This window comes from Triticum urartu, chromosome 7 (assembly GCF_003073215.2).
Source record: "Triticum urartu cultivar G1812 chromosome 7, Tu2.1, whole genome shotgun sequence".
Classification (NCBI taxonomy): Eukaryota; Viridiplantae; Streptophyta; class Magnoliopsida; order Poales; family Poaceae; genus Triticum; species Triticum urartu.
In genome coordinates this window covers 610,142,426-610,214,514 of record NC_053028.1, presented here as the reverse complement: position 1 = coordinate 610,214,514, position 72,089 = coordinate 610,142,426, and the positions used below count along the sequence as shown (strand labels likewise).

Here is a 72,089-nt window from a genome sequence, read left to right as displayed (position 1 = left end):
TGCAATGGATCATTCATCTTCAATTTTGTAATTGGATAATGGAATATACAACGCTCATTCATCATCTACAGAACATGATTTTAGAAGTTCATTAATTTATACTTCAAGAGCACATGCCATGGAAAGAAAGAAAATATTAATGAGGGTCATGCAATGCATGCAGGTAGATTTAAAAGTCAATTAAATCTGGACTTAATTGTTCCACCGTTGCTTGTTTTCTTAAATAGAATCCACTGTAGCGTCTCATGCTTAGGTCTTGGTTGATGCCGAAAATCCTTGTCACATGGCTCTCAACATAATGCCCTGAACACTGGACCAATGATACCAAGGCATAGCGAATGCTCCAGAACTTTACTGTGTAGCAGCATACCAAACATATAATCTACATCAAACAAAAAGAGTAGAGGTCACTGTATGTTAAGTTCTTGTTATAAATAACCCCGTTCAAATCCTCATAATGAAACTACATGAGTCAAAAGCTTGAGAAAAAATTGATCACATGCTGGCCATTAAATATCAAGCCAAACAAAGCTACAACTAAAAAGACACATTGGGAAGAGAAATAAAAAGATGGGTCACTACTGTAGTTTAGTTATTGATTCTACTTTTCACTAACTTTATCATACGAAAGAAATGGAACACACACAGATTGCATCTATAATATTATCTAATTTGAGAAATGTAAACACTTAATGCCACCCCATTGATAAGGAATAGGAGGAATCTTAATGTAAGTAAAATAAGAATCTTGCTGACTTATCACCAGGATGTTTGTCCAGGATAGGTTATAGATTTCTTACATCGAAAGAATATGCCAAGAAAATAGACTGCATGATTCAACTAACAATTTGTACTGAACAATCGATACAGCTCAATTAAGAGAATAAGAAAACTATTTTACCTCATTCTATTTCGTTTCTTGAACTTTTTTTCATAAATAGATTATATTTGAATGAGAATAGAGAGCAATGCGTCTATTGATATTCATCGCCGCATTTTGCTAATCCCTGGAACATGAGACAATTAAGAACACAACAAACAATACTCTCCCTCGAGTGTTTTTGCTAAATCATCACATCATTAATTATATCTGGGGAAAACTGTAAAAGTAATTGGGAGAGAATAATGATATGTTAATGCGAACTAAAAAAATCAGCAGGCCCGTCTGGTTGCAATTTGCAAGAAGGAATGGCACATCAGTGGCTGCTGCATAAAGAATGAGGATTGTACGCAAGATATGATAATATAACATGAGATAAATAGGTACAGCACAAACTGAGTCTTTACGATATACATTGACTTGTTATGAATGGTGATTGCGCACTCGCCAGAACCTACTAATCCGTGAACAACAACAAAAATCATGATGTCTACACATCTACAGGATCCAATGAAGAACAAATTAATCAATCAATCCTGATGCATAAGAAACAAACAAACCAAGCAAGCAAGAAACTTCCCGTGCATACTATAGCCAAGAATTGTCAGGTCAAAGCAAATAGCCAAGGAAAATAACTTACCAGCCATGTGATATGTCATCTTGTATCCGATGCCACTTGACATTGGAAGCGAGGCTACCGAAGGGATCAATTAAATGTATATAAGATTCGAAGGAAGATGCATGTACATGTCAGAGGTCTGTCACGTTTCTGACAATGAACCCTCTGTCTTGGGCCGTTCAAGAGGATGGATAAAGTCCTTTTTCTGTGTCTTCCGTCCGCTAATGGCGTTGAAGAACATCTTATAGGCTGTGGCCATGGAGCTAATAGCGAAACAGGAACTCAGCAAGGTGGGACTCGAATGCAATGCATGTATGTAATGAGGGTGATGAATGCTGCTGTTTCTAGAGTATTTGTGGTTGCAATCTAGCTCAGGAGACGGGAAGAGCATCGGTCATGGCAGCCGAAGAGACCGGCGGCGATCAGAATCCCAGGAGGGAGATGAACCGTGAGAACCGTGAGCAGCTAATAACCATAAGAGTCCCATGGGCTATCTTCTCTTTTTACCAACCGGAAAAATTGACTGGGTCAGTCGTCCAACGGGCCACATACAAATATTGGCTGGATCAGCCCACGTACAAATATTGGCTGGGTCAGCCCAGGAGTAAAACTGTACGCTTTGCATAGCCCAGGAGTAAGAAATCTATATAGTCGCTGAGGTAGTGAATCCACCGATGCCAGTCCACGAAAATGACCTGTAACTGTACTGCTGCCGTGGCACATGTGATGACGTGGATAGGCTGCATGTTGAGATAAATCCTATAATGAGGATGAATCTCTTACGTATATAGGATGGATGAATAAACACACTAAATGAGTCCATATACACCCATTCAGAAAAAGGGTAAAACATCTTATATTTCTAAATGGAGGGAGTAATCAATAACACATGGTTGTGTTCATCAACCAATGCAGAGGCCGAGGAAGATCCTGCTTTTTGAAAAATAATGATTTAAGTATTTAACCATTCATATTTTCGCATCAATAAAAAAGTTCATGCTCAAAATAAGAATTTTGGTATCCTGAGCTTTCTTTTAGTTTACTTTCTTTTCACTTTGTTTTTCTTTTTTGCCTCTTGTTCTTACTCCATTTCTTTTTGTTCACATTTATATTTTTTCTATTATTTTTATTTTACTTTTAATACTAATAATAATTTCCCATTATTTGGTAAAGATACTATTTTGAAAGTAAAAATTATTTATTTAGAAAATGAAAATTTTCACACCATGAATTATATATTTTCATCTATAAAACGATATTTTTCCATAGTATGAACGGTATTTCTTTTGACAATAGGAATATATTTCGATATATAGGTAAATTTAGAAAAACAATTGATGTACATGAAGATTTATTAAACTAATTTATAAAAGTAGTAGAAAGTACATATAAGAGATTTATTGGTTTTTTCATAATATATGTGTTAATTATCTGTTGGGGGGTTCAGTGCTATAAACATTCAACGGATTTCCTTTTTCTTGTAAGTTATATTCATGGTTTATAGTAAAAAAATCGCATTACGAAGGGATGAAATATAAAAGAGTGCGAAAATTCATGAACACTAAACCTGCAGAACAGATAGTTAGCTCATATAGTTACCGTTGAAGGCGACAAACAGGAGCAGGGGGGGGGGGGTACGGCTTAGGTTGTAGGAGTGAACACTCAGCCGCGTCTCTTCTGAGGGTGTGTCACTAGTCACGGTGCACCAATGGTCTAGATTGGTAAAGTGAGAGACGGAGTGGATTTCGACTCTTGCCGGTGGGAGGGCTCCGCTTTTAGATCTTTTTTCGAGCTTTGTTAGGATTTCTGTCCTGCTCAGGAAGGCGAGACGACGGCGGCCCCTTGAAGGTGGAATAAAGGTCTCCCTCCCTAGCCCCCATTCTGGTGATGCGTCTAGCATCATCGGTGGGCGTGTGGAGGTGTGTCTCCGGCGAATCTATCTTTGGTGGATTTGCTCAGATCTGTTCGTTGTTCATCTTCGTTCGTGTATCTTCAGGTTGGATCCTTTTGATCTACACTCTTCATCTGCGGTGGTTGCTGTTCTGGTGCGTTGGTTCTATGGGGCCTTAACACGAAGACTTCCCGACTGTCTACTACAACAACGCTTGCCCGGCTCCGACGAGGAAGGGATTATGATAGCGGCGCGCATTCGGCTCATTTCAGTGCTTGTAGTCATCGCTAGGTGGTCCACGGATCTTGATGTAATTTTTATTATTGATAAGTGTTCGTTGTACTACTATGATTGAAGATGAATAGATTGAAAGTTTTTCCCGCGAAGAACATCGAGATGTGATTGATAAAGTGAGAGATGGTAACTATGGAGTGTTGTGAACTTGTCATACAACTCATGAGTTTTAAAATGTATTTCTCGTCGATTTTGTTTTGGTTTCTTCGATCTGATGTGATGCATCCTCATAATTAATAAAGTTGGGTCGTTGCTCTCACAAAAATAAACCATTGGACCGGTCAGTTAGCTTTCCATGTCCATTCCGTTTTTGTAGTTTCTCTTTCTTTTTGGTTTTTCATTTTGTCTTTTCCCTTTCATGACTTATGTTGTTTTGAAGAGAAAAATAACACAAAAGAGTTTACATGTTTGTTCTGGAGCATAAACATTTTTGAATTACTTATACAAACTAGTTTCTCATAAATTGATGAACTTTCAAGTGCTGGACAATATTGCAAACAATTTTTTTTCTATGTGGAACACAACTTTTAGCTGTTGCATGGCCATTTTTTATTGACATTCATAAATCGGTTATTTGACATACATGAATTATTCCATGGATGGTGCAAAATTAAAAAAATTAATCTCAAACATGTTTACCCGGTGAAATATTTATTTAAAAGTTGTACGATTATTTTATATGACATAACGTGAACCTTTTTTCATAGACGGTATGCTACATTTCTATCCAGCAGCATAATAATTAGAAGTTGCACGAACAATTTATTTCACATGTATGAAAGTTTCATCTGTTGAAACAAGTTTTAGCTGTCGCATGGACATTTAATTTTAAATGAGAGAATATATTCTTAAACTTTTTTTAAATATTACTCTCTTCATCCCAAAATTCTTGTCTTACATTTTTCTAAATACGTGTATCAAGTCACGTCTTAGTATTAGATACATTCGTATCTAGACAAATTTAAGACAAGAATTTTGGGACGGAGGGAGTATTTCTTAAATGTGTTACATAAATTTGAGATACTCTCTATAGAACACTATTTATAAATATATTTAAAAACAGCAAATAAACTTGTATTTTTTTAGGGAAACTAAACATGGATCATTTTTGGGGGACAAACTAAACTTGGATCTATTTTTACATCGCGTGCATGTGCCGTATGTGCAGCCCGAGGCACGATAACCACAGCAAAGGCCCAGAACTATATGTATGTTTTTTTTATGGTTATATATATGTCGATATAATTATTTGCGAGGGGACTATATCTCGCTTAGGGCGGTGCACTGGCCGACCACTGAAGGTTCTACCCATGCACTGAAACATTTTTTATATACATTGTTAAAAAAATTATATACATTGTTAACATTATATATATATATATAATACCTTTTTGGTATATATATCTAATATTTTTTCATATATGTTTATCATTATTCAAATACGATATTAAAATTTTAAGAATACATGGTCAACATTTTTTGTACCACCTTTAACATTTTTTTTGAAATGCCTGATTAACATTTTTGAAATAGAAGATGAAAATTTTCAAATGATTGAGTAACATCTTCCAAATACTTGTTTAATATTTTATCAAATGCTTGAATATTTTTTTATATACATGATGAACTTTTTTCAGACACATGTATATTTATTCCATACATTTTTTGTATGTATGGGAAATAATTTCTTATACACATTTAAATTTTTTCATTTGCTTTGCGAATATAATTTTTCAATATTTTATGCAAAGTGTTTTAAATATTTTTATTTAAAATAATTGGACATATAAAAAATAAAGCAAGTAAGGAAATCAACAAGTGTGAAAAAACAAAGAAAAAACGAGATTGTGGTCTTCCATGCTCCTGTGTGTTTTTGTGTCGCGGCCCGTTAGAGCATTTTCAACAGCCGCGTCAAAAGGCACGTGCGCGGGGTAAACTTAGTTTTTAGCGCTCGCTGGACGGCTTCGCGCGCACCAGCGGTGGCGGGAAACAATTGCGCGCGCGGCAAAGGCGTGCCCCTTCCGGCGCGCCTATAAATTACGGCACTCGACACGCGCCTATCCACACTGCCACGCGCGCCTCGTAGCTTCTTCGCCGCTACAGCGCGTCCACCGCTTCCTCTCCTCGCCGCTCCAGCGCCCCGCCACCGACGCGCCACCATGCCGTCGCGCCGCCGAGGAACGTCGGGCTACCGCGGCGTCCGCCAGCGCTCCAACGGCTGGTACTCCGCCGAGATTCGGTCCGGCGACGTCCGGCTCGGCCTCGGTACGTTCCGGACCTCGTACGAGGCCGCACGCGCCTACGACACGGTGGTGTGGCGCCTGGACAGGTCGCGCCATCAGATGAACTTCTAGGATGTCGAAATGCGCCAGCAGGCGCAGGACGTCGCCCCTCCACCTCGTCTTATTACGGACCAGGACTGTGCGGAGCACGCTCGGCGGCAGCGCTGCCTCCTCGTCGCCGAGGAGGACGAGCGGGCCATGGCGGAGTGGCGCTGGCGCCATCCGGAGGACGTCACCAACGAGGAAGCCTTCTGGGCAAGGCGCCACGAGGAGACGGCAAAGCGCCGCGCAGACCGGTTGGACAGGCGTCGGCGGAAGGTGTAACGCCCTCGATGCGGCTATATCTCTCACGTGTCGAAGCACGACTTAGAGGCATAACCGCATTGAAAGCAATGTCGCAAGTGAGGTAATCTTCACACAACCCATGTAATACATAAGAGAAAGAGATACATAGTTGGCTTACAATCGCCACTTCACACAATACATGAATAAAGCATTACATCATCCAGATACAATCAAGGTCCGACTACGGAACCAAAATAAAAGAAGACTACCCCAATGCTACACAGATCCCCGATCGACCCAACTGGGCTCCACTACTGATCAACTAGAACGAAACAACACAAAGGAACACGATCTTCATCGAGCACCTCCTTGAACTTGGTTGCGTCACCTGCACGGTATCATCGGCACCTGCAAGCTGGTTTTGGAAGTATCTGTGAGTCACGGGGACTCAGCAATCTCACACCCTCGCGATCAAGACTATTTAAGCTTATAGAAAGGGTAAAAGGTATGAGGTGGAGCTGCAGCAAGCGACTAGTATATATGGTGGCTAACATACGCAAATGAGAGCGAGAAGAGAAGGCAAACCACGGTCGAGAAACTATGATCAAGAAGTGATCCTAGAACAACCTACGTCAAGCATAACTCCAACAGCGTGTTCACTTTCCGAACTCTGCCGGAAAGAGACCATCATGGTAACACATGCGGTTGATGTATTTTAATTAAGATTAACTTCAGGTTTACTACAACCGGACATTAACAAATTCACATCTGCCCATAATCGCGGGCACGACTTTCGAAAGTTCAATCCCTACAGGAGTGTCCCAACTTAGCCCATCACAAGCTCTCACGGTCAACGAAGGATATTCCTTCTCCCAAGACAATTCGATCAGACTCGGCATCCCGGTTACAATACATCCTCGACAATGGTAAAACAAGTCCAGCAACACCGTCCGAATGTGCTGACAAATCCCGATAGGAGCTGCACATATCTCGTTCTCAGGGCACACTCAGATGAGCCAGACGTCGGGTAGGCCAGCCCAGAGTTGCCCCTGGTAGCTCCGGACATCGCTCAGTTGGACCAACACTTAGAGAAGCACTGGCCCGGGGGAGGGGGGATTAAAATAAAGATGACCCTTGAGTCTGCAGAACCCAAGGGAAAGAAAATGCTAGGTGGCGAATGGTAAAACCAATGTTGGGCATTGCTGGAGGAGTTTTATTCAAGGAACTGTCAAGGGGTTCCCATTATGACCCAACCGTGTAAGGAACGCAAAATCCGGGAACATAACACCGATATGACGGAAATTAGGGCGGCAAGAGTGGAAGAAAACACCAGGCATAAGGCCGAGCCTTCCACCTTTTACCAAGTATATAGATGCATTAATTAAATAAGAGATATTGTGATATCCCAACAAAATATCCATGTTCCAACAAGGAACAAACTCCAATCTTCACCTGCAACTAGCAACGCTATAAGAGGGGCTGAGCAAAGCGGTAACATAGCCAAACAACGATTTACTAGGACAAGGTGGGTTAGAGGCTTGGCTTAACAATAGGGGAGGCATGATATAGCAAGTGGTAGGTATCGCAACATAGGCATAGCAAAAGAGCGAGCAAACTAGCAAGCAAAGATACAAGTGATTTCGAGGGTATGATCATCTTGCCTGAAATCCCGCAAGGAAGAAGAACGAGTCCATGAAGAAGACAAACAAACATAGTCGAACGGGTCCTCACAAACACGACGTAATCGAAACCAACCCGAAGAAGCAACACCGGAAAGAAGCACACAACATAGTAAACAACCAACACATGAACATGGCATGATATGCGGGATACGGTATGTGATGCATATGCATGATTTGAAAAGGAATGATTGAACCTGGCCTCAACTTGGAAATCCAAGAGTGCCACTGTAAAGAGGAGTTGATTTTGGTTGAAATTGATATAAAGATCACCGGAATCGGGTGCACGGTTTGGAAATGGCAAGCAAAACAAATATGGCACCGGTCTGCGATAAACAGCAAATAGCCATCTAAATGCATCAAGATAAATATGCTACAGCACTCAAACATGACAACAAAATACATGGCAGGGATCCACTCATGATGCTTGACAAAAGATGAAAACCGAGCTACGGAAAATTCACTCAATAACAGGTTCAAACAAGCATGGCAAAAGTGCAAATGATTACAGGTTTCAGACTAGTGAAATTAACAGCAAAACAGGAATTTATCATCAGGAAGCAATGTTTAGAGCACGATAACTACCTGTCACAAGAACATATCATGGCAAAGCAAGGCATGACATGAAGCTACTCAAAACATATAACAAAAGTCCCTTATTGACCATGAGCCAAAAGGGATCAGAAAATACAATTGCAAGCATGTGAACATAGCAAAAACATAAATAGATTCAGACTTAGTGAAAAACTGGAGCATGCAAAACAGATTAACAAGTAGGCATGTTTACGAGCTCGATGCACTCACTACAAAGCATGGCATGATAATCTAAGCATACACCCAGCAAAAAGACATGGCATATAAGCTAGACATAGCAAGAACAACAACATAACATGCACGGATCAATAGCAACAACCTCGGCAAAATTGCTAAACATGTTAACAATCTGCCAGGAACAATTTATAGCAAAAGTAGAGCTCGATTGACTCAAGCTAGGGTGCTCCATAATTGCAAACAAAGACATGGATGGATAGAGCACCACAATATTAACAAAACATCCTTACTAATCATCCTCAAAAGAGGCACGGATCACTAGGAAACAACATGAACATATGGCATAAAAATAAAGACAGGTCAAGGACTTACTGAAATTGTAAGTCCCTGAAATCAGCATCATCGAGTAAGCTACTTTGCATGCTGATGCTAGTCACCACAAAGATCACAAAAATACATGGCATACACCCCTGTAAAGATGGCATGGCATATAACGAAACACATGTAGATCTCAGGATCATAGCATGCACACATTAATCATGGCAAAAAAATGACAAAAGGCCATTTGCTGAAATAGATCTGACATATTCATCACATAGCCCTCTTCCAACATCGTTTCGGGCATCAAGATGATCTCAAATGAAAATTATTCAATGAGATGAAATGATGTACTCGTCGAGACGAATATTTTGATATGCTACACGCACGAATCGGAGTCACGATGATGAAGTAATGACATGATGAAAATGCCCAAAAATACTGAGGACTTAGCAGATATTTCACCTCGCGGGAAAAGTCAACCTGGGACGGGGGAATCCGGGACAAGGTGGATCCGGATCGGGACGATGGCGTTTGGTTCAGGAAATTGGTGGATCTCATCCACCCGGGCGGATCTCGCCGGAGAATGGCCGAAGTTGGCGGGGGTGGCCGGATCTGGGGCGAGGACGAGCTCCGATGGCCGGAGCTGGTGCAACTGCGGCGCGGGGAGGTCATGGCAGCGGGCGGCGCGGGGAACGGCGGCTGGAGGCGCGGCGGGCTTCGGCGGCGGAGGAGCACGCCGGGCGGCGCGGCCGGGGCAGGCGCCGACGATGCGCGGCGGAGGAGGCGCCGTCCGGGCAGCGTGCGGGCGCCGGCGAAGGAGGAGAAGCTCGGGCGGCGGCGTGCGCGAACGGGCGCGGGCGGCGGAGATGCGCGGGCCGGGCGGGCCGGCCTCGGGCCCCGCGGGCCGGCGGCGGGCGCGGTGGAGAGAGAGGGAGGCGGCCGGCTGAGGTGTCGCGCCCTGATTGGCGCGGGGCGACGGCGCTGCTGAGGTGGCGGGCGCTGATTGGTTGGAGTGATGTGGCGGCGGGGTGGACGCGTCCGACGGTGGAGTGGACATGTCCGGTGGCGCGAGGAGGAGGGATACTAGGGTTTGATCTGTGCGGAATTTTCGGAGGAGAGCACATACATATAGATAGAGGGAGCTAGGAGACTCGAAATTGAGCACGGTTTTTGGCCACGCGATCGTGATTGAACGACCGAGATGATGGAGGGGGTTTAGGTGGGTTTTGGGCCACTTTAGAAGGGTGTTGGGCTGCAACACTCACGAGGCCTTTGCGGTCCCTCGGTTAACCGTTGGAGTATCAAATGAAGTCCAAATGGCACGAAACTTGACAGGCGGTCTACCAGTAGTAAACCAAGGCCACATGAAAAGTATGCTCAAATCCGAAAACGTTTAACACCTGCACACGAAAAGAGGTAGAAAGGGACATCGGGTGACATAGGAGCGCCGGATTGCAAAACGGACAACGGGGAAAATGCTCGGATGCATGAGACGAACATGTATGCAAATTCAATGCACATGATGACATGATATGAGATGCATGACACACAAGAAATTACAAGGCAACAACATCGAATAACTGGAAGACACCTGGCACATCGGTCTCGGGGCGTTACAGAAGGCCTTGGTGTTATCGCAGTGCAAAATCGTTGAAAATGGTGGGCAATCGATCTTTTTGTCTGATGATGACCGTGTTGGAAATATGCCCTAGAGGCAATAATAAATTAAGTTATTATTATTATATTTCATTGTTCATGATAATTGTTTATTATCCATGCTAGAATTGTATTGATAGGAAACTCAGATACATGTGTGGATACATAGACAACACCATGTCCCTAGTAAGCCTCTAGTTGACTAGCTCGTTGATCAATAGATGGTTACGATTTCCTGACCATGGACATTGGATGTCGTTGATAACAGGATCACATCATTAGGAGAATGATGTGATGGACAAGACCCAATCCTAAGCCTAGCACAAAGATCGTGTAGTTCGTATGCTAAAGCTTTTCTAATGTCAAGTATCATTTCCTTAGACCATGAGATTGTGCAACTCCCGGATACCGTAGGAATGCTTTGGGTATGCCAAACGTCACAACGTAACTCGGTGGCTATAAAGGTTCACTACAGGTATCTCCGAAAGTGTCTGTTGGGTTGGCACGAATCGAGACTGGGATTTGTCACTCCGTGTAAACGGAGAGGTGTCTCTGGGCCCACTCGGTAGGACATCATCATAATGTGCACAATGTGATCAAGGAGTTGATCACGGGATGATGTGTTACGGAACGAGTAAAGAGACTTGCCGGTAACGAGATTGAACAAGGTATCGGGATACCGACGATCGAATCTCGGGCAAGTATCGTACCGATAGACAAAGGGAATTGTATACGGGATTGATTGAATCCTTGACATCGTGGTTCATCCGATGAGATCATCGTGGAACATGTGGGAGCCAACATGGGTATCCAGATCCCGCTGTTGGTTATTGGCCGGAGAGTTGTCTCGGTCATGTCTGCATGGTTCCCGAACCCGTAGGGTCTACACACTTAAGGTTCGATGACGCTAGGGTTATTAGGAAGACTTGTATGTGATTACCGAATGTTGTTTGGAGTCCCGGATGAGATCCCAGACGTCACGAGGAGTTCCGGAATGGTCCGGAGGTAAAGATTTATATATGGAAAGTTGTTGTTCGGGTTCCGGGAAAAGTTCGGTTTTTTCCGGTATTGTACCGGGAAGCTTCCGGAAGGTTCCCGAGGATTCCGGAGGGGTCCGGAGGTCCGGAAAATGTTCCACCACGTCCAATACAGCAGCATGGGCTGTAGGGGGGCGCCCTAACCTTAATGGGCCAAGGGCACCAGCCCCCCCCCAAGGCCCATGCGCATGGGAGAGGAGAAACCCTAAGGGGGAGGGCCTCCACTTGACTTGGGAGGCACTCCTCCCCCCCTTGGCCGCCGCCCCCAACCCTAGATGGGATGTAAGGGGGCCAGACCCCTCTCTCCCCACCTATAAATAGTGGAGGGGTGGGAGGGCGGCCACACCCTTGAGCCTGGCGCAGCCCCTCCCCTCCAATACCTCTCCTCCTCCGCGTGAGCTCGGCGAAGCCCTGCCGGAGAACTGCCACTCCATCACCACCACGCTATCGTGCTGCTGTTGGACTCTCTTCCTCAACCTCTCCCTCCTCCTTGCTGGATCAAGGCGTGGGAGACGTCTCCGTTCCGTACGTGTGTTGAACGCGGAGGTGCCGTCCGTTCGGCGCTAGGATCATCGGTGATTTGGATCACGACGAGTACGACTCCATCAACCCCGTTCACTTGAACGCTTCCGCTTAGCGATCTATAAGGGTATGTAGATGCACTCTCCTCCCCCTCGTTGCTAGATTACTTCATAGATTGATCTTGGTGATGCGTAGAAAATTTTAAATTTCTACTACGATCCCCAACAGTGGCATCATGAGCTAGGTCTATGCGTAGTTTCTATGCATGAGTAGAACACAAAGTAGTTGTGGGCATCGATTTAGTCAATTTACTTGCCGTTACTAGTCTTATCTTGATTCGGCGGCATCATGGGATGAAGCGGCCCGGACCGACCTTACACGTACTCTTACGTGAGACTGGTTCCACCGACCGACATGCACTAGTTGCATAAGGTGGCTAGCGGGTGTCTGTCTCTCCCACTTTAGTCGGATCGGATTCGATGAAAAGGGTCCTTATGAAGGGTAAATAGAAATTGGCATATCACGTTGTGGTTTTGGCATAGGTAAGAAACGTTCTTGCTAGAAACCTATAGCAGCCACGTAAAAACTTGCAACAACAATTAGAGGACGTCTAACTTGTTTTTGCAGCATATGCCTTGTGATGTGATATGGCCAAAAGGATGTGATGAATGATATCTGTGATGTATGAGATTGATCATGTTCTTGTAATAGGAATCACGACTTGCATGTCGATGAGTATGACAACCGGCAGGAGCCATAGGAGTTGTCTTAATTTATTTATGACCTGCGTGTCAACATAAACGTCATGTAATTACTTTACTTTATTGCTAAAGCGTTAGCCATAGTAGTAGAAGTAATGGATGACGAGACAACTTCAAGAAGACACGATGATGGAGATCATGATGATGGAGATCATGGTGTCATGCCGGTGACAACGATAATCATGGAGCCCCGAAGATGGAGATCAAAAGGAGCAAAATGATATTGGCCATATCATGTCACTATTTGATTGCATGTGATGTTTATCATGTTTTACATCTTATTTGCTTAGAACGACGGTAGCTTAAATAAGATGATCCCTCACTAAAATTTCAAGAGAAGTGTTCCCCCTAACTGTGCACCGTTGCGAAGGTTTGTCGTTTCGAAGCACCACGTGATGATCGGGTGTGATAGATTCTAACGTTCGAATACAACGGGTGTTGACGAGCCTAGCATGTACAGACATGGCCTCGGGACACATGCGAAACACTTAGGTTGACTTGACGAGCCTAGCATGTACAGACATGGCCTCGGAACACGGAAGACCGAAAGGTCGAACATGAGTCGTATAGAAGATACGATCAACATGAGATGTTCACCATTGATGACTAGTCCGTCTCACGTGATGATCGGACACGGCCTAGTCGATTCGGATCATGTTTCACTTAGATGACTAGAGGGATGTCTATCTGAGTGGGAGTTCATTGAATAATTTGATTAGATGAACTCAATTATCATGAACATAGTCTAAATTGTCTTCGCAAATATGTTGTAGATAAATAGCTCACGTTGTAGCTCCCTGTTTCAATACATTCCTAGAGAAAGATTAAGTTGAAAGATATTGTAAGCAATGATGCGGACTAGGTCCGTAGTCCGAGGAGTGTCCTCACTGCTACACAGAAGGCTTACGTCTTTGATGCACCGCTCGATGTGCAAACCCCTACAACGTCGTCTGTGGATGTTGTGAACACCTGACAGACACATCCTGATGACTACATGATAGTTTAGTGCACCATACTTTACGGCTTAGAATCGGGATTCCAATGACGTTTTGAACGCCATAGAACATATGAGATGTTCCAAGAGCTGAAATTGGGATTTCAGGCTCATGCCCGTGTTGAGAGGTGTGAGACCTCTGACAAGTTCTTTTGCCAACAAGATGGAGGAGAATAACTCAGCTAATGAGCATGTGCTCAGAATGTCTGGGTGCTACAATCACTTAAATCAAGTGGGAGTTAAACTTCCAGATAAGATAGTGATTGATAGAGTTCTCTAGCCACTATCACTAAGCTACTAGATCTTCGTGATGAACTATGACATGCAAGGGATGGAGTTGATCCCTGAGCTGTTCACAGTGCTTAAGACCGCAAAAGGTAGAAATCAAAGAAGGAGCATCAAGTGTTGATGGTTTAACAAGACCACTAGTTTCAAGAAGGGCAAGGGCTAGAAGGGAAACTTCATGGATGGCAAACCAGTTGCCGCTCCAGTGAAGGAACCCAAGGTTGAACCCAAACCCGAGACTGAGTGCTTCTATTGTAAGGGGAACGGTCACTAGTAGCGGAATTACCCCAAATGCATGGTAGATAAGAAGGCTGGCAACTTCAACAAAGTATATACGTGTTATTAATGTGTACCTCACTAGTACTCCTGGTAGCACCTGGGTATTGGATACCGGTTCAGTTGCTATTATTGGTGACTTGAAGCAAAAGCTACGGACTAAATGGGGACTGGCTAAGGGCGAGGTGACGATGTGTGTTGGAAGTGTTTCCAAAGTTGATGGGATCACCATCGCACGCTCCATCTTCCTTCGGGATTAGTGTTGAACCTAGATAAATGTTATCAGGTGTCTACGTTGAGCATGAATATGATTAGATCATGTTCATTGCAATACGGTTATTCATTTAAATTAGAGAATAATGGTTATTCTGTTTACATGAATGATACCTTTCATGGTCATGCACCCTATGTGAATGGTTCATTGAATCTCGGTCGTGGTAATACACATGTCCACGCCAAAAGATGTAGAGTTAATAATGATAGTACCACTTTCTCGTGGCACTGCCGCTTAGGTCATATTGGCGTAAGATGCATGAAGAAACTCCATGTCGATGGATGTTTGGAGTCACTTGATTTTGAATCACTTGACACATGCGAGCCATGCCTCATGGGCAGGATGACTAAGACCCCGTTTTCAGGTACAATGAAACGGGCAAGTGACTTGTTGGAAATCATGCATGCTGATGCGTGTGATCCAATGAGAATTGAAGCGTGCGGTGGATATCGCTATTTTCTCATCTTCACTGATGATTTGGGTAGATATAGGTATATCTACTTAATGAAGCACAAGTCTGAAACGTTTGAAAAAGTTTAAGCGATTTCAGAGTGAAGTTAAGAATCATCATAACAATAAGATCATGTTCCTACGATCTAATCAAAAGGGGATTTTCTGAGTTATGGGTTTGGCAATCACTTAAGACATTGTGGAATTGTTTCACAGTTGAAGCCACCTGGAACACCACAAGGTAATGGTGTGTCCGGACATCGTAATCGAACACTATGAGATATGGTGCGACCTATGATGTCTCTTATCAATCTACCGTTTTCATTTTGAGATTATGCGTTAGAGACAGCTGCATTCACTTTAGATAGGACACCATCTAAGTCCGTTGAGACGACGGCGTATGAACATTGGTTTGGCAAGAAACCAAAGTTGTCGTTTCTTAATGTTTGGGGCTGTGATGCTTAAGGCTTCAACCGGAGAAGCTCGAACCCAAAGCGGACAAACACATCTTCATAGGATACCCAAAGGTGACAGTAGGGTATACCTTCTATCTTAGATCCGAGGGCAAATTGTTTGTCGCTAAGAACGGGTCCTTTCTCGAGAACGAGTTTCTCTCGAAAGAATTGAGTGGGAGGAAGATAGAACTTGATGAGGTTGTCGAACCTTTACTTCAACCAGAGAGTGATGCAACACAGAAAGATGTTTTCTGTGGCGCCTACATCTGTTGAAGAGGAAGTTAATGATAGTGATCATGAAGCTTCGGATCAAGTTGCTATAGAACATCGTAGGTCGACAAGGATATGTACTACTCCTGAGTGGTACGGTAATCCTGTCTTAGATATCATGTTGTTAGACGATAATGAACCTACGAGCTATGGAGAAGCGATGGTGGGCCCGTATTCCGACAAATGGTTAGAACCCATGAAATCCGAGATAGGATCCATATATCAGAACAAAGTATGGACTTTGGTGGACTTGCTCAATGATCGGCAAGCCATTGAGATAAATGGATCTTTAAGAAGAAGACGGACGTGGGCGGTAATGTTACCGTCTATGAAGCTCGACTTGTGGGAAAGAGTCTTTTCACAAGTTCAAGGAGTTGACTACGATGAGAATTTCTCACCCGTAGCGATGCTTAAGTCCGTCGGAATCATGTTAGCATTAGCTGTATTTTTTGATTATGAAATCTTACAGATGGATGTCAAAACAAGTTTTCTTACCAGTTTTCATAAGAAAAGTTGTATGTGATACAATAAAAGGTTTTGTCGATCCTAAGGATGCTAAAAGGTATGCTGGCTCCAGCAATCCTTCTATGGACTAGAGCAAGCATCTGGGAATCAGAATATATGCTTTGATGGAGTGATCAAAGCTTTTAGGTTTATACAATGTTTGCTAGAAACTTGTATTTACAAGAAAGTGAGTGGGAGCACTACAACATTTCTGATAAGTATATGTGGATGACATATTGTTGATTCGAAATGATGTAGAATTTCTGGAAAGCATAAACGGTTGTTTGAACAGTGATTTTCAAAGGAAGACCTGGATAAAGCTGCTTACATATTGGGCATCAAGATCTATAGAAATAGATCAAGACGCCTGATGATACTTTCAAAGAACGCACACCTTGACATGTTTTTGAAGGAGTTCAAAATAGATCAGTCAAAGAAGGGGTTCTTACCTGAGTTGTAAGGTGTGAAGTTGAGTAAGACTCAAAGCTTGACCACGGCAGAAGAAAGAGGAAGGACGAAGGTCGTCCCCTATGCTCTTGTCATAGGCTCTATACGGTATGCCATGCTGAGTACCGCACCTGATGTGTGCCTTGCCACATGTCTGGCAAGAGGGTACAAAGGTGATCTAGGACTGGATCACCAGATAGCAGTCAAAATTATCCTTAGAGGAATAAGGAAATGTTTCTCGGTTATGGAGATGATAAAGAGTTCGACGTAACGAGTTACGTCGATGCAAGTTTAACACCTATCCAGATAGCTCTGAGTAGAGATACCGGATACGTATAATGGAGCAACAATTTGGAATAGCTCCAAGTGGAACGTGGTAGCAGCATCTACGATATGACATAAAGTTTTGCGAAATACATAGGGATATGAATATGGCAAGACCCGTTGACTACAACCTCTCTCACAAGCATAACATGATCAAACCCAGAACTCTTTGTGTGTTTATCACATAGTGATGTGAACTAGATCACTGAGTCTAGTAGACTCTTGGATGTTGGTCACATGGCGATGTGACATGTGAGTGTTAATCACATGGCGATGTGAACTAGATTATTGACTCTAGTGCAAGTGGGAGACTGTTGGAAATATGCCCTAGAGGCAATAATAAATTAAGTTATTATTATTATATTTCATTGTTCATGATAATCCTTTATTATCCATGCTAGAATTGTATTGATAGGAAACTCAGATACATGTGTGGATACATAGACAACACCATGTCCCTAGTAAGCCTCTAGTTGACTAGCTCGTTGATCAATAGATGGTTACGGTTTCCTGACCATGGACATTGGATGTTGTTGATAACAGGATCACATCATTAGGAGAATGATGTGATGGACAAGACCCAATCCTAAGCCTAGCACAAAGATCGTGTAGTTCGTATGCTAAAGCTTTTCTAATGTCAAGTATCATTTCCTTAGACCATGAGATTGTGCAACTCCCAGATACCGTAGGAATGCTTTGGGTGTGCCAAACGTCACAACGTAACTCGGTGGCTATAAAGGTTCACTACAGGTATCTACGAAAGTGTCTGTTGGGTTGGCACGAATCGAGACTGGGATTTGTCACTCCGTGTAAACGGAGAGGTGTCTCTGGGCCCACTCAGTAGGACATCATCATAATGTGCACAATGTGATCAAGGAGTTGATCACGGGATGATGTGTTACGGAACGAGTAAAGAGACTTGCCGGTAACGAGATTGAACAAGGTATCGGGATACCGACGATCGAATCTCGGGCAAGTATCGTACCGATAGACAAAGGGAATTGTATACGGGATTGATTGAATCCTTGACATCGTGGTTCATCCGATGAGATCATCGGGGAACATGTGGGAGCCAACATGGGTATCCAGATCCCGCTTTTGGTTATTGGCCGGAGAGTTGTCTCGGTCATGTCTGCATGGTTCCTGAACCCGTAGGGTCTACACACTTAAGGTTTGATGACGCTAGGGTTATTAGGAAGACTTGTATGTGATTACCGAATGTTGTTCGGAGTCCCGGATGAGATCCCGGACGTCACGAGGAGTTCCGGAATGGTCCGGAGGTAAAGATTTATATATGGAAAGTTGTTGTCGGGTTCCGGGAAAAGTTCGGTTTTTTCCGGTATTGTACCGGGAAGCTTCTGGGGGATTCCGGAAAATGTTCCACCACGTCCAATACAGCAGCATGGGCTGTAGGAGGGCGCCCTAACCTTAATGGGCCAAGGGTACCAGTCCCCCCCAAGGCCCATGCGCATGGGAGAGGGGAAACCCTAAGGGGGAGGGCCTCCACTTGACTTGGGAGGCACTCCTCCCCCCTTGGCCGCCGCCCCCAACCCTAGATGGGATCTAAGGGGGCCGGCCCCCTCTCTCCCCACCTATAAATAGTGGAGGGGTGGGAGGGCGGCCACACCCTTGAGCCTGGCGCAGCCCCTCCCCTCCAATACCTCTCCTCCTCCGCGTGAGCTCGGCGAAGCCCTGCCGGAGAACTGCCACTCCATCACCACCACGCCATCGTGCTGCTATTGGACTCTCTTCCTCAACCTCTCCCTCCTCCTTGCTGGATCAAGGCGTGGGAGACGTCTCCGTTCCGTACGTGTGTTGAACGCGGAGGTGCCGTCCGTTCGGCGCTAGGATCATCGGTGATTTGGATCACGACGAGTACGACTCCATCAACCCCGTTCACTTGAACGCTTCCGCTTAGCGATCTATAAGGGTATGTAGATGCACTCTCCCCCCCCTCGTTGCTAGATTACTTCATAGATTGATCTTGGTGATGCGTAGAAAATTTTAAATTTCTGCTACGATCCCCAACAGACCGTTGGGAAGACATGTGGTTCGATACCTCGGACCAGACCAGCGAAGATGGCGATGATGATGATGATGATGATGATGACGACTGGGAGTAGGTTGTAGTTGCACTATCTAGTAGTTTTTTTAAAATCGCTGCACCGTAGTTTTTTATCTATCTATGCTATGGAACTATGTAAAATATCTATGTATCGTTTTTGATCTATGAATTTTATTTATCATTTTATTATTAAAAAATGTACGCAATGTTTAGCGCGCGCTGCATTTTAACACGATCGCTGGAGCTACGCGTGCGCGCTCAGTTTTAACGCGGTTGCTGGAGCCAGCGCTGCCGGCCGCGCCAAACCAGGCGAAGGACGCGCGACAAATGAGTTTTTAGCGCGCGGAGCGTTGCGCGGCTTTTGGAGATGCTCTTAGCTTCAACGTGGGCACTATTTGAAGATTGGGACGCCTTAAGCGCTGACTAGGAGGTCTCTTTTCTTCCAGCTAGGTTGTGCGTCTATTTCTCAAGAGCAGCCAAGTGAAGGTTACCCTTTGCGGCAAACCCCATGATCACTTTTGATGGCCTGATAGCACGTCAAATGGTGCTTCCAGCAGCAGTTACATGTCACTTGCTACGACCTTCCTTTAGATTTTGTTTTTAAATTTTTTTTACAAATTTTAGATAGTTTTTCTTTGGTATTTTTTGGCTTTTCATCTAGTTTTCCCAGGGTTTTGGAGAGAAAAATTGCACCGATATTTTGGCGGAAAAGAGAATTGTGCTTTCACGAGAAGCACATATTTATTTCTTGTGGAGGCAAAATTTGCTTTCAATTGTGTTTCTCGAAAAGGAAAAAAAATTGAGCATTCATCATAGCGCAGATTTGGTTCTAGTAGAGTGCTTCTCAAAAAAAAAAACTATGCTTCCACAAGAAGCACAAATTTGCTTAGAATTGCTTTTCGTGGAGTCACAGATTTGCTTTCGCAAGCTGGGCTTCTCCGGAAAAAAAACTATGCTTCCACAAGAAGCTCATATTTGCTTGTCGTGGAAGAGCATATATGCTTGTGCTTCTAAAAAAAAGGAAAACAAAGTGAAAAAAGTGCAGTTGTGCTTCCGACTACGGGTTTTTTCGTTCTTTTTTCGGCAGTTGTTTTTTCGGTTGCCCTTTTTCGGTTCTTTTTTACTTTTTTTTGTTTTTCCTTGGTTTTTTCTGGTTTCACTTTTTTGTTAAAAAAGGTTTGTCGAAACCTATTAATATGGAATCTGGTTTCAAAGATCTAGTTAACATGAAACCTATTAATGGTGAAAATAGTTCAGGATTTGAACACGCAGTTCAAGAGATAAAATGTTTTGAATAAAATATTACGTAAAATGTAAAACTCCCAGTTTGCGACAAGTGGCGCACATGCAATGCGTCACTCGGCATTTCCTTAGAAGATGGGAGTGACTTTTGCAAGGGGTAACCCTTAACTAGGGATTTCGCTATTTCTCACTTCGTGTGTAGCCAAACGAAGTGCAAGCCTACAACGCCCGCACACATGGGCCAGATCAAACCGATGGAATTTTTTTATTCTTTGCTTCATTTTTCTTCTATTCTTCTACATAAAACTCCAGAATATATTTTAGAGATACATGAAATATATTTTTTAGTGTTCATGTACTTTTCAAAAAAGGTGTCTGCATGTTTTAAAAAATACATGTATCATCTAAAAATGTTCAAGCATTTTTTTAGAAGTGATCCATAATTGCAAAAAAGTTAATGTAAATAACAGGATGTTCACATATTTTTCAAAACACATGGTGAACTTTATAAAAAGAACAAGATGAATTTTTTCTAAAAAACACAAGCAGTTTTTCAAAAACAAATCTGAATGACTTTGAAAATCATGTGGTGATTTTCTAAAAATACATGGATAAAATTTTCTAAAACACGATGACCCATATTTCCTCGAAGTTGGCTAGCTAACTAGTGCGCTTGGTTGTTGCTCGTGGGGTTTTGACGGATTGGCAACGGTGACGATGGGTTTGGTGAGCTCCAGGTGAAAGCCTAGCTCGATCTCGGTTGGTGCTGACATCGGCGATGTCTTAGGACATTGTTCCCTCCTTGGAGGCGTCGTCATGGATCCCCTTCAGCACCCTTGTCATCTCGGCCTCATGCTCTTCGGGTCAAAACCCATGCTTCGGCCTTGGTCAAAGCGTGTGTCGACGACGATCCTCGTCGGTTCCCCTTAGGGGCAACACCTTGGAGGTCCGGTCTCTCGTTAGTCGGCGGTGCCTCTTGGAACTTTGTTAGCTTTGTGGACGGCTAGGCGGGTGCTTAGCCTCGGGGCCGATGTGGAAGTTGGACACCGTTAGTCTCCCACGCGTGGTGTTGGCTTTAGTTGGTTAGGTGGCAGTGTCATCGACTAGGCTGGTATACGACCTTGGTGCCGGTGTGGAAGTCGGAGCGGTGGCTTCGGAGATCTCATGTACGAGGGTGTTAGCTTTGGTCGCTAGGGCGACAGAGCCATCGACTAGGCTAGTGCGCGACCTTGGGCCGGTGTGGACGTCGGAGCGGGGCTTCAGAAATCGGTCTCGGGTGGGAGGGTGTCGTCTCTTGTCACTTAGGCACTTAGGTGGTGGTCTCGGCTCGATTAGGGCGCAACCAGCTTAGTATCAATTTTCAGCTAGTTTTCCTTATAAATGGGTCAAGCTTTTTTTCCCTTAATGAAAAGAGAGGGCTTCTCCTAGTGCTTGAAAAAAATTTCAATAAACTTGAGTTTTTTTCACAATCATCTCCTCTATTTATTCATAAGGATCGTATCTTTTACAATAAGAGGAATAACCGGATCCAGAGCGATGTCCGTCCAGAGATTTGGAGGAAAAAATCTAGCTATCCTAAGCCAGTTCATAAGCTACTTAATTTTTTTCTTTTACAATGATCATAGTTCATACTCCCTCCGTTCCTAAATACTTGTCTTTCTAGGCATTTCAACAAGTGACTACATACGGAGCAAAATGAGTGAATCTACACTTTAAAATATGTCTACATACATCCGTATGTAGTAGTCATTTGAAATGTCTAGAAAGACAAATATTTAGGAGCGGAGGGAGTAGATCACAAGATTAAAGTCAAATGACATAAAACAACAGTCATAAAAAATAGTAGAAGTTGCTGAAGAAGAGTAACCATGGGTTAAGGCAGCAACAACCTCCGCACGATCAGAGTTGACCTCGATCTTAGACCTTGATAGAACACATGCACATGTCCTGTGCATAGTCTTTACAACACCAGCCATACCAACATTTTGGCCGAAAGATCACATCACCATTCTCCGGAAGCTGTTCGCCGTTCGTGGGCGATGACATGATGCGGACCGCATTGTATATTTGCAGTGCCAGTGCACGTCAAACATCGCATCAACGGCGCCATGTCTGTCTGCTTAGTACCAGTCAAAACCGTACGACGTCAGGTCGTCGAGCCCGTAAGAGTGACGAAGTTTCCGTGCGGAAGAAGAAAGCACGGCAGCCACTTGAATGTTGCTGTCAAAGTGTCAAGTATAGGGGCACTACAAGACGTCCATCGGGACCCCGACCCCCGCCTACGGAACAACCCAATAACTACTAGCAGTACGCCACCAATTCGACAATCTCTACAGGGTTCTTCCACAATGGGCTCTCCTGTAGCCGGTAGCAAGACTGTAGCCCCGTAAGGCCACGACGCCATTGACCTACGCATGTCTTGTTCGTCCTTGGACGCGAGAGAGACCCATGAAATCGGGGTACAAGACAATGGCCCAGGCGACTGAAATGCTCATCTAGTCTCTCGCGTGTCAGCTCTCGCGATCCAGGGTTGTTTCGGACGTCCGTTCGGGCCACGTCCACGACGGAATTGCTCCAGCAAAAGGCCATGCACACACAGATCGATCATGTTCACCCCAAGTTTAAAAGCTTATGTTCAACCTCCATGAAGTTTGATGCCGGGCCACGTCACGTACGGCAGCTATGAAGCGTCCAAGCACGGGCGGGCGCAGACCAGACCTGCGGTGGTGTTCCCCGGCCGTACAGGCCATAAGCAGCGTGGTAGTAGGTCCATTCTGATGTTACTCGCCGCATCAAATGAATATGGGCCTGCCGCGCTGCGGCCATGCCCGGCCGGTGCCATTTATGGCAACTCCGTGTACCGCCGGGCAGACAGCGTCCGGATGATACGACGTCTGAAGGCCACGCGGTGCTGCCTGCCTGCCCCTTCGGCCGGCCGTGCGCCGCTCGCTTGGATGTGGAAGGACCAACAAGACCCGGCGAATTCGCAAGTATGTGCGTTGCCGTTTAGTACCGTGTAACAGTGCTGGTATCATTGTTTCCCATTATTTCCAGTGTGCCACGTGCGTGGGTGCGTCCATGTACGCACGGGTCCGGTGCAGGTGCAACTATTCCTCCTCCTAAGGAAAAATGATTTGGATGTCCTGCTGTTTGGAGGGCTGTATCGGTGAGAATTTCCAGCTCCAAACAAGCCTAATAATAAGTTTCACTGAAAAATGAGTGGCAATGGCACCCATGCCCCATGCTCCCATGTCCCATGTCTAATTGATATACGCCGTATGTTTCTGTCAACAGAAAAAGATATACGCCGTATGTATGGATCGTGGGGTAGCAAATGCCTGAGTTTTCCTAATGATCATGGAACTTAGCAGAGCAGAGGTAGCATTTGTTTCTGATGCTTGTCTCATCCGCCACCCCGCCACCTTTGAGAAAAAGAGGGAAGTAGCTGGAAAAGGCGGAGATGGGGTAAATAAGCGTCGCTTTGAGGCAGCCGCCCCAGGCTTTGCGGCGTGCTCGCTCACAAAGTCACAATGCAGGCCGGCCGGCCGGCCCAACCCTCGCGATGTAGCAGTAATGGTGAACAGCCAAGCGCTAGGAACGCGTAGCAACAAACAGTGGAGACGGGCCAAGCTAGAGGCGGCTTTTTACAACATCATACGCTACGGATCGATCGTGCACAAGCAGTTATCATCGCCATCCATCGCCGGGGCTGTGAATTAATCGAGCAAGCAAGCATGGGTTTTTTGAAGAAATAAGCATGAAACTTATAAACCCATGTAGACAAGGACAACGTAGACGCTACTGTTCGTTTGTTGTGTACTATATGCATACTGCTACTGTTCGTCTGTTGTATCCAAATCATCCCACTGGGTTCCCGATGTGCCTGTCCATTTGCAGAGCAAATCAATGCTCCATGCCAAAATTGGTGAAATCCATGGAGAACTCATGCGGTGCTTTTTTAATAACAAAGACAGGGTCAGGAAGGATCCACAGCATTTTATGTAGAAACCGGAGATAAGGACGGTGTGGATCTTTGGAACATGGGGTCTTGCACCTGAATTTGAAAAACATTTTTTTAAAACCATAAAGAGTCGAAACTTTCTGAAACTTTTTTGTTACAAACATGGCCTAGTGCAATACTCGTGAAAAAAATTTCGCAGAGGAATGACTCTCATGGTATCCTCTGGCAAAAAATAAATAAAAATCACAAGTCCAAAAAATGTGAATATTAACTTTTATATAGTATTGACTTTGTTTTTACCCGTCCAGAATACACCGGAGTCATTCCTTTTCGAAACTTTTCACGCGAGTATTACATTGAATCAAATTTGTTACAAAAATAAAAAATTGACTCTCTTTTACATTTTTTTTTAAAACAAATCAATTTGGGTGCAATGAGACCCGAGACCAATTGGCTATTTCCGCTATCAAGGACCCCTATTAAAATGAAAAATAATACAGACGAGTGTCTTGTAGAGAATTGTGGTAATGCACGATATATTGATCGGTGCAATATGCACGTATATATGATGTACAATGTGGGCCTCTACCTCAACCTATACAAGGAAATAGGAGGTGGGCTTGATATACAGGAAACAATCTATACATGCCACAATATGTGCTCAACACCCCCCACGGTCGAAGCGTCGCCAGTGACACAGAGACTGGGCCTGAACTCCTCGAAGACAGAAGTAGGCAGTCCCTTAGTCATCACTGTAAGTTGAAGAAGGAATAGACCACACCTGGGCCTTTCCATTACGTGTTAATTATATAGACAAGTATGTGCAATCCTACCTAATCTTACCATAAATGGGAGATCACACATATTCGATTCTCCTCAATTTAGGCGATTCGGATTATATCACGATCCAGCGATATATTAGTCTAACACTCCCTCGCAATCACAACGGGAGGAGAGCGAACGTTAAGACTGGACCGAAAATCCAGAAACAACGGTGACGGGAGACCCTTCGTGAGGATGTCGGCAAACTGGCCAGACGAGGGAACATGCAGTACACGCATTTGCCCTAGGGCAACACGATCACAAACGAAGAGGAGGTCGATCTCGATGTGCTTGGTGCGCTGATGTTGGACATGGTTCGTCGACATGTAGACGGCACTGACGTTGTCACAAAAGACAATCATGGCGGTCGGTGAAGGGCGATGGAGCTCATGGAGAAGTTGTCGAATCCAGCTGGTCTCAGCAACGACATTAGCCACAGTGCGATATTCAGCTTTGGCACTAGGACGGGACACTGTATGTTGGCGTTTCGATGACCAAGAGACAAGGTTGTCACCAAGAAAGACGCAGAAGCCTGACATGAAACGACGAGTGTCAGGGCATCCAACCCAGTCGGCGTCGGTGTAGGTGATCATGGAATCCGACGATGTAGAGTAGAGTTGGAGGCCATGAGAGAGTATGCCCTTGATGTAACACAAGATACACTTGATGGCCGCAAGGTGCTGTTCACGAGGATCATGCATGTGGAGACATACCTGTTGGACAACATAGGCGATATCGGGGCGCGTGAAGGTGAGGTATTGCAATGCCCCAGCAAGACTCCGATACTCTTTCGGATCATCCACAGGAGAGCCAGTGGTGGCGGCGAGCTTGGATGACGTGTCAACCGGTGTCATCACAGACTTGCAGGTAGACATGCCGGCCTTGTCCAAAATCTCCGCGGCGTACTTGGCTTGCGAGAGGTGCATGCCAGCGGAGTCGCGGGTGACCGCAACGCCGAGGAAGTAGTGGAGACTACCCATGTCCGTCATGGCAAACTCGGAGCGAAGGGAGGCCGTGATCCTGTCGAGAAGCCGACTCGATGATGCAGTGAGCACAATGTCATCCACATAGAGTAGGAGGAAGGTCGTGCTCCCCTCACACCGGAGAACAAACGGCGAGGTGTCAGACTTCGAGCACGTGAAGCCGGTCGAGATGATGAAAGCCGTGAAGCGCTAGTACCATGTGATGTCTACTACACAACCTTCTTCTTGTAGACGTTGTTGGGCCTCCAAGTGCAGAGGTTTGTAGGACCGTAGCAAATTTCCCTCAAGTGGATGACCTAAGATTTATCAACATGTAGGAGGCGTAGTATGAAGATGGTCTCTCTCAAGCAACCCTGCAACCAAATAACAAAGAGTCTCTTGTGTCCCCAACACACCCAATACAATGATAAATTGTATAGGTGCACTAGTTCGGCGAAGAGATGGTGATACAAGTGCAATATGGATAGTAGATAATAGTATTTGTAATCTGAAATTATAAAAATAGCAAGGTAACTAATGATAAAAGTGAGCATAAACGATATTGCAATGCTAGTAAACAAGGCCTAGGGTTCATACTTTCACTAGTGCAAGTCCTCTCAACAATACTAACATAATTAGATCACATAACTATCCCTCAACATGCAACAAAGAGTCACTCCAAAGTCACTAATAGCGGAGAACGAACAAAGAGATTATGGTAGGGTACGAAACCACCTCAAAGTTATTATTTCCAATCAATCCGTTGGGCTATTCCTATAAGTGTCACAAACAGCCCTAGAGTTTGTACTAGAATAACACCTTAAGACACACATCAACCAAAACCCTAATGTCACCTAGATACTCCAATGTCACCTCAAGTATCCGTGGGTATGATTATACGATATGCATCACACAATCTCAGATTCATCTATTCAACCAACACATAGAACCTCAAAGAGTGCCCCAAAGTTCCTACCGGAGAATCACGACGAAAACGTGTGCCAACCCCTATGCATAGGTTCATGGGCGGAACCCGCAAGTTGATCACCAAAACATACATCAAGTGAATCACGTGATATCCCATTGTCACCACAGATACGCATGGCAAGACATACATCAAGTGTTCTCAAATCTTTAAAGACTCAATCCGATAAGATAACTTCAAAGGAAAAACTCAATTCATTACAAGAGAGTAGAGGGGGGAGAAACATCATAGGATCCAAATATAATAGCAAAGCTCGCGATACATCAAGATCGTACCACCTCAAGAACACGAGAGAGAGAGAGAGAGAGATCAAACACATAGCTACTGGTACATACCCTCAGCCCCGAGGGAGAACTACTCCCTCCTCGTCAAGGAGAGCACCGGGATGATGAAGATGGCCACCGGAGAAGGATTCCCCCTCCGGCAGGGTGCCGGAACGGGTCTAGATTGGCTTTCGGTGGCTACGGAGGCTTATGGCGGCGGAACTCCCGATCTATTTTGTCCACGGATGTTTTTAGGGTATATGGAGATATATAGGCGGAAGAAATACGTCAGGGGGGCCACGAGGGGCTCACGAGGGTGGAGGGCGCGCCCAGGGGGGTGGGCACGCCCCCTGCCTCTGACCTCCTCGCAGATCCCCCGACATGCACTCCAAGTCTTCTGGGCTTCTTTCCTTCCAAAAATGAGTTCCGTGAAGTTTCAGGTCAATTGGACTCCGTTTGGTTTTCCTTTTCTTCGAAACCCTAAAACAGGGTAAAACAGAAACTGGCACTGGGCTCTGGGTTAATAGGTTAGTCCCAAAAATGATATAAAAGTGTATAATAAGCCCATAAACATTCAAAACAGTAGATAATATAGCATGGAGTAATCAAAAATTATAGATACGTTGGAGACATCAGCATCCCCAAGCTTAATTCCTGCTCGTCCTCGAGCAGGTAAATGATAAAAACAAATTTTTTGATGCGGAGTGCTACTTGGCATAATTTCAATGTGATTCTTCTTAATTGTGGTATGAATATTCAGATCCATAAGATTCAAGACAAAAGTTCATATTGACATAAAAATGATAATACTTCAAGCATACTAACTAAGCAATTGTGTCTTCTCAAAATAACATGGCCAAAGAAAGTTCATCCCTACAAAATCATATAGTTTAGTCATGTTTCATTTTCGTCACACAAGAATGCTCTCATCATGCACAACCCTGATGACAAGCCAAGCAATTGTTTCATACTTTAGTAATCTCAAACCTATAAACTTTCACGCAATACATGAGCGCGAGCCATGGATATAGCACTATGGGTGGAATAGAATATAATGAGGGGGGTTATGTGGAGAAGACAAAAAGGAGAAAGTCTCACATCAATGAGGCTAATCAATGGGCTATGGAGATGCCCACCGATTGATGTTAATGCAAGGAGTAGGGATTGCCATGCAACGGATGCACTAGAGCTATAAATGTATGAAAGCTCAACAAAAGAAACTAGTGGGTGTGCATCCAACTTGCTTGCTCACGAAGACCTAGGGCACTTGAGGAGGTCCATTGTTGGAATATACAAGCCAAGTTATATAATGAAAAATTCCCACTAGTATATGAAAGTGATAACATGAGAGACTCTCTACTATGAAGATCATGGTGCTACTTTGAAGCACAAGTGTGGTAAAAGGATAGTAACATTGTCCTTTCTCTCTTTTTCTCTCATTTTTTGGGACTTCTCCTTTTTTATGGACTTTCTCTCTTTTTTGGGGGGCCTTCTCTTTTTTATGGTCTTTCTCTTTTTTTATTCCTCACTTGGGACAATGCTCTAATAATGATGATCATCACACTTCTATTTATTTACAACTCAATGATTACAACTCGATACTAGAACAAAGATGACTCTATATGAATGCCTCCGGTGGTGTACCGGGATATGCAATGAACCAAGAGTGACATGTATGAAAGAATTATGAACGGTGGCTTTGCCACAAATACTATGTCAACTACATGATCATGCTAAGCAATATGACAATGATGAATGTGTCATGATGAACAGAATGATGGAAAGTTGCATGGCAATATATCTCGGAATGGCTATGGAAATGCCATAATAGATAGGTATGGTGGCAGTTTTGAGGAAGATATAAGGAGGTTTATGTGTGACAGAGCGTATCATATCACGGGGTTTGGATGCACCGGCGAAGTTTGCACCAACTCTCAATGTGAGAAAGGGCAATGTGCACGGTACCGAAGAGGCTAGCAAGGATGGATGGGTGAGAGTGCGTATAATCCATGGACTCAACATTAGTCATAAAGAACTCACATACTTATTGCAAAAATCTACAAGTCATCAAAAACCTCGGCACTACGCGCATGCTCCTAGGGGGATATATTGGTAGGGAAAGACCATCGCTCATCCCCGGCCGCCACTCATAAGGAGGACAATCAAATAACACCTCATGTTTCAAGTTTGTTACACAACGTTTACCATACGTGCATGCTACGGGACTTGCAAACTTCAACACAAGTATTCCTCAAATTCACAACTAATCAACTAGCATGACTTTGATATTATTACCTCCATATCTCAAAACAATCATCAAGCATCAAACTTCTCTTAGTATTCAATACTCTATATGAAAGTTTTTACTATCCTTGGACGCCTAGCATATTAGGATTATTTAAGCAAATTACCATGCTATTTAAGACTCTCAAAATAATATAAGTGAAGCATGAGAGTTCATTAATTTCTTCAAAATAAAACTACCACCATGCTCTAAAAGATATAAGTGAAGCACTAGAGCAAATGACAAACTACTCCGAAAGATATAAGTGAAGATCAATGAGTAGTCGAATAATTATGCAACTATGTGAAGACTCTCTAACATTTAATAATTTCATATTTGGTATTTTATTGAAACAACAAGCAAAACATAATGAAATAAAATGACGCTCCAAGAAAAACACATATCATGTGGCGAATAAAAATATAGCTCCAAGTAAAGTTACCGATGAATGAAGACGAAAGAGGGGATGCCTTCCGGGGCATCCCCAAGCTTAGGCTCTTGGCTATCCTTGAATATTACCTTGGGGTGCCTTGTGAATCCCCAAGCTTAGGCTCTTGCCACTCCTTATTCCAAAATCCATCGAATCCTTACCCAAAACTTGAAAACTTCACAACACAAAACTTAACAGAAAACTCGTAAGCTCCGTTAGCAAAATAAAACAAAACACCACTTCAAGGTACTGTAATGAACTCATTATTTATTTATATTGGTGTTAAACCTACTGTATTCCAACTTCTCTATGGTTTATAAACTCTTCTACTAGCCATAGATTCATCAAAATAAGTAAACAACACATGAAAAACAGAATCTGTCAAAAACAGAACAGTCTGTAGTAATCTGGATCAAACGTATACTTATGGAACTCATAAAATTCTCAAATAAATTGCTGGACCTGAGGAATTTATCTATTAATAATCTTCAAAAAGAATTAACTAAATATCACTCTCCAAATAAAAATGGCAGCAATTCTCGTGAGCACTAAAGTTTCTGTTTTTTACAGCATGATCAACAAGACTTTCCCAAAGTCTTCCCAAAGGTTCTACTTGGCACAAACACTAACTAAAACAATAAAACCATATCTAAACATAGGATATATGAATTATTTATTACTAAAAAGGAGCAAAAAGTAAGGAATAAAAATAAAATTGGGTTGCCTCCCAACAAGCGCTATCGTGTAATGCCCCTAGCTAGGCATGATGATTTCAATGATGCTCATATAAAGGATAAGAATTGAAACATAAAGATAGCATCATGAAGAATATGACAAGCACATTTAAGTCTAACTCTCTTCCTATGCATAGGGTTTTTGTGAGCAAACAATTTGTGGGAACAAGAATCAACTTGCATAGGAAGGTAAAACAAGCATAACTTCAAAACTTTAAGCACATAGAGAGGAAACTTGATATTATCGCAATTCCTACAAGCATATATTCCTCCATAATAATAATTTTCAGTAGCATCATGAATGAATTCAACAATATAACCAGCACCTAAATCATTCTTTTCATGATCTACAAGCATATAAATTTTATTACTCTCCACATAAGCAAAATTCTTCTCATGAATAGTAGTGGGAGCAAACTCAACAAAATAACTATCATGTGAGGCATAATCCAATTGAAAACTAAAATCATGATGACAAGTTTCATGGTTATCATTATTCTTTATAGCATACAAGTCATCACAATAATCATCATAGATAGCAACTTTGTTCTCATAATCAATTGGAACCTCCTCCGAAATAGTGGATTCATCATAAAATAAAGTCATGACCTCTCCAAATCCACTTTCATCAATATAATCATCATAAATAGGAGGCATGCTTTCATCATAATAAATTTGCTCATCAAAACTTGGGGGACAAAAAATATCATCTTCATCAAACATAGCTTCCCCAAGCTTGTGGCTTTGCATATCATTAGCATCATGGATATTCAAGGAATTCATACTAACAACATTGCAATCATGCTCATCATTCACATATTTTATGCCAAGCATTCTATGTAATTCTTCTTCTAGCATTTGAGCACAATTTTCCTTTCTATCATACTCACGAAAGATATTAAAAAGATGAAGCGTATGAGACAAACTCAATTCCATTTTTTATAGTTTTCTTTTATAAATTAAACTAGTGATAAAACAAGAAACTAAAAGACTCGATTGCAAGACCTAAAGATATACCTTCAAGCGCTAACCTCCCCGGCAATGGTGCCAGAAAAGAGCTTGATGTCTACTACACAACCTTCTTCTTGTAGATGTTGTTGGGCCTCCAAGTGCAGAGGTTTGTAGGACCGTAGCAAATTTCCCTCAAGTGAATGACCTAAGGTTTATCAATCCGTAGGAGGCATAGGATGAAGATGGTCTCTCTCAAGCAACCCTGCAACCAAATAACAAAGAGTCTCTTGTGTCCCCAACACACCCAATACAATGGTAAATTGTATAGGTGCACTAGTTCGGCGAAGAGATGGTGATACAAGTGCAATATGGACAGTAGATAATAGTATTTGTAATCTGAAATTATAAAAACATCAAGGTAACTAATGATAAAAGTGAGCGTAAACGGTATTGCAATGCTAGTAAACAAGGCCTAGGGTTCATACTTTCACTAGTGCAAGTCCTCTCAACAATACTAACATAATTGGATCACATAACTATCCCTCAACATGCAACAAAGAGTCACTCCAAAGTCACTAATAGCGAAGAACGAACAAAGAGATTATGGTAGGGTACGAAACCACCTCAAAGTTATTATTTCCAATCAATCCGCTGGGCTATTCCTATAAGTGTCACAAACAGCCCTAGAGTTCGTACTAGAATAACACCTTAAGACACACATCAACCAAAACCCTAATGTCACCTAGATACTCCAATGTCACCTCAAGTATCCGTGGGTATGATTATACGATATGCATCACACAATCTCGGATTCATCTATTCAACCAACACATAGAACCTCAAAGAGTGCCCCAAAGTTCCTACCGGAGAATCACGACGAAAACATGTGCCAACCCCTATGCATAGGTTCATGGGCGGAACCCACAAGTTGATCACCAAAACATACATCAAGTGAATCACGTGATATCCCATTGTCACCACAGATACGCACGACAAGACATACATCAAGTGTTCTCAAATCTTTAAAGACTCAATCCGATAAGATAACTTCAAAGGGAAAACTCAATTCATTACAAGAGAGTAGAGGGGGGAGAAACATCATAGGATCCAAATATAATAGCAAAGCTCGTGATACATCAAGATCGTACCACCTCAAGAACACGAGAGAGAGATCAAACACATAGCTACTGGGACATACCCTCAGCCCCGAGGGAGAACTACTCCCTCCTCATCATGGAGAGCACCGGGATGATGAAGATGGCCACCGGAGAAGGATTCCCCCTCCGGCAGGGTGCCGGAACGGGTCTAGATTAGCTTTCGGTGGCTACGGAGACTTCTGGCGGCGGAACTCCCGATCTATTGTGTCCACGGATGTTTTTAGGGTATATGGAGATATATAGGCGGAAGAAATACGTCAGGGGGGGCCACGAGGGGCTCACGAGGGTGGAGGGCACGCCCAGGGGGTGGGCGCGCCCCCTGCCTCGTGACCTCCTCGCAGATCCCCCGACGTGCACTCCAAGTCTTCTGGGCTTTTTTCCTTCCAAAAATGAGTTCCGTGAAGTTTCAGGTCAATTGGACTCCGTTTGGTTTTCCTTTTCTTCGAAACCCTAAAATAGGGTAAAAACAGAAACTGGCACTGGGCTCTGAGTTAATAGATTAGTCCCAAAAATGATATAAAAGTGTATAATAAAGCCCATAAACATTCAAAACAGTAGATAATATAGCATGGAGCAATCAAAAATTATAGATACGTTGGAGATGTATCACCATGCGCGGGGTGCGTGCTTGATACCGTATAGGGAACGGTTCAAGCGACATACATGGTCAGGACGCGTAGAGTCGATGAAGCCGGTGGGTTGTCGACAGTAGACGACCTCGGAGAGAGTGCCATGGAGGAAGGCATTCTTGACGTCGAGCTAGTGAGTCTCCCAATTGAGGGAGAGCGCAATGGAGAGAATAACCCACACCGTCGACGGTTTGACAACCGGGCTGAAGGTCTCATCGAAGTCAACACCTTGCTCCTGAGAGAAACCACGAAGCACCCAACGAGCCTTGTAGCGATCGAGAGAGTCATCCGGTTTGAGCTTGTGGCGAAAGACCCATTTACCGGAGACGACGTTCGCATTCTTGGGAGGAAGCACAAGATCCCAAGTGTTGTTCACGAGGAGAGTGCGATACTCCACATTCATGGCATCTAGCCAATTAGGATCCTTGAGAGCAGCATGGACGGACGTGGGAACCGGCGAGTACCTATTAACATAAGTAACATGCAGGTTAAGCTGCTTGCGGGCGGCCACATGGATGCCAGAACGGCTGTATGTGCGCATGGTATGCAAGGGTGCAGGCAAGGACGCGCGTGTGCGTGAGCGGGTGCGCATAGGTACTGGTGCATCAGTGGCTACACGGTCCGTTGGTAGCTTGGGAACAATAGTAGGCTGCTCAGGCGCGGAAGCAGGCTGCTCAAGGGCAGACACAGCTAGACGAGCTGGAGTACGTAGAGGAAGAGCAGCGGAAACGATCAAGATAGATCGCAAACTGATACCATGAAAGTTGGAGAAGGAATAGACCACACCTGGGCCTTTCCATTACGTGTTAATTATATAGACAAGTATATGCAATCCTACCCAATCTTACCATAAATGGGAGATCGCACATATTCGATTCTCCTCAATTTAGGCGATTAGGATTATATCACGATCCCATGATATATTAGTCTAACAATCACATCGGCGAACTGTTGTTCTGTCGGAACATGAAGAAGTGATGTCGCTTGAACTACGCAAGTATTTTCCTAAAGAGGAAGGGATGTTGTAGCACAACTACTGTAGGTATTTCCCTCAGTTATGGTATCAAGGTATCAATTCAGTAGGATAACCAAGCAACACTATGTAAACGGTACGTGCACACAAAGAACAAATACTTGCAACCCGACGCTTATGAGGGGTTGTCAATCCCTCTTACGGGTAATGGCGTAGGAAATTGTCAAGTTGACGGGATAAAATTGTGATAGAATGGATAAATAGATCTCGAATAAACACGAAATAAAAAATAAAAATAAAAAGTGCAGCAAAGTATTTTTTTGGTTTTTGGAATAATAGATCTGAAAATAAAAGCAAATCAAAATAGGTCTCAAAGGCAAATAATATATCGGAATGCAAATATGATAAAGAATAGACCCAGGGTCGTAGATTTCACTAGTGGCTTCTCTCAAGAAATAACACACGGTGGGTAAACAAATTACTGTTGGACAATTGATAGAACCTCAAATAATTATGACGATATCGAGACAATGATCAATATATAGGCATCATGTCCAAGATTAGTAGACCGACTCCTACCTGCATCTACTAATATTACTCCACACATCGACCGCTATCCAACATGCATCTAGTGTATTAAGTTCATGGAGCAACAGAGTAATGCAATAAGAACGATGACATAATGTAGACGAGATCTATTCATGTAGGAATAGACCCCATCTTGTTATCCTTAATAATAACAACACATGCGTGTCTTGCCGCCCCTTCTGTCACTGGGAAAGAACACCGCACGATCTAACCCATCACAAAGCACCTCTTCCCATGTCAAGAAAAATAGATCTAGTCGTCCTAACTAAACCAAAGATTCGAAGAAGAAATACGAGGCTATAAATAATAATGCATATACGAGGTGAAAACTCAAATAACTTTCATGGATATATAGATCTGATCATAAACTCAAAGTTCATCGGATCCCAACAGACACACCGTAAAAAAGAGTTACATCAAATAGATCTCTAAGAAATCATTGTGTTGAGAATCAAAAGAGATAGAGGAAGCCATCTAGGTACTGACTACGGAACCGTACGTCTATGATGAACTACTCACGTATCATCGGAGAGGCACCAATGAGGATGATGAACCCCTCCGTGATGGTGTCTAGATTGGATCTTGTGGTTCTGGAACTTGCGGCGGCTGGAATTGTGTTTCGTCGACTCCCCTAGGGTTTCTGGAATATTTGGGAATTTATAGAGCAAATAGGCGGTACGGGAGGCCACCGAGGTGGGCACAACCCTCCTGGGTGCGCATGGGCCTTCAGGCGCGCTCTGGTGCGTTGTGCTCCCCTCGGAGCCCCCCTCTGGTACTTCTTTGGCCCAACAGGTGTCTTCTGGTCCAGAATTTTTTTTCAAAAAGTTTCGCTGCATTTGGACTTTGTTTGGTATTGATTTTCTACGATGTAAAAAAACAAGCAAAAAAATAAAAACTGGCACTGGGCACTATGTCAATAGGTTAGTCCCAAAAAATGATATAAAGTTGCTATAAAATGATTGTAAAGCATCCAAGAATGATAATATAACAACATGGAACAATAAAAAATTATAGATACGTTGGAGACGTATCAACATCCCCAAACTGAATTCCTGCTTGTCCTCGAGTAGGTAAGTGATAAAAAAAGAATTTTTGATGTGGAATGCTGACTAACATATTCTTTTTTTTGTAGCATGGACATTTGGACTTTTTAAATGGTTCAAAAGCAATAGTCTAGTTTTGACATGAAGATTTCAATTCTCAAGCATATCAACAAGCAACCATGTCTTTCAAAATATCAACATTAAAAAAAGTTATCCCTAGCCCATCATGCTCAATCATTGATCAATTCATGAAAAAAATTCTCCTATTAGCTACATCCAATGCTCAAGTTGAAGGAAATATGCCCTAGAGGCAATAATAAAGTTGTTATTTATATTTCCTTATATCATGATAAATGTTTATTATTCATGCTAGAATTGTATTAACCGGAAACTTAGTACATATGTGAATACATAGACAAAATGAGTGTCACTAGTATGCCTCTACTTGACTAGCTCGTTAATCAAAGATGGTTAAGTTTCCTAGCCATGGACAAGAGTTGTCATTTGATGAACGGGATCACATCATTATAGAATGATGTGATTGACTTGACCCATCCATTAGCTTAGCACTTTGATTGTTTAGTTTACTTCTATTGCTTTCTCCATAACTTATACATATTCCTATGACTATGAGATTATGCAACTCCCGAATACCGGAGGAACACTTAGTGTGCTATCAAACTTCACAACATAACTGGGTGACTATAAAGATGCTCTACAGGTGTCTCCGATGGTGTTTGTTGAGTTGGCATAGATCGAGATTAGGATTTGTCACTCTGTGTATCGGAGAGGTATCTCTGGGCCCTCTCGGTAATGCACATCACTATAAGCCTTGCAAGCCATGTGACTAATGAGTTAGTTACGGGATGTTGCATTATGGAACGAGTAAAGAGACTTGCTGGTAACGAGATTAAACTAGGTATTGAGATACCGGCGATCGAATCTCGAGCAAGTAACATACCGATGACAAAGGAAACAACGTATGTTGTTATGCGGTTTGACCGATAAAGATCTTCATAGAATATGTAGGAACCAATATGAGCATCCAGGTTCCGTTATTGGTTATTGACCAGAGATGAGTCTCGGTCATGTCTACATAGTTCTCGAACCCGTAGGGTCCGCACGCTTAACGTTCGGTGACGATCGGTATTATGAGTTTATGTGTTTTGATGTATCGAAGGTAGTTCAGAGTCCCGGATATGATCACGGACATGACGAGGTGTCTCGAAATGGTCGAGACATAAAGATCGATATATTGGAAGGCTATGTTTGGACATCGGAATGGTTCTAGGTGAGTTCGGGCATTTACCGGAGTAGTGGGGGGGTTACCGGAACCCCCCCCCCCCGGGGAGGGTATGGGCCTTATTGGGGGGGAGGAGGAGGCTGCCAAGGTGGAGGGCGCCCCCCCCAAGCCCAATCCGAATTGGGTTGGGGTCTGCCCCCCTTCCTTCCCTCTCTCTCCCCCTTCCTTTCTCTCCTACTCCAACAAGGGAAGGGGGAATCCTACTCCCACCGGGAGTAGGACTCCCCCCTTGTGGCGCGCCATAGAGGGCCGGCCCTCCCCTGATACGTCTCCAACGTATCTATAATTTTTGATTGTTCCATGCTATTATATTATCTATTTTGGATGTTTAATGGGCTTCATTATACACTTTTTTTATTATTTTTGGGACTAACCTACTAACCCAAGGCCTAGTGCAAAATTGTTGTTTTTTTGCCTATTTCAGTGTTTCGCAGAAAAGAAATATCAAACGGAATCCAAACGGAATGAGACCTTCGGGAGAGTTATTTTTGGAACAAACGTGATCCAGGGGACTTGGAGTAGATGTCAAGAAAGAAACGAGGCGGCCACGAGGCAGGGAGGCGCGCCTGCCCCCTGGGCGCGCCCCCACCCTCGTGGGCCCCTCGCAGCTCCACCGACCTACTTCTTCCTCCTATATATATATATCCATATACCCCGAAAATAGCCAGGAGCACCACGAAACCCTATTTCCACCGCCGCAACCTTCTGTACCCAAGAGATCCCATCTTGGGGCCTTTTTCGGAGCTCCGCTAGAGGGGGAATCGATCACGGAGGGCTTCTACATCAACACCATAGCCTCTCTGATGATGTGTGAGTAGTTTACCACAGACCTTCGGGTCCATAGTTATTAGCTAGATGACTTCTTCTCTCTCTTCGGATCTCAATACAATGTTCTCCTCGATCTTCTTGGAGATCTATTCGATATAACTCTTTTTGCGGTGTGTTTGTCGAGATCCGATGAATTGTGGGTTTATGATGAAGTTTATCTATGAACAATATTTGATTCTTCTCTGAAATATTTTATGTATGATTGGTTATCTTTGCAAGTCTCTTCGAATTATCAGTTTGGTTTGGCCTACTAGATTGATCTTTCTTGCAATGGGAGAAGTGCTTAGCTTTGGGTTCAATCTTGCGGTGTCCTTTCCCAGTGACAGCAGGGGCAGCAAGGCATGTATTGTATTGTTGCCATCGAGGATAAAAAGATGGGGTTTATATCATATTGCTTGAGTTTATCCCTCTACATCATGTCATCTTGCCTAATGCACTACTCTGTTCTTATGAACTTAATACTCTAGATGCATGCTGGATAGCGGTCGATGTGTGGAGTAATAGTAGTAGATGCAGAATCGTTTCGGTCTACTTGTCGCGGACGTGATGCCTATATACATCATCATGCCTAGATATGAAGGAAATATGCCCTAGAGGCAATAATAAAGTTATTATTTATTTCCTTATATCATGATAAATGTTTATTATTCATGCTAGAATTGTATTAACCGGAAACATAATACATGTGTGAATAAATAGACAAACAGAGTGTCACTAGTATGCCTCTACTTGACTAGCTCATTGATCAAAGATGGTTATGTTTCCTAACCATAGACATGAGTTGTCATTTGATTAACGGGATCACATCATTAGGAGAATGATGTGATTGACTTGACCCATTCCGTTAGCTTAGCACTTGATCATTTAGTTTGTTGCTATTGCTTTCTTCATGACTTATACATGTTCCTATGACTATGAGATTATGCAACTCCCGTTTACCGGAGGAACACTTTGTGTGCCACCAAATGTCACAACGTAACTGGGTGATTATAAAGGTGCTCTACAGGTGTCTCCAAAGGTACTTGTTGGGTTGGCGTATTTCGAGATTAGGATTTGTCACTCCGATTGTTGGAGAGGTATCTCTGGGCCCACTCGGTAATGCACATCACTATAAGCCTTGCAAGCATTGCAACTAATGAGTTAGTTGCGGGATGATGTATTACGGAACGAGTAAAGAGACTTGCCGGTAACGAGATTGAACTAGGTATTGAGATACCGACGATCGAATCTCGGGCAAGTAACATACCGATGACAAAGGGAACAACGCATGTTGTTATGCAGTCTGACCGATAAAGATCTTCATAGAATATGTAGGAGCCAATATGGGCATCTAGGTCTCGCTATTGGTTATTGACCAGAGAGGTGTCTCGGTCATGTCTACATAGTTCTCGAACCCGTAGGGTCCGCACGCTTAATGTTCATTGACAATATAGTACTATATGAGTTATGTATGTTGATGACCGAATGTTGTTCGGAGTCCAGGATGAGATCACGGACATGACGAGGAACTCCGGAATGGTCCGGAGATAAAGTTTGATATATGGGATAATAGTGTTTGGTCACCGAAAGGGTTCCGGAATTCATCGGAAGGGGTTCCGGATGTTTCCCGAAATGTTTGGGTACGAGAACACTTTATTTGGGCCAAAGGGGAAAGCCCACAAGGATTTTGGAAAGCACGAAAGGAAGTTTTGCGGAGTCCAGGGGCCAGACGCCAGGGTCCCTGGCGTCTGGGTCTAGACGCCGGGAACCCTGGCGTCTGGCCCTGGAGTCCAAGAAGGACTCTTGCCTTTCGGGTGAAACCGACTTTGTGGAGGCTTTTACTCCAAGTTTTGACCCCAGGGCTCAACATATAAATAGAGGGGCAGGGCTAGCACCAAAGAAAGATCAAGAAACACCAAGCCGTGTGCCAGCAACCCCGTCCCCTCTAGTTTATCCTCCGTCATAGTTTTCGTAGTGCTTAGGCGAAGCCCTGCGAAGATTGTTCTTCACCAACACCGTCACCACACCGTCGTGCTGCCGGAACTCATCTACTACTTCACCCCTCTTGCTGGATCGAGAAGGCGAGGACGTTACTGAGCCGAACGTGTGCAGAACTCGGAGGTGCCGTGCTTTCGGTACTTGGATCGGTCGGACGTGAAGACGTACGACTACATCAACCGCGTTGATATAACGCTTCCGTGAACGGTCTACGAGGGTACGTAGACAACACTCTCCCCTCTCGTTGCTATGCATCACCATGATCTTGCGTGTGCGTAGGAATTTTTTTGAAATTACTACGTTCCCCCAACAGTTGCATCCGAGCCATGGTTTTATGCGTTGATCTCATATGCACGAGTAGACACAAGTGAGTTGTGGGCCGATATAGTCATACTTGCTTACCCAGCATGTTCATTACTTTGGTTCGGCGGTATTGTTGGATGAAGCGGCCCAGACCGACATTACGCGTACGCTTACGCGAGACTGGTTCTACCGACATGCTTTGCACACAGGTGGCTGGCGGGTGTCAGTTTCTCCAACTTTAGTTGAACCGAGTGTGGCTACGCCCGGTCCTTGAGAAGGTTAAAACAACACTAACTTGACAAACTATCGTTGTGGTTTTGATGCGTAGGTAAGAACGGTTCTGGCTAAGCCCGTAGCAGCCACGTAAAAAACTTGCAACAACAAAGTAGAGGACGTCTAACTTGTTTTTGCAGGGCGTTTGTGATGTGATATGGTCAAGGACGTGATGAGATATAAGTTGATTGTATAAGATGATCATGTTTGTTGAATTATCGGCAACTGGCAGAAGCCTTATGGTTGTCTCTTTATTGCATAAGATGCAAGCGCCAAATAATTGCTTTACTTTATCGCTATGCGATAGCAATAGTTGCAAGAGCAATAGTTGGCGAGACGACCATGTGACGACACATTGATATAGATCAAGATGATGGAGATCATGGTGTCATGCCGGTGACGATGGAGATCATGACGATGCTTTGGAGATGGAGATCAAAGGCACAAGATGATGATGGCCATATCATGTCACATATTTGATTGCATGTGATGTTTATCTTTTATACATCTTATCTTGCTTTGATTGACGGTAGCATTATAAGATGATCTCTCACTAAATTTCAAGATAAAAGTGTTCTCCCTGAGTATGCACCGTTGCCAAAGTTCGTCGTGCCCAGACACCACGTGATGATCGGGTGTGATAAGCTCTACGTCCATCTACAACGGGTGCAAGCCAGTTTTGCACACGCAGAATACTCGGGTTAAACTTGACGAGCCTAGCATATGCAGATATGGCCTTGGAACACTGAGACCGTAAAGGTCGAGCGTGAATCATATAGTAGATATGATCAACATAATGATGTTCACCATTGAAAGCTACTCCATTTCACGTGATGATCGGTTATGGTTTAGTTGATTTGGATCACGTGATCACTTAGATGATTAGAGGGATGTCTATCTAAGTGGGAGTTCTTAAGTAATATGATTAATTGAACTTTAATTTATCATGAACTTAGTCCTGGTAGTATTAGCATATCTATGTTGTAGATCAATAGCTCGCGATGTTGCTCCCGTTTAATTTTTATATGTTCCTAGAGAAAACTAAGTTGAAAAATGTTAGTAGCAATGATGCGGATTGGATCCGTGATCTGAGGATTTCCTCATTGCTGCACAGAAGAATTATGTCCTTGATGCACCGCTAGGTGACAAACCTATTGCAGGAGCAGATGCAGATGTTATGAACGTTTGGCTAGCTCAATATGATGACTACTTGATAGTTTAGTGCACCATGCTTAAACGGCTTAGAATCGGGACTTCAAAGACGTTTTGAACGTCATGGACCATATGAGATGTTCCAGGAGTTGAAGTTAATATTTCAAGCAAATACCCGAGTTGAGAGATATGAAGTCTCCAACAAGTTCTATAGCTAAAAGATGGAGGAGAATAGCTCAAGCAGTGAGCATGTGCTCAGATTGTCTGGGTACTACAATCGCTTGAATCAAGTGGGAGTTAATCTTCCAGATAAGATAGTGATTGACAGAATTCTCTAGTCACCATCACCAAGTTAGTAGAACTTCGTGATGAACTATGATATGCAAGGGATAACGGAAAGATTCCCAAGCTCTTCGTAATGCTGAAATCAACGAAGGTAGAAATCAAGAAAAATATCAAGTGTTGATGGTAGACAAGACCACTAGTTTCAAGAAAAGGGCAAAGGGAAGAAGGGGAACTTCAAGAAGAACGGCAAGCAAGTTGCTGCTCAAGTGAAGAAGCCCAAGTCTGGACCTAAGCCTGAGACTAAGTGCTTCTACTGCAAAGGGACTGGTCACTGGAAGCGAACTACCCCAAATAATTGGCGGATAAGAAGGATGGCAAAGTGAAACATAGTATATTTGATATACATGTTATTGATGTGTACTTTACTAGTGTTTATAGCAACCCCTCAGTATTTGATACTAGTTCAGTTGCTAAGAATAGTAACTCGAAACGGGAGTTGCAGAATGAACAGAGACTAGTTAAGGGTGAAGTGACGATGTGTATTGGAAATGGTTCCAAGATTGATATGATCATCATCGCACACTCCCTATACTTTTGGGATTAGTGTTAAACCTAAAATAAATGTTATTTAGTGTTTGTGTTGAGCATAAATATGATTGGATCATGTTTATTGCAATACGGTTATTCATGTAAGTTAGAGAATAATTGTTGTTCTATTTACATGAATAAAACCTTCTATGGTCATACACCCAATGAAAATGGTTTGTTGGATCTCGATCGTAGTGATACACATTTTCATAATATTGAAGCCAAAATATGCAAAGTTAATAATGATAGTGCAACTTATTTATGGCACTGCCGTTTAGGTCATATTGGTGTAAAGCGCATGAAGAAAATCCATACTGATGGGCTTTTGGAATCACTTGATGAATCAGTTGATGCTTGCGAACCATGCCTCATGGGCAAGATGACTAAGACTCCGTTCTCTGGAACAATGGAGCGAGCAACAGATTTGTTGGAAATCATACATATTGATGTATGCGGTCCGATGAATATTGAGGCTCACGGCAGGTATCATTATTTTCTGATCTTCACAGATGATTTGAGCAGATATGAGTATATCTACTTGATGAAACACAAGTCTGAAACATTTGAAAAGTTCAAAGAAATTCAGAGTGAAGTGGAGAATCATCGTAACAAAAATAAAAGTTTCTACGATATGATCGCAGAAGTAAAATATTTGAGTTACGAGTTTGGCCCTTAGTTAAAACAATGTGAAATAGTTTCACTACTCACGCCACCTGGAACACCATAGTGTAATGGTGTGTCTGAACATCGTAACCGTACTTTATTAGATATGGTGCGATCTATGATGTCTCTTACCGATCTACCACTATCGTTTTGGGGTTATGCATTAGAGACAGCTACATTCACATTAAATAGGGCACCATCTAAATCCGTTGAGACGACACCGTATGAACTATGGTTTGGCAAGAAACCTAAGCTGTCGTTTCTTAAAGTTTGAGGTTGCAATGCTTATGTGAAAAGGTTTCAACCTGATAAGCTCAAACCCAAATCGGAGAAGTGCATCTTCATAGGATACCCAAAAGAAAATGTTGGGTACACCTTCTATCACAGATCCGAAGGCAAGATATTCATTGCTGAGAATGGATCCTTTCTAGAGGAGTTTCTCTCAAAAGAAGTGAGTGGGAGGAACAATGTTGGGGATATCGCTTATCGGGAACTTATCGGCCGACCCATGATAATGGGTAAATCGGCCAGTTTATCGGCATATCGGCCGATTTATCGCCATATCGGCTGCTTTATCGACCGATTTATCCTATCGGTCTAACAGCGGTAAGCGATAAATCGGTCGATTTATCGGCATATCGGAAGATATCTTGAACAGTGGGGAGGAAAGTAGAACTTGATGAGGTAACTGTACCTGCTCCCTTATTGGAAAGTAGTTCCTCACAAAATATGTTCCTATGACTACTACACCAATTAGTGAGGAAGCTAATGATGATGATCATGTAACTTCAGATCAAGTTGCTACCGAACCTCGTAGGTAAACCAGAGTGAGATCCGCACCAGAGTGGTACGGTAATCCTGTTCTGGAGGTCATGTTACTTGACCATGACGAGCCTACGAACTATGAGGAAGCGATGATGAGCCCAGATTCCGTGAAATGGCTTGAGGCCATGAAATCTGAGATGAGATCCATGTATGAGAACAAAGTTATGGACTTTGATTGACTTGCCCATTGATCGGCGAGCCATTGAGATTAAATGGATCTTCAAGAGGAAGACGGACGCTGATAGTAGTGTTACTATCTACAAAGCTAGAATTGTCGCAAAAAGGTTTTCGACAAGTTCAAGGTGTTGACTACGATGAGAGTTTCTCACTCGTATCTATGCTTAAGTCTGTCCGAATCATGTTAGCAATTGCCGCATTTTATGAAATCTGGCAAATGGATAAACAAAACTGCATTCTTTAATGGATTTATTAAAGAAGAGTTGTATATGATGCAACCAGAAGATTTTGTCAATCCTAAAGGTACTAACAAAATATGCAAGCTCCAGCGATCCATCTATGGACTGGTGCAAGCATCTCGGAGTTGGAATATACGCTTTGATAAGTTGATCAAAGCATATAGTTTTATATAGACTTGCGGTGAAGCCTGTATTTACAAGAAAGTGAGTGGGAGCACTACAACATTTCTGATAAGTATATGTGAATGACATATTGTTGATCGGAGATAATGTAGAATTATTCTGCAAAGCATAAAGGAATTTTTGAAAGGAGTTTTTCAAAGAAAGACCTCAGTGAAGCTGCTTACATATTAAGCATCAAGATCTATAGAGATAGATCAAGATGCTTGATAAGTTTTTTCAATGAGTACATACCTTGACAAGATTTTGAAATAGTTCAAAATGGAACAGTCAAAGAAAGAGTTCTTGCCTGTGTTACAAGGTGTGAAATTGAGTAAGACTCAAAGCCCGACCATGGCAGAAGATAGAAAGAGAATGAAAGTCATTCCCTATGCCTCAGCCATAGGTTGTATAAAGTATGCCATGCTGTGTACCAGACCTATTGTATACCCTGCCCTGAGTTTGGCAAGGGAGTACAATAGTGATCTAGGAGTAGATCACTGGACATTGGTCAAAATTATCCTTACTAGAGTAAGGATATGTTTCTCGATTATGGAGGTGACAAAAGGTTCGTCGTAAAGGGTTACGTCGATGCAAGTTTTGACACTGATCCAGATGACTCTAAGTCTCAATGTGGATACATATTGAAAGTGGGAGCAATTAACTAGAGTAGCTCCGTGCAGAGCATTGTTGACATAGAAATTTGCAAAATACTTACGGATCTGAATGTGATAGACCTGTTGACTAAACTTCTCTCACAAGCAAAACATGATCACACCTTAGTACTCTTTGGGTATTAATCACATAGCGATGTGAACTAGATTATTGACTCTAGTAAACCCTTTGGGTATTGGTCACATGTCGATGTGAACTATAGGTGTTAATCACATGGTGATGTGAACTATTGGTATTAAATCACATGGCGATGTGAACTAGATTATTGACTCTAGTGCAAGTGGGAGACTGAAGGAAATATGCCCTAGAGGCAATAATAAAGTTATTATTTATTTCCTTATATCATGATAAATGTTTATTATTCATGCTAGAATTGTATTAACCGGAAACATAATACATATGTGAATACATAGACAAACAGAGTGTCACTAGTATGCCTCTACTTTACTAGCTCATTGATCAAAGATGGTTATGTTTCCTAACCATAGACATGAGTTGTCATTTGATTAACGGGATCACATCATTAGGAGAATGATGTGATTGACTTGACCCATTCTGTTAGCTTAGCACTTGATCGTTTAGTTTGTTGCTATTGCTTTCTTCATGACTTATACATGTTCCTATGACTATGAGATTATGCAACTCCCGTTTACCGGAGGAACACTTTGTGTGCCACCAAACGTCACAATGTAACTGGGTGATTATAAAGGTGCTCTACAGGTGTCTCCAAAGGTACTTGTTGGGTTGGCGTATTTCGAGATTAGGATTTGTCACTCCGATTGTCGGAGAGGTATCTCTGGGACCACTCGGTAATGCACATCACTATAAGCTTTGCAAGCATTGCAACTAATGAGTTAGTTGCGGGATGATGTATTACGGAACGAGTAAAGAGATTTGCCGGTAACGAGATTGAACTAGGTATTGAGATACCGACGATCGAATCTCGGGCAAGTAGCATACCGATGACAAAGGGAACAACGTATGTTGTTATGCGGTCTGACCGATAAAGATCTTCGTAGAATATGTAGGAGCCAATATGGGCATCCAGGTCCCGCTATTGGTTATTGACCAGAGAGGTGTCCCGGTCATGTCTACATAGTTCTCGAACCCGTAGGGTCCGCACGCTTAATGTTCGTTGACGATATAGTACTATATGAGTTATGTATGTTGATGACCGAATGTTGTTCGGAGTCCGGGATGAGATCACGGACATGACGAGGAACTCCGGAATGGTCCGGAGATAAAGTTTGATATATGGGATAATAGTGTTTGGTCACCGGAAGGGTTCCGGAATTCACCGAAAGGGGTTCCGGATGTTTCCCGAAATGTTTGGGTACGAGAACACTTTATTTGGGCCAAAGGGGAAAGCCCATAAGGTTTTTGGAAAGCGCAAAAGGAAGTTTTGCGGAATCCAGGGGCCAGACGCCAGGGTCCCTGGAGTCTGGGTCCAAACACCGGGAACCCTGGCGTCTGGCCCTGGAGTCCGAGAAGGACTCTTGCCTTTCGGGTGAAACCGACTTTGTGGAGGCTTTTACTCCAAGTTTCGACCCCAGGGCTCAACATATAAATAGAGGGGCAGGGCTAGCACCAAAGACAGATCAAGAAACACCAAGCCGTGTGCCGGCAACCCCGTCCCCTCTAGTTTATCCTCCGTCATAGTTTTCGTAGTGCTTAGGCGAAGCCTTGCGAAGATTGTTCTTCACCAACACCGTCACCATGCCGTCGTGCTGCCGGAACTCATGTACTACTTTGACCCTCTTGCTGGATCGAGAAGGCGAGGACGTTACCGAGCCGAACGTGTGCAGAACTCGGAGGTGCCGTGCTTTCGGTATTTGGATCGGTCGGATCGTGAAGACGTACGACTACATCAACCGCGTTGATATAACGCTTCCGCGAACGGTCTACGAGGGTACGTAGAAAACACTCTCCCCTCTCGTTGCTATGCATCACCATGATCCTGCGTGTGCGTAGGAAATTTTTGAAATTACTACGTTCCCCAACAAGATATTCTCATAATTATGCACTTTTCTATTAATTGCTCGACAGCAATTTGTTCACCCACCGTAATACTTATACTATCTTGAGAGAAGCCACTAGTGAGACCTATGGTCCCTGGGTCTATCTTTTATCATATAAGTTTCCAATCTATTTTATTTTGCAATCTTTACTTTCTTATCTATATCATAAAAATACCAAAAATATTTACCTTATTATTATTAGCTCTATCAAATCTCACTCTCGTAAGTGACCGTGAAGGGATTGACAACCCCTTTATCGCGTTGGTTGCGAGGTTCTTATTTGTTTGTGTAGGTACGAGGGACTTGCGTGTAGTCTCCTACTGGATTGATACCTTGGTTCTGAAAAACTGAGGAAAATACTTACACTACTTTGCTGCATCACTCTTTCCTCTTCAAGGGAAAACCAACGCAGTGCTCAAGAGGTAGCATCCCTCTCCTCCACTCCTTTATATACGGGGGAGGGGGGGCACCCCATAGACACACAAGTTGATTGTTTAGCCATGTGCGGTGCCCCCCTCAACGGATTTCCACCTCGGTCATATCATTGTAGTGCTTAGGCGAAGCCCTGCGTCGGTAACTTCATCATCACACCGTCGTGCTGACAAAACTCTCCCTCGACCTCAGCTGGATCTAGAGTTCGTGGGATGTCACCGAGCTGAACGTGTGCAGATCGCGGAGGTGCCATACCTTCGGTGCTAGGATCAGTCGGATCGTGAAGACGTACGACTACATCAACTGCATTGTCATAACTCTTCCGCTTACGGTCTACAAGGGTACATGGACAACACTCTCCCCTCTCATTGCTATGCATCACCTAGATGGATCTTGCGTGTGCGTAGGAATTTTTTGAAAATACTACGTTCCCCAACTATGGCATCCGAGCCAGGTCTATGCGTAGATGTTATATGCATGATTAGAACACAAAGAGTTGTGGGCGATAATAGTCATATTGCTTACCAGCATGTCTTACTTTGATTCGGCAGTATTGTTGGATGAAGCGGCCCAGACGACATTACATGGCCGTGTTCATGAGACTGGTTCTACCGATGTGCTTCGCACACATGTGGCTAGTGGGTGTCTGTTTCTCCAGCTTTAGTTGAATCGAGTTTGACTACGCCCGGTCCTTGTTGAAGGTTAAAACAGCACATTTGACGAAAAATTGTTGTGGTTTGATGCGTAGGTAAGAACGGTTCTTGCTAGAAGCCCGTAGCAGCCACATAAAACTTGCAACAACAAAGTAGAGGACGTCTAACTTGTTTTTGCAGGGCATGTTGTGATTTGATATGGTCAAGACGTGATGAGATATAAATTGTTGTATGAGATGATCATGTTTGGTTAAAGTTATCGGCAACTAGCAGGAGCCTTATGGTTGTCTCTTTATTGTATAAGATGCAAGCGCCATATAATTGCTTTACTTTATCGCTATGTGTTAGCAATAGTTGCAAAAGCAATAGTTGGCGAGATGACCATGTGACGACACGTTGATAGAGATCAAGATGATGGAGATCATGGTGTCATGCCAGTGATGATGGAGATCATGACGGTACTTTGGAGATGGAGATCAAAGGCACAAGATGATGATGGCCATATCATGTCACATATTTTGATTGCATGTGATGTTTATCTTTTATGCATCTTATTTTGCTTAGTACGGCGGTAGCATTATAAGATGACCCCTCACTAAATTTCAAGGTATAAGTGTTCTCCCTGAGTATGCACTGTTGCGACAGTTCATCTCCCTGAGTTTTAAAGGGAGGTATTTGATGGCGTGGAGGTCATCTCCACGAGCCATATGAATATGGAGAATAAAGTCCTCGATCCACACCATGGGGTTAGTTGTTCCATCGTATGATTCGATATTTACGGGTTTAAACCCTTCTGGGAATTCGTGATCCATTACTTCGTCAGTGAAGCAAAGAGGGTGTGCGGCACCTCTATATCGGGCCACATCGTGACGTAGCTCCGATGGAGTCCGTCTGCAGTGTTCGGCCCGTGCCTGACTAGGCTTGTCACATCCGAATAGATAGCCGTCGACACGTGCCCAGGTACGTCCTCGTGATCCCTAGACCGATCTGGTATGCCCTGCTCTATTGTTCAGGTCCTGCCGGAGGTCATATGTGTGACCACGAGCTATTTTATCTTTGCCTTTATAATGGGGCGGGGCGGGCTGGTGTTCGGCTTGAGTTGCCGCTTTATCCCGACCACGTGGTAGTCGGTCAGCCTCATTGCGTGATGATGGTATGGGCTCCAGCGCCTCATCATCGAACTGAGGTAGCAATTTGCGCTTCGGGTAACTTTTGGCTGGGCGCTTAGGGCCGTATTCTTCGGCTGTCAGGACATCAGTCCATCTATCATTTAATAGGTCTTGATCAGCTTGAAGTTGCTGCTGCTTCTTTTTCAGGCTTCTTGCGGTGGCTATTAGCTGGCGCTTGAAGCGCTCCTGCTCGAGAGGTTCTTCAGGCACGATGAAATCCTTGTTGCTGAGGCTCACCTCATCCTCGGAGAGCGGAAGATAATTACTGTCCTCCGAGTCTTCATTGATGGCCTGTTCATAGGGGCTAACTTGCCCATCTTCCCGTTCTTCTTGTTCAGGAGTTGCTTCGACGGCGTCTTCATTATCGTCGGCACCGTCAGGAGTATTATCTTCTCCTGTGCTAGTATTGCTATTTTTTGCACGATGTGACTTAGAGCGGCGCCGCTGACGTCGGCGCTTAGGTTGTGTCCCAGGAGGTTTGTCCTCGACTGGATCTTCTTTGTCGTCGTCGTTAGATTATTTAGGCGTATCCACCATATATATACATCGTACGAAGAAGTGGCCGTCCAGCGTCTGGTAAACGGCGGGTTTTGGCCATGATCCTTGTCTGCATCGTCGTCCATACCGTCAATGTCTTAGGAGCCGTAATCGAGCATGTCTGTTAAGTTTTCGACAGTGGCTATAAAGTGGGTGGCGGGCGGGGAGCGAAATATCCTATCATCAGCTTCTAGTTCGAACTGAATATAGTTCGGCTGTGAATTCCCCGCTAAGGATATATTTTTAATGGATTCAGCACATCGCCCAAGGGTGAGTGCCGGAAGATGTCCGCGGTGCTGAATTCGGCAATCGATAACCGATCATGCTCGACATGCGCGGACGCACATAGTTTGGAACTTTTAACCGGAAACGAGCCCGAGGTTCCGGTGACACAGGCATTACCAGAGGTTAGGTCTGTGTGCGGCTCCAACGCCGTGGAGTCTGCGGCTTCCGTGGAGGGGTTAAGCTTCCTGTCCTCGGATGACGCGACCTGCTCTGGATCTAAGGCCAGAGCGGTTATAGGTGCAATTTCCTGGGTATGGCCCGATGACAGATCTAAGTCATGTTCATCGAGGTGACGGGGAGCGATTGCCGTGGTATCGAATCCGTTGAAGATCAAGTCTCCGCGGATATCCGTGACGTAGTTTGAGTTCCTGAATCTAACCTGACAGCCAGGGGCGTAGCTGTCGGTCTGCTCCAGATGGCCAAGCAAGTTGGCCCGCAGTGCGAAGCTGCCGAACACGAACATCTGTCCGGGGAGGAAGACCTCCCCTTGGACAGCGTCATTGTGGATGACTGAAGGAGCCATCAAACCTTTTGAGGACGGCACAGTGGAACTCTCAATGAAAGCACCAATGTCGGTGTCAAAACCGGCGGATCTCGGGTAGGGGGTCCCGAACTGTGCATCTAAGATCGATGGTAAAAGGAGACAGGGGACACGATGTTTACCCAGGTTCGAGCCCTCTCTATGGAGGTAATACCCTACTTCCTGCTTGATTGATCTTGATGAATAGAGTATTACAAGAGTTGATCTACCACAAGATCGAGATGGCTAAACCCTAAAAGCCTAGCCTATATGATTATGGTAATGATTGCCCCCCTATCCGGACTAAGCCCTCCGGTTTATATAGACACCGGAGGGGACTAGGGTTGTACAAGGTCGGTTACAGAGAACGGAATCTTCATATTGGGTCGCCAAGCTTTCCTTCCATGCCAAGGAGAGTCCCATCCGGACACAGGAGAGAGTCTTCGGTCTTGTTTCTTCACAGCCCATTAGTCCGGCCCATGTCCAACAGGCCGGACGCCCGAGGACCCCTTAGTCCATGACTCCCTCAGTTAACCTCTCAGACCTGGAATCATGCTCATCTCCAAAGGCAACTTCTAACGATATCTTCCCCACTGGGTAGGCTGACTTACCCGGCACGACACCATGGAAGACAGTGTTTGACGGCTTGAGATTATTATCTATCGGTCCCATGCGTCAGAAGGTCTCATAATACAATATGTTAATGCTGCTACCTCCATCCATGAGCACCTTGGTAAACTTATAACCCCCAACCTGAGGTGCCACCACCAAAGCCAGATGATCCGGATTATCGACTCGGAGTGGATGATCCTCTCGACTCCATACAATGGGTTGTTCTGAACATCGTAGATAACATGGGACCACCGACTCAACAGCGTTCACATCTCTCTTGTGAAGCTTCTGATCCCGTTTACACAAACTAGTGGTGAAAACATGGTACTGCCCACTACTCAATTGCTTTGGATTGCTCTGATAACTGGACTGCTGCTGCTGTTGATTCCCTTGATTATTCTGCTGATTGTAACCACCCTGGTTACCGTGACCTTGAAACCCGGAACTTGAACCGCCGCCTCCATGATTCGGACCGTGAGAGTCGGACCCTGATCCGCCATTTGGGCCATGGTGGTGCTGGATGGATTCCCGAAAGCTTCTCATTATGCTGCAATCCTTCCACGAATGAGTAGCCGGCTTACGATCCGTTCTGTGTTTTGGGGCTGATTTAACATTGCCTCAAGGTCGAATCCTGTCCTCGGAGCCGGCGGCCCCGTCTGTCCCCTACGGCGCTGGTTATCATTGCGTGCACCTGTGTTGGCCACAAAGTCATCAGCTTTGTGCTTACCGTTGCTGCCTTGATTGGTAGAGTTGTACTGTTGTCCCTTCATGCCATTACTCTTCTTTCCCTTTCTAGATCTTTCGTCCTCTGAGTCGGGGTCCTTGGTACCATCAGAGTCGGCATATTTAACAAGTCACCTTAGTTGTATGTTTCTTTAATGACTTGGTTTGAGTTTAAACTTTTACAGACATATGCGGGACGCCGCCATGCATCCCTACAAGACAAGGAAGTTACTGGATCAAATATGGTACCCAACCAGCAACGTGCTACCTATACGGGCACCCGCCATACCTATGAACACCTCATATGTGGTCTCCTAAAAAATCATTAGCCTTAAGCTAATCCTGCCCGTCTTACCCAATTTTTTTCAGCGCTGCTGCGTCTAAAATAGGCTTGATCGGGCCCAAGGACCAAAAAAAATCTAACCTAGACACCACAAAAAACCATGTTCCTCGGGGAGGAAAAACCTCGATGGGGGTGGGAAGTTTTTTGTCCCCACAAGCAGGGATGTCCATGGTGAAGGTGTCACTGGGACAATTTTTGGCAAGCAATAACCACCTAGGTAATCTCATTCCTATCATAAAATGAGTGAACCCAATGGCTAAATTTTCTAGCTCCACCCATGTTGGAGGCTAACAAATAGATTGAGAAGCAACCAACCAAGAGATGAAAAATCACATAAGCTAGCATTAAGCATAACTAACACCGAATAATGCAACCATAAGTAGGATGTAGTTTCATTGCATAACTATTAACTTTCGTGCTTGCATAAGGAATCACAAACCTTAACACCAATATTCTTACTAAAGCATAATTACTCGCCAACATGACTCACATATCACTATCATCATATCACAAAACTATTACAAAGAATTAAGTTTATTTTGTCCAATGATCTTCATGAAAGTTTTTATTATATCCCTCTTAAATATCTATCACTTTGGGACTATTTTCATATGTTGCTTTTGATAAGCTCAAACAAATTTAAGTGAAGAACATGAGCATAAAATTTTTCTTCTCTTGAAATAATATAAGTGAAGCATGAGAGAATTTCTTCAAAAATTTACTAACTCCCAAATAAACCTAATCAAAGCATGAGAGCATTTCTTGAATAATATTAAATCACACCATGCTCAAAAAGATATAAATGAAGCATTAAAGCAATTTCATAGCTCAAATTTTTTTAAGTGAAGCACATAGAGCAAATCTAACAAATCATAGCATAATTTTGGCTCTCTCAAATAGGTGTGTCCAGCAAGGATAGATGACAAAAAGAAGCAAAACAAGCAAAGACTCATATAATACAAGACGCTCCAAGTAAAACTCATAATATGTGACGAATAAAAATATAGCTCCAAGTAAAATACCGATGGTTGTTAGAAGAAAGAGGGGATGCTTTCTCGGGCATCCCGAAGCTTAGTTATTTGTTTCTCTTTGGATAATAATTTGGGATGCCACGGGGCATGCCCAAGCTTAGGATCTTCTTACTCCTTATTCCTTCATCCATCGTTATCTCACCTAAAACTTGAAAACTTCAATCACACAAAACTCAACCAACCTTCGTGAGATCCGTTATTATAACAAAGAAAATCACCACTCTAAGTACTATTGCAAACCCATTCATATTTTATTTTTGCATTATATATATATATATATATATAATTTTCCAACTTTACCATGGCTCATACCCCGATACAAACCATAGGTTCATCAAAATAAGCACACAACGCAAAGAAAATAGAATCTGTTAAACACAGAACAATCTGAAGTAATCTAAAAACTTCGTATACTTCTGTAACTCAAAACATTCCGAAACATTAGGACAACATAGACAATTTGTATATCAATCTTGTGTAAAAATTACAGAATTTTGTCACGCTTCTGTGATTTATGAAAATTATTTTAGTAGGCGCAAAAGTTTCTGTTTTTCAACTAGATCAAATCAACTATCACCCAACATGATTTCAAAGGCTTTACATGTGCGGGCGTACGTGGGTGCGCGGCATCACGTCGACGCCGTCGCCCTCTCCGTCGCCACCACCACCTCCTCGCATGACAGAGGAGGGGGAGGCCCGGCTCCTTCATCGTCTCATGGAAGACTCCATGAACACGCACGATGAGCGCCAATGGGAGGGCCTGGAGACCATGATTGCCCTCTCTGCGGCCGGCGACGTGGCCGTGCCGGAGCTGGAGATGATGGACGTCAAGGAGGAGGTCAGGGAGGAAGTGCTGGAGGAGCAGCCTGTCGCCGCGTTCCACCCGGGCCTGGTGGGCCAGCGGTGGAGCTGGTCGTGCACGGCCGTGGACATGGCCGACGACGTGGGGGCCGTGAAGGGGGGTGAAGAATAACTATTCCTCACCTAGAATGATGAATAGCGTGACCCTATATATATTTTGGGTGAGGAATAGTTATTCTTCACCCCCTTCATTTTACCATCAATGCACCGTAATTTTACGTTCCGTAAGTTTTGTCTTATTTTCGACGCAAAAAGAGACCGTAAGAAAATATATAATCGCCGTAAAAAATATTTTATGTTATGTAAAATTACAAACGTAAAAATATAGTCTAAAATACACATAAACTGCAAATTTTCTTGTCTTATGACCTATATTTTTATTTTCTTATGTCAAATTTTACGTAGTGAATCAATAGAAATGTAACTATTTGAATTTCAAATGTAATTTAATTATGAAATGATCGTAAGATTACCTCGGTTGAAGAATAACTTATTCTACACCCTGGATGATGAATAGTAACACTATATATATGGGATCGGGTGGACTAGTGTGGGCCGGGTCCGACGTGACGGACGCACCCGGTCACGCCTGGCCCACCCCATATATCCGCCCTATGTTTGGGCTGAATATGTGAGGTGCCGGTCAGCCCGGGTGCTTGAGACCGGTTTGAGACGTCTATCTGCGTCAGATTTTTTTGACATGTCAGTGATCGGGCGTCCGCCCGAAAGTTTGAGGGGCATTTGAGGTGTCTGACCGTAAATGCTTGTAACAGAACTTTGTAGAGAACTGCTGCTTTATTTGCGCTTTAGTTTTAGTTGGATGCTGGGATATTGTAAGACTGGAGAATGGTTTCATTAAATGAAATCAAAGGGGGCAAGCCTCTCTTTTGCTCGAAAACACACACACACATAGTACCACTGTACTGATGTACTAGTAATACTTATTTAAAGCAAAGAAGCGTAACTGCACCTGTACGGCCGTACCCGGCGAGGAAGCAAACTCGACAGAGGGCCAGTTCTTTTCGGCAATTTTTCCAGAATCGTGCCTTTCTCCAGCTTCTCTCAAAATCGTCGCTCCATATTTTTTTTACAATCCTATCTAGTTAAGGTCTAATTAGTTAGGATTGTAAAAAACATATGAAGTGGTGATTCTGAAAGAAGTTGAGGAAGGGGGCGATTCTGATAGAATCGTCCAAAAAAACTGGCCCAGAAGCAGTGACCGTCCTGCTCCTACTCCTACTCCTACTCCTGCCGCGTACGAGTACATACTGTACTGCAGGACTATAGCCTGTAGGAGTGCATCGTTCGATCAATGGGGTCACGAACACCAATGTGTACGATATACGGTACAGGTCTTGTTCCGAAAGAGAAGGCTTTTTGTACGTGCCGCGTTCTGGCGAGGCCATCATCGATCCATGTACCGTAGAAAGAGAGCGAGGGATGCATGCAGAAGGGCCGAAGGCTTTTGCACGAATTCAGTGCTGCCTACCCTAGGACGGCTGCATAGTCCATCGGCCACCGGCCACCGGCGACTGCGAGCTGCCGAGCGAGCGAGCGAGCAGCACACTCCTATCTGCACCCTAGAGAGAGAGAGAGGGAGAGAGAGAGAGAGAGAGAGAGGGGGGGGGAGAGAGAGAGAGAGAGAGAGCGAGAAGGAATTGCGCGCGAACGGCACTGACGAGACGGGTCGATAGGAGGGAGAGTGGGCGCGTCCGCGAGACAAGGGAAGGGGAGAGCAGCCGAGCTAAGTAGCTAGCTTGCCATGATGATGATGCAACGGCGGACTGACGGCCGGACGGGCGACGGATCGACGGATCTCACCGGTGAGCACGCGAACGGCAGGAGGCCGGTCAAACCGAGCGCACGCGGCGGGGCGGCATGCCATGCCAATGCCATGCCGCACTGGTGGTCGACGCGCGGGGCGGGGATACGGGCATGGCATGCCGGCGCTTGGCTGCACGCCTGCGCCCAGCGGTGAACGTACGCACCCCTAGCCCTTAGCTAGCTCCGTGGCCACCACGGCCCCGGCGGCACGTCGCTGTCGCGCCATCGGGGGAGGGAGTGAAGGCTCATCAATGTGGTTGGAATGGGGCTGTACCTGTACGTGCAGCTGCGCGCGCGCGCGCCCTCTCCCTCCCTCCCTCCATGTTTAGAAGCTGCGAGAAAATAAATCCCATCGTAGGACCATTGCCGCGCTCTGTTTTGGCAGGGAACTTGTTAGATTACCATCGAGTTATTGCTTGTGGTTGTGGCGCTCTTGTGGGTGTCAGTGGTGGTCACCACGCGCGGCGCTGTTAAAACTCGGAGCGAGCCCGGCTCCTCAGACCCTTTGAATAGTCCCGTTGCTGGTCAGCTGCCTGCGTGCGCCTCGCTCCCCCCCTCCCCCTCTGCCTCCAACAACAGAGCTCCCCAACAACCAGACTCAGAGAGAGCGCACGTACGTGCCGCTCCTACGTGCGTGCCACCCGCTGAGCTCGGCGCCCATGAGGAGGCGGCGCTGGGCGCGCGCCGCCGCCCTATGCCTCGCCATTGCCGTCCTGCTGCAGCTCGCCGCCGTCCACTGCGCGGGCGCCTCGGCCAGGACGCCGGCCTTCTCCACGCGCGCGCGCGGAAGCGCTGCGCAGAGGTGGCCCTCGACGCCCGTGCACCACGCCGTGCCCAAGCCCAGTCCAAGAGCCGGCGCCCGCGCGGTCGCCTTCGACGCCACCGCCACCTCCGCAGCCGCCCGGTGCAAGAGCAAGGGCAAGACCAGCGCGGCGTGGAAGCGGAAGCCGACCGCCGGCGGCCGCGACGACGCCGCGTGCGACGACGACGACAAGCGGCGCATCCCGACGGGCCCCAACCCTCTCCACAACAGGTGATCGCGCGTCCGCCGTAACTAAGTAGCGGCCAAGCGAAGGCCGGGGGCAGAGCTGCAAATGCAAGAAGCAAGGAGGAGCAGAGCAGACACTCCGGCGCCGGCGGCGAGCTGCTGCGGAACCGGAGCGCCAGTCAGAATTTCCCGCTCCCGAGCGGGTCCTTCTGCCCGGTGCCCATCAGCATCAGCATCAGCATCCTCTGTCCATCATGGGACAGATATCTACTCCTATTAGTTAGCCATAGTTAGCAAGCGCTTGATTTTTGGTTTGACGTCGACGATCTTGTCCGCTTCTCGCTTGTTTGCGCTCTTGTCCGCGAGTACTTGGGTGTATATTCCGCCTAGCCGGTGTCCTTTTGTTCCACCATCAGAAACAAGAATTGTTCTCTCGCTCAACTCGCCCTTGGCCTCCATGGCTCCTTCCGCGGGGGGTCTTTGTTCCGACCCTCGGACCGGGAAGATTCTTCCGTTCATCGCATCCGAGTTGGCTTGGAGCCCTCAGCCATCACATGACATGATCGTGCTTGTGGAGCCTGAAAGATTTCATGCGCATCTCTCTCTGTACGTGCACGTAGAAAGCTGCGGGCCTTTCACATACGTGTGGGTAGGCCGGCCCTGCACCATCATGGCAGAATCACAACGGCTGGCTTTGGTCCAATCCTGGCCGAAAAATAGTTCTTGTGACCACATCTTACTACTCAACAACACAGTTTCTTATTGGCTCCCATGATTACTACTGGTACTAGCCACTCGGAGACGGCACTGTTCCAGCCATGAACAGCCATAGCTTTCTTCGAATGAGCAGTGCGTAGTATCATTGGAATCATTATCAATGCTCCTGTACCGCTCTGCCCGTCCAGCGCTCTTAATCAGCACAGGCATTCGGTGCTCGGATTGAAGGCAAGCCCCATGCCGACTCCAAAACGTACCACCGTAGTGTAATTTCGTAGCACTCGTAGTACAAGATAAAGAGGGGAGGGCCACCGGATGTGCATCTTCGGGAGATACGGCCCCAGGGAAGAAAAGAAAGCAGGCAGCGGCAGTACGCTCTCTCTGTGCGTGCGTGTGAGAGTGAGTGATTGCTCGGCTTGCTCGGCTCCAAGGCGCAATGAGAGCTTCACGGATTATTCTTGGCCCAGAGGCCGCTTCCGGCTCTCGCAAACTGGTGAACAGTCAGTGGTGGTCCATGCGGGCAGGCCAGCTCCGATCCGATCCGTCCGGGCCTTTGGGGTTGGGGCAATTGTTCTTGAGCCTTTCTGTGGGTGGCAGGGGGAGTTAAATGTATGCGGCAGGAGTAAAGGCTTCCCTGTTCGTGCGCCCCCGTCCTTGCCAAGGCCGGGGAGGAAACTGCATGTCAACTTTGCAACCAATCCCAGACTCCACCTGCACTGGCGACAGCTATCCTCCATGTAAACTCACCGATCGCCTGCTGGAGATCTGGCTGAGGATATACTGGACCGGGTGTGGGAAGTTCAGGCAAGCAAAGATGCGGCAGTGCCACCAGAGTACCGGGGCGTCGTGCCATGGTAATCATCGAAAATAACATTGATGCAACATTGTGATGTACTACGTGAAACATCGGTAACGTACGGTGGAAACACGTGTAATGTGCTCCAGAGGAACAAAGAATAAGTGGCCGGTGCCACAGAGGAGCGGTTGGGCAAATCTAGAGACTAGAGTTATATTTACCACCAGAAGAGTAGAGTACATTCCAGGGGAGGATAATTGGCATTGAAGGGAGGCTCGGTATAGCCTTGATGAACTAGAAGCGTTGGTGACTTGCCACGCAAGAGGTAAATTTTTGCCCCGACAAAAGGAGAAGAAGCACTGGTCATTTGCACCTTTCGTATGAGGAGGAACGGCCTTTGATCCAGCTCGAGGTTGGCGGCACTCCAAGGATCGCCTTTGAGGAACACCAGGAGGCCACCAAAAGACGCATAAATCTCCCTGGAAAAGGATAGCGGGCAGAGTACAATCGTTAGAGCAGTTGCACTGGTGAATTGTTCAGATCAGCTGCAGTCAGATATACACCATAGGCATTGTGAGAAAATGTAAATAACAATCCCAGCACTTATATGACTCAAAAACGAGAAAATACCATCAACACACTATCAATACATTTTTAGCATCTTGCAAATATTTAAGCGGTTTTCTACTAAGTACAAACTACTATAAAAGGAATATCAAATATGTAAAACCAAACCCTTCAATCAGCCATTCACCAGTTTTTTGTTTTGTTTTGAGGGGTAGCCATTCAGCAGATGGAACCTTATTCTTTGTACGAGTCACACCAAGATCCTCACATGGGAACAGCCCATGGCATTATTTCATTTGGAATAGCATTCAGTTCCAGTGAAAGCGGCCCATGCCCCCTCCGCCACTAACCCATACTCCCTCCGTTCGGAATTACTTGTCTCGGATATGGATGTATCTAAAACTAAAATACGTCTAGATACATCCATTTCTGCGACAAGTAATTCCGAACGGAGGGAGTACTTGTCAATGACAATGGAGCTTCTTATCTTTAGAGACTTGAACCATGTATATACAGCAAGTTATTCATAACACCCAAATTAAGAAATCTCAAAACCCGCCTGTTATCTTGGACCATGTATGTACATCATGTTACTCAGTAACACTCACATTAAGCAATTTCAACGCCTTCCCACGGCACCTCTGCCCCCCACCACCACCCCGGCCACAAAAGATTATGTAGACATGCATTAGGTGCTGGGATTAAGGATTGTCAAGCTCAAGGGAAAACAAGAGAATCACTATGTACTCTCAGACTCATCTACTTCAGCAACATGTTACAGAACAAAAGCTTCATAAGCTATATGAAGATCAGGAATCAACCTCACACGAAATCATATATATTGCACGCAATATATCGCACAATCAAATCCTGCTACATTAAAAAAATCACTAATCTAAAGTTAAGAGATCATACACTTTAGTAGCTTGACCACTGGAACTGTCCTCTGAAATCTTGTAAAGCTTTCCATGCATGACATAGTCATACTTGTCAGCAAGGGTTTTCCTACCAGCCTGAAAGAAGGAAAGAAATGAATACAATGTGAGCTTCCTGCACAAAGTATCATCAGGCCCTAAACACGTGCCCTCCATGAAGGCACGTCCATCTGAAAATAACAACAATTAATCGTAACACATAATGGATCAGGTTGACATCGGTAGCGACATCTAATTCCATCTACATATCGAACTACTCGCATCTAGCCTCGCTGCGATTAACTGCACACGAATATGGAAAGGAAAACACAGTTCAATAAACATCTGAATCAACGAGGTTGTGTAAGTGTAGCTATGATTTGAACACCCCAGGATCTAAATATTTACATAGTGCACTGTAAAATGGCTAGACATAAATTATTACCAAGTCTTGCTAACAGCACTCAAAGAATCAACATACATGAGTGGCACGGTTCGGCAGAGTAAAGCGCGGCCTAGTAGAACAAAATTCATCAGGTGGAACAGCCAGAGAGAATCACCTCTGTCTAACTTATTCCCATCAGGATCGATCCTGGTCATAATGAAGATATCCTCAAAGAGATGCCCAGCCATTTTTCCTGTCCAAGAGGGAGAGCGAGAACTTAAATCTTGCACAGTGCTAAAGTAAAAAAGAATTGCTAGCAGCTCACAGCAATCCTTGTATCCTACCGACTGGTCCTAAAAATAATCCAAACAAGTGCCTCTTAATTCATGTTTTCCAAGAAAAAAAATCTTCCAAATGTGGCGCGGCCCAGTTCCCCCAAACGCCACAAATAACCGAGCGTCTGAGGTTCAAGGATATCAAGTCCATGACTAATATTTAGTTTTCACATGGTTCCTTTCTGAAGAATAAATGGAATCAGTTGTGCTTAGAAAACAAGAGGGGAAATCAGAGGTGGATTAGGGTTTACCAAGCAAAGTGGGATGTCCAACGGGGAAGGGGGCAAAGGAGAGGACCTGTCGGCAGAGAGCTGGCCTCCGTCTCCGCGGCGGTCGCCGGCAGGGGAAAGGCGGCTCGGTGGCGAGCCGGCGGTGGAGGCTTTGGTTGCAGCCACTGGGCCTTTAGCCTTTTCTAGAGCCTCAGTGGGCCTTAGTCTATGCCCACGACCACAACAGCCCATACAGACCCCACAGCCTCAGCCTCACATCCGAACCCCCTGCCGACGGCCGTCCCCTCCGAGGTCCGATCTCCGTGCGGTGCTGCCGGGCGTATGGCCGTGGCCGCCGGCACACTCACAGTTTCGCGCAAGAGCCACAAGGACATCAGGGCCATCGGAGATTCAGCAAACCTGTAAAGCCTTTTTGACTTCAGTTTTCTCCCTCTTTTCGACCTACTGGTCATGACACCACAATCACACCATGCATCGGTTAATCTGATTGAATCGCTCGTTGGCAGCTGCAGCTGGGCAATGACTAGCAGAGCAGGTGAGCCGCAAGTGCAGCGAGCAGCGGGCAGCAAGGAGCACTGGACCAACGTAGCAAGGTAATTCTTCGGGCATTTGAATCTGTAAATTGTTAGTAGTACTAGCTTTGTCTGAACGCACCGGTGGGTGAATGGCCAAGTTTAAACTGTGAAAATTGGAAAATGCATTAGCTGTGAACAATGAAGCATTTTCTGTCTAATGTAAACATTGTAGGTGTCGAAAAAGAAGGAAGGTGGTTGAAATATTTATCGTGAAACACGAAAAATTGTAACTCCGCATGCCCACACCAAAAAATTGCTTCTCCCCTAAATAAATCAAAGAAACATCACACAACAACACAGTATTATTCAGATGGAAAATAAACGGAGATCCTAGCTTCCAGTATTATCGTTGTCCACCGCAAAAAATGAATACATGTGCCTGCCTGGATTGAGTGTACACAGTTCCATCAATGACTGACTTTCAGTCCACCCAATGGAGTCAATGGAGTGGTACCTGCTTGGATTGAGTGGCCGCAATCTAAGACTTGATTTTAGTCCATTGCTCAAGGTCAATGGAGTCAGTGCCCCATTTCATGGGTTAGAATGTTTCTGTCCATTGAGTGGCCGCAATCTAAGACTTGATTTTAGTCCATTGCTTCTTCCCCGATTAGTTATGCTCGTTCCTTCGCACAAGAAAATTTGCTTTTGAGAGAATCTAAAGTTGGGACTCCTGTTATGGTAGAAATTAGTATGTTAATTACAGAATACAGATGTTGTGGATCTGTTTGATAAAAGCAAAAGCAGATACAACCTTACCTATATCCGCCAAAATGGTTTTATCTAAGCACATGGTTAATATTGGAGTATCATGCTTCTTTTGTGTGGCCTTAATGTAAACCCTATCATGCTTCCTTTTTGTATTGTATTATAGAGGAAACTTCTTGTCCTAATAAGAGAAATGGAGAAACTTCCTCCGTAAGTACCAGTACAGTACAGTGCATGGGCCCATTAGTGATTTTGACATCTTCCATGTCCTCCTATAATAGAGCCCATCAGCTGTGGTATTCTATGCCAGTTACTTCTCCACAAATTCTCCCACACCTCACTTGCTGAGCAAGGTGTCGAGCGAATTACCCAGTTCAACACCATGCTTGTTTTGCTCATACTTGCCATGCTAGGGATGGCTGAAGCACGAGCATCTGCAGTTGTGAGAAGCTTTGATGGGAGCACCACCCAGTCTCTGAACCGCCTGATCCGTCGGTTGGACGCCGGCATGGGTTCTTCAAATTTGACTCTCAGCTGTGCCAATAGATGCGGTCACTTGACCTTCAGCTACCCATTCGGCATAGGAGCTGGTTGCTTTAGGAATCCTGAATTCAGTCTCATTTGCAACCACACCACCAATCCCCCTAAACTCTTCTTGCACGATGGTAGTAGTACAAGTACAACCCAGGTTGTGGGCGATATTTACCCCAGTGGCATGTCAGTCAACTTCTGGGGCAAGCACTTGCAGTTCAGCTCTTTTTTTGTCAACTTCTCCAAAACCATCCCCATGAAATCTGGTCTCGATGCCTACAACATGTCATGGACTCCAGGGAAAACTTTTAGCCTTCTCAGTACAATGTCCCTTTCTGTCATTGCTTGCGACTTGGATGTGTACTTGGTGCATAAAGACCTTGGTAACCGTGAGTTGATTTGCAAGGTATCCTGCCCCAGCATAGAAATTGCGGAGCAAGTTTATAGGCAGGACCGACATGGCCCTGGGTCGTGTTCTTTTACATATTCTGCATTAACAGTCCGCACCCTCGAGTTTCAATTTGTTCCCCACAAGACAAGTAAGATAAAAACACAATCTAGACTCAACATCTTGTGGGATACAATCGACATAACTATTAATATCTTAATCATATGGAGTATCCTCGACCAAACGAGCTGCTCCAGGAGCATGGAGGATAGCAACTATGCATGTGTCAGCCACCACAGCGAATGCACGGTTCCTCTTGCCGATAAAGGTTATATCTGCCGGTGCATCAGTGGTTATGAAGGCAATCCATATATCTCCGGTGGCTGCTCAGCTGTCCATGGTAATAATCTCCTCCATCATACCTTATCTTTTGAAGTTCCTTTTGGATTTGTTTTTAACAAAAAAATATGTAGTTCTATGAAACTAACTCCACGATAATCAAAGAAACAATACCAACTATTTGTTAAAATTAATATCTACTATCTCACTAAGTACCCCCTCTATTTTGAAATATAAGGCTTCTTCGGTCTCTCTGTATGACAAGGCCTTGACCAACAATTGCTTTAATATGTGGTATATGTGACATGGAATTGATGTCACCCGATTCATTTAAAAAGTATTTACTTATGTTTGTGGTTTTTTATAACATAAACCACAAATTAACTGACAACTATTGGTGAAATAACTCGTCTTAACAAATAAAAAATACACACTATATATTGAAATGGAGGAATTACTGAGTAATCTTAGGAACATGTCTAGTCCAACTTAAGCAGCATTATTTTGAAGTCATGTACACGTTTTGCTTTTCACCTGTGACACTACTGGGACTCCATTTTCTCTACTACTCCCTCCGTCTCAAAATTCTTGTCTTAGATTTGTCTAGATATGGATGTATCTAACGCTAAAACGTAACTAGATACATCCGTATTTAGACAAATTTAAGACAAGAATTTTAAAACAGAGGGAGTACTATACTACAATATTTTTTGAATTCGGACTAGCTATCCATCAAGATTCATGAGCAACTGTGAGCCATTGATTTGTTCTAGAAGATGAATATCCACCGTTTATCAGTACCACACCCAAGTGATCTAACGGTTCATGTTTCCTGGATTTGCTCTGTACAAACACATGCCAACATGACTCCACGATCTTTCTGGAACACTCACGGCACCGAATGCTACCACACACCACACGTCCTGGTGCAACTTAAAGTCTGCTATTTTGGATCTTCTGTGGCTATTTTGAACTTCATTGCTCAATGACGGGAGGTCTGGAATATCTAGCAAACAACGACTCACTGAACAACTAACATTTGTCAAATCGATGGGTGAACATATACTCCCTTCGTCTTAAAATATAAGACATTAAGCTTTTACAAATCAAAGCACTCGACGTCGTTTGTATCCACCGAATTCCAAATGCAGCACCTTGACAATCCTTTCTCAAAATCCAACAAATTAAATGATGAAGTCACTTTTTCGAAAAAAAGAAGAAGTGAAAAACACGTGCATAGCGCGTGCCTTCTACTAGTAGCATTTAGAGGTTCATCTCAGTAAACAATATTTTTTATTTTGTGCTAGGTTAGCAGCTTAACATGACCAATTGACAAACACACTGCGCATGTAGTTCTCTGGTTGCCACACATTCATTTGCATTTGAAGTTCAAATCTAATTTGATCGCATTAGCAAAGAAGATAAAGGATGGCAATCATAAGATCAACAAATATGTGAAAAAGGGAGAATCACTAATATTAATTTCACAAAAATACATGCATATTATTAAAAACAAGAAGAAAATCTGTGTTTTAAATTATTTACTTAAATTTGTAATTACGCTTATTGTTGGGCCCCACTGGTCATATGATTGCTACTTCCATCTCTATAGTAGCAATGAAAACTATTGGATGTATAATGGTAATATTTCAAATACATATATTGCTACTTAGTTTCTTCCAGTATTTCTAATTTGGACAAATGTATGTATAATAAATGCTATTTAAAAACCTCTGCTACTTTTGTGTTCATCTGAATTGGCCAATGCAGACGCACAGGCTGATGATCAATAAAACTAATCTTAGAGTGTTTGTGAGTGAACCGAGATGTGTGGCATGTGGTGTTGAGAACAAGAGCGACTTATGAGTTTTTCTATGTATTTTTATCCCACTTGAAAGATGAGTATTATTCTATGCCTTGGATTGTTATGTATATTTAAGTATAATACGGCTGTGATTGAGTTAATGTACAAGCACCATTATGTGCTAGAAATATTAAACTTGCCTTGGTGGGATGTCATTTAAATTCTTAAGATTCACTTTAGTCTCATTAATCTACCGAGCTACCAGCATTTTCATCTGATTGCGTGTTGGTGATTTTTAATCTTATCACCACAACTACAAGTATAAACTACTCCCTTAATTCCTAAATATAAGTCTTTTTAAAGATTCCAATATGAACTACATAAGGAGTAAAATGAGTGAATCTACACTGTAAACTACGTCTATATACATCCGTATGTAGTCCACATTGAAATCTCTAAAAAGACTTATATTTAGGAACAGAGGGAGTGTAAACTAGTCCTATTGAGGAGTTGGGCCATTTAATAAAAATAGCTAGAAAAGGATAAAAATATCATTATTCCACCATAACTTTTACAGTTATACAGTGCTATGTTGATAAATGACTTCCATATTTGAGCACATTATCTTGCTTCTTTAGCTAATCTGATGAATTTGAATATCTTTTGAGAAATAGAGTATAATTCAAGACCACTTAAGGCGAATTGTTCTCGACGGTGTGGAAATATAAGTGTCCCATTTCCTTTTGGCATAGAAGAAGGTTGTTCTGCGAGGAAAACTTTTAAGCTCAACTGCTCAGACACTACACCGCCCGTTCTCTGGCATAATAATGGCTTCGTTGAAGTGACATACATAAATGTCAATGAGGGGCTCCTGGGAATCAAATATGAGTCGAGTGTTGGAGACGAGTCATTTAACATTATGCTACAATCTTCAGAAGCTGATGAACCGAACCTGTATGTCAATCCTCTGGAATCAGCCTCTGTGCAGTGGGCTGTCGCTAATCTTACATGCCAAGAGGCGGAAAAAAACACCTCTGGATATGCGTGCGTTAGTGTCCATAGCTTTTGCCTGGGTGTCATCAGCTCCATGGAAGGTTATGTTGGATACAGGTGTGCATGCTTGCGCGGTTTTGAAGGAAATCCATACATCCCAGATGGTTGTGAAGGTACTCCCCTTCTCTTTATCTTTACAACTGTAGTTTATTATTTGTACAAATGTTATGTATCTCCTGACAGATATATGGTTACAGATATTGATGAGTGCAAACGGACACCAGGACTTTGCAAAGGGAATTGCCAGAACACTATCGGAAACTACACCTGCACCAAGTGCCCTGATCATACAGAGTATGATATAACAAAAATGCAGTGCACTCCAGTAAGAAAGCAAAATTTCTACTTAGGTGAGCCCATCTCTACTGTATGTTCTGTTCATCCCCTCAAAAGATACTTGGGATATAATGAGGATTGATGGATCAGTTTCGTTATGTAGGTATTGTGATTGGGTTAAGCAGTGGCCTTGGCATGCTACTTTTCGGTTTAACTACGATATTTCTCGTTCAAAGATGGAAAAGAGACGTCCAGAAGAAACTAAGAAGGAAGTATTTCCGAAGGAACAATGGCCTTCTCTTGGAACAATTGATATCAGGGGATGAAAATGCGAGCGAGAGGAAAAAGATTTTCTCCTTTGAAGAGCTTAAAAGGGCAACAAATAACTTTGATCCTGCACGTATCCTTGGACGTGGAGGGCATGGCACAGTCTACAAAGGGATCTTATCAAACCAGCATGTGGTAGCCATAAAAAAATCCCAGATTATCAGGGAAGGTGAGATCAGCGATTTTATCAATGAGGTTGCAATTCTCTCTCAGATAAATCACCGGAATATCGTGAAACTTTTCGGGTGCTGTCTTGAAACTGAGGTCCCCTTACTAGTGTACGACTTCATTCCCAATGGTTCATTGTTTGAAAGTCTTCATCATGATTCTAGCAACATGGTTTCTTTGACATGGAATGACTGCCTACGGATCGCATCAGAAGCTGCGGGTGCTCTATGTTATCTCCACTCTGCAGCCTCAATATCAATCTTTCATCGTGATGTGAAGTCCTCTAATATACTCCTAGACACAAACAATGCAGCAAAGGTTTCGGATTTCGGTGCTTCAAGAATTGTCCCCATTGATCAAACTCATGTTGCTACAAATGTTCAGGGCACATTCGGTTATTTTGATCCAGAATACTACCAGACTGGGCAGCTAAATGAGAAGAGTGATGTTTACAGTTTTGGTGTGGTACTCCTAGAACTTCTTATCAGGAAAAAACCTGTTTTTACAGCTGAGTCGGGAATGGACGAGAGCTTGTGTAACTACTTCCTCTTGGAGATCAGGTCGAGGCAACCCAAAGAAATAGTGGCGGCACAAGTTCTTGAAGAAGCGAGCGAGGAGGAGATCAACGGGGTTGCTTCTCTTGCGGAAAAGTGCTTGAGGCTAAAAGGTGAGGAAAGGCCTACAATGAAGGAAGTCGAGACAACATTGCAGCAACTACGAATGAATCGTACAAATTCATCTCAAGTTTATCCAGCCGTTGAGTATGAGATGCAAGGCCACCAGTCCATGGCCATGAACCTAGCCGGGAGAACTTACAATGTAACATCTCAGCGCAGCCAAAACGCATGCTATAGCTTGGAGCAGGAGTTCCTCGCATCCGCTAGCCTGCCCCGCTAGATATGCTTGTCAGCTCTCTAGTGTTTTTGCCATGGTTGTTCTTTCTAAGCTGAGGCAAAAATTGTATTTTGCAGCACCGTCTTAGATCACCTGATCTTGTAAGGCCCTACATGCAATCCTCTTCTTCACAAAATGTATTATGCAGTACCATCTTTTTCTGTTTGAGCATACAGTTCCATCTTAGTTGATGAATGATGGATTTACTCAACAAACTTGGTGTTTCATCCTTGATATATTGCACTCCATCAACACACATCCCTTGCTGAAATGATATTCCCATATTGAACTGGAGCCATTCCTGCTATAAGTATATTTCTCCTTTTTTTTAAGTAACCAGCTAGAGTGCTGCATATTCTTTTTATTCTTTGAATTTCTAAGTGTTTTGCATCTTCCTTTAGTCAAAGGTTACATACGATGTATCCCTAAAAAAAAGGTTACATAAGGTGTAGGGTGTCATGTCTGGCTCTGCTGTATCAAGGTTTTTTTTTTCTAGAATGAAGGTGCTTTCAGCTCTTCAATCTTCATAAATCGAAGCATCCCTGAGGTGTACAGAGCCCATTGGAATATATGAGGTTTAAGTTCCATAATGGAAACTTATCATAATTTGGAGAAGTTCAGTCTAAAACTCTTGGATTTGTACACATATTACTGACATGCTCACATTGCCTTGAACTTATGGCGTTTGTTTTCTTCCTTCGATGAAGCTGTCACACCGGCATCATCAGGACCTGATGCGGTGGACGTGTCATTCGGTGGGCCCCGCTGCCTACTGGCACGGACCCACCTGTAAGGCGAGTTGCCAAGTGTTGCCTGGCTATATAGCCAGCTGGAGCGAGTAGGTGTGCGTGTGTGGAAATTATGTCAAGTCTCTGAACCTCTTACCTAATCTGTACCTCCTCCCTTGGAAAGAAATCAAGGATGAGCTCGTGACATTTGGTAATCAGAGCTAGGTTTCGCCCCCCCCCCGCAATTTTTTTTTCTTCGCTACCACTCATACCCTCTCGATCGAGCCGTAACATCCACCGCTGCGGGTGCGGTCTTGCTCCGGCGAGATCCGCGCGAAAGCCCCAGCGGGGTTGGCCTGATTTGGAGCGAGTGCGACGGCGCCGCCCAGCAAACCTTCTGCTCAGTCTCGTCACATCATCACCGCCATGACGGAATCCACGGGAGAGCTCAAGACCATGCTGCAGGCGCTCCTGAAGCGCTTCGACGAGACCACGCTTGCGAGCGACAAGCAGCGCGAGGCCCGGATTGCGTTCAACACGCAAGTCTCCGCGGATCTGGCGCACATCCGCAAGCAACTGGATCTCACCCAAGCTGACGTCGACGAGGTTCGCCAGCAGCAGCGCGACCTCCCGCCTTCGCCGCCCGCAGCGGAGCGCCACCCACCGCACACCGCCGACCACCACGACGGCGACACCCAGGCCTCTACGGTGACGCCGCTGGAGCACGCCCGTGGATCTCGGCCTCAAGGTCCAGCCGTCCGCCTCGCCAACAACGGCCCTCCCCTGTTACCCACTCGGCACACCATGCCGTACGGGGGCGTGGGGCAGTCCGCCGCGTTCATGGCGGGCCGCGAGGCGCACACCGGGCAGCGCGTGGAGTACACGGTCAAGCCGCCGAAGCACGACTTCCCACACTTCGACGACGACGCGCCAAGCCTCTGGATCGATCGCTGCATCACCTATTTCGACCTGTACCGTGTTCCTCTGCACAGCTGGGTGACCACGGCCTCGCTCTACATCGACGGCCACGCCACGCGCTGGTACCAGGCGTACTGGCAGACACATCGCTCGCCGACGTGGGAAGAGTTCGCCGCGGCCGTCATCAGCGAATTCGCTCCAGACGAATTTGAGATGGAGATGCACAAGTTGCTGCACCTTCGCCAAACCAGCACCGTCGCCGAGTACAGGACGGTGTTCGAGACCCACATGTACCACCTGCTCGCCCTGGATGCGATGCTCAACCCCAAGTTGTTCGTCACACAGTTCCTGCTGGGTCTGCGCGACGATCTGCGGGCTGCGGTTCGCCTCCAAGAGCCGTCAAGCATCACACGCGCGACAGTGTTGGCTCGGATCATGGAAGAAGAGGCCGGCACGCAACGTGCTCGACCACGGATCATTCCGGCAGGGCGACCTCTGTAACACCCGTGTGTTACTTAAGGATAATTAAAATGCATCGATTGTCATTTAGAATTAAATTTTGCTTAACTATCATTTTTCTAATAACTCAGGCATGCTAGTATTTATAAATAATTTTGGAGATAAATATCTTAAGACCAATAGATGCATCCCAATCATTAGTAGATTTTCTTTGTATTAGAAGATGGTGGAGTATTGCATTTGCTTGAGCAATCCACGTACACTTACATGCATGCATCAATGCATGGCATGCACCACATCCATGATCTGTACTCAACGCACTGCATGCATCCATCTAGTCACCGTTGCCGTAATGCATGTACGTAGCCTGCCAACTAGCTCAGTAAGGTTAGCTGTATTTTCTTCTCACAGGCCAGCTAGCTCTTGGATTACACTGTACCACCGTCTAGGGCAGTAGATATTTTTGCATGCAGCGATGAGAAGGCTTGTTGCATGGCTACGTGTCTTTTCCTTGAGAGATAGAATGTACGTGTCATTGCTCTGGTTAGAAACATATGCATGCATGAGCTAGTAGGTGCATCGAACCAGCCATTAGGTGAAGCAAAGGGGCACTAGCTTATCCTTTGGAGCAAGCAGGAGTTACGGCGGCAGCTGGACGACGATTAATGTGTTCACAAGGAGCTACTCACTTGTTACCAGTATATAAGGCGACCGGGTGCTGTAGCGTAGGACCATTGACACACTAGTCAGAGTCGTCTGCTGGAAGAAGAAGTTGGAGCTCTCGCTGGTGTTGTTCCTAGCGACCGCGTGGTAGACGGGTACTGCTGTCAGGCAAGTAGCAGTTCCTCTGTTCATATTTCGTTGCTGTGCTTGGTCCTGCGACTTGCACACTGTTACACTGATCTAGAGATATACTGCTGCTAGTATTTCTTTTGCTAGCCACTGTACCGTGATATATGAGTTCTTCTGCAACTGTCCTCTGTTCGTTGGCCACGGTACTGTTGAAGAGAAATATGTTCCGGTGAGCAAGTAATCGTCATGATTATTTGGGCTTACGTGGAGACGTGAGGATTACTACATAAGTTTCATCATACCACTGACCTCCTTATTTCCATATTCACATATTGTCTATATTGGTGTCACGACCGCAAACATATTGTACCGGTCACGG

The 72,089-nt window shown here is 44.4% G+C and overlaps 3 protein-coding genes across 3 annotated transcripts; 2 read left to right on the top strand and 1 right to left on the bottom strand.

Annotated features, from left to right (window-relative positions):
• Positions 1-57,319: 57,319 nt before the first annotated feature.
• Positions 57,320-58,250, top strand: LOC125524628. The gene has a single exon (XM_048689666.1). It carries the CDS (start codon positions 57,481-57,483, stop codon positions 57,856-57,858), a length of 378 nt encoding a protein of 125 aa, XP_048545623.1. The 5' UTR covers positions 57,320-57,480; the 3' UTR covers positions 57,859-58,250.
• A 1,204-nt stretch (positions 58,251-59,454) lies between these two features.
• LOC125524627 (DNA-directed RNA polymerases II, IV and V subunit 8B-like) lies at positions 59,455-62,127 on the bottom strand. Its single transcript, XM_048689665.1, is given in 4 exon segments — positions 59,455-59,801; positions 60,805-60,935; positions 60,970-61,106; positions 61,364-62,127. Coding segments are annotated over 4 exon segments (603 nt in total). The 5' UTR covers positions 61,437-62,127; the 3' UTR covers positions 59,455-59,539.
• On the top strand, positions 62,075-68,992 carry LOC125519169 (wall-associated receptor kinase 1-like). Its single transcript, XM_048684048.1, has 6 exons — positions 62,075-62,154; positions 62,260-62,288; positions 63,315-64,352; positions 66,770-67,261; positions 67,346-67,498; positions 67,588-68,992. Exons 1-6 carry the CDS (start codon positions 62,075-62,077, stop codon positions 68,814-68,816), a joined length of 3,021 nt encoding a protein of 1,006 aa, XP_048540005.1. The 3' UTR covers positions 68,817-68,992.
• The last annotated feature ends 3,097 nt before the right edge of the window (positions 68,993-72,089 follow it).

Bases quoted from the DNA above. Each gene is read 5' to 3' on its own strand.
- LOC125524628 (XM_048689666.1), top strand. From the start codon at position 57,481: ATGAGGAGGCGGCGCTGGGCGCGCGCCGCCGCCCTATGCCTCGCCATT.
- LOC125519169 (XM_048684048.1), top strand. From the start codon at position 62,075: ATGGCCGTGGCCGCCGGCACACTCACAGTTTCGCGCAAGAGCCACAAG. The intron at 62,155-62,259 runs GTAAAGCCTTTT...GCTCGTTGGCAG, and splicing joins ATCGGAGATTCAGCAAACCT to CTGCAGCTGGGCAATGACTA. The intron at 62,289-63,314 runs GTGAGCCGCAAG...CTCCTATAATAG, and splicing joins GGCAATGACTAGCAGAGCAG to AGCCCATCAGCTGTGGTATT.